The 71,454-nt window shown below is 40.8% G+C and overlaps 5 protein-coding genes and 1 long non-coding RNA gene across 52 annotated transcripts; 4 read left to right on the top strand and 2 right to left on the bottom strand.

Moving 5' to 3' along the window:
- The first annotated feature begins 1,062 nt into the window (after window positions 1–1,062).
- Window positions 1,063–2,022, top strand: LOC118365384 (hemoglobin subunit beta-1-like). Its single transcript, XM_035747560.2, has 3 exons — window positions 1,063–1,231; window positions 1,449–1,671; window positions 1,825–2,022. Exons 1-3 carry the CDS (start codon window positions 1,140–1,142, stop codon window positions 1,951–1,953), a joined length of 444 nt encoding a protein of 147 aa, XP_035603453.1. The 5' UTR covers window positions 1,063–1,139; the 3' UTR covers window positions 1,954–2,022.
- A 31,783-nt stretch (window positions 2,023–33,805) lies between these two features.
- LOC118365395 (hemoglobin subunit alpha-4-like) lies at window positions 33,806–34,740 on the bottom strand. The gene is made up of 3 exons (XM_035747570.2): window positions 34,572–34,740; window positions 34,170–34,377; window positions 33,806–34,073 (listed from the first exon to the last, which is right to left on the bottom strand). The coding sequence occupies exons 1-3, from the start codon at window positions 34,664–34,666 to the stop codon at window positions 33,945–33,947; spliced, it is 432 nt and encodes a 143-aa protein (XP_035603463.1). The 5' UTR covers window positions 34,667–34,740; the 3' UTR covers window positions 33,806–33,944.
- A 1,766-nt stretch (window positions 34,741–36,506) lies between these two features.
- On the top strand, window positions 36,507–37,450 carry LOC118365383 (hemoglobin subunit beta-like). The gene is made up of 3 exons (XM_035747559.2): window positions 36,507–36,675; window positions 36,852–37,074; window positions 37,203–37,450. Exons 1-3 carry the CDS (start codon window positions 36,584–36,586, stop codon window positions 37,332–37,334), a joined length of 447 nt encoding a protein of 148 aa, XP_035603452.1. The 5' UTR covers window positions 36,507–36,583; the 3' UTR covers window positions 37,335–37,450.
- Window positions 37,451–39,904: 2,454 nt separating this feature from the next.
- Window positions 39,905–40,764, bottom strand: LOC118365397 (hemoglobin subunit alpha). The gene is made up of 3 exons (XM_035747572.2): window positions 40,598–40,764; window positions 40,202–40,409; window positions 39,905–40,092 (listed from the first exon to the last, which is right to left on the bottom strand). Exons 1-3 carry the CDS (start codon window positions 40,690–40,692, stop codon window positions 39,964–39,966), a joined length of 432 nt encoding a protein of 143 aa, XP_035603465.1. The 5' UTR covers window positions 40,693–40,764; the 3' UTR covers window positions 39,905–39,963.
- A 912-nt stretch (window positions 40,765–41,676) lies between these two features.
- Window positions 41,677–42,625, top strand: LOC118365367 (hemoglobin subunit beta-1-like). Its single transcript, XM_035747527.2, has 3 exons — window positions 41,677–41,875; window positions 42,090–42,312; window positions 42,430–42,625. The coding sequence occupies exons 1-3, from the start codon at window positions 41,784–41,786 to the stop codon at window positions 42,556–42,558; spliced, it is 444 nt and encodes a 147-aa protein (XP_035603420.1). The 5' UTR covers window positions 41,677–41,783; the 3' UTR covers window positions 42,559–42,625.
- A 14,241-nt stretch (window positions 42,626–56,866) lies between these two features.
- On the top strand, window positions 56,867–71,239 carry LOC118365365 (uncharacterized). Of its 47 annotated transcripts, none has more exons than XR_008088609.1 (19): window positions 56,867–57,390; window positions 57,491–57,560; window positions 59,276–59,314; window positions 60,219–60,351; window positions 61,850–61,924; window positions 63,533–63,686; window positions 63,954–64,035; window positions 64,131–64,268; window positions 64,853–65,009; window positions 65,709–65,815; window positions 66,236–66,365; window positions 66,778–66,970; window positions 67,256–67,448; window positions 67,912–68,118; window positions 68,197–68,274; window positions 68,334–68,372; window positions 68,685–68,762; window positions 68,802–68,918; window positions 68,989–69,216. It is a non-coding gene; the product is annotated as an uncharacterized LOC118365365 (long non-coding RNA). The 47 variants fall into 47 exon arrangements; XR_008088605.1 differs by having other exon boundaries at window positions 68,334–68,489; window positions 68,724–68,762; XR_008088597.1 differs by having other exon boundaries at window positions 68,334–68,528; window positions 68,724–68,762.
- Window positions 71,240–71,454: the final 215 nt, after the last annotated feature.

Below are 71,454 nucleotides of genomic sequence, written 5' to 3'. Positions count from 1 at the left end.
TATATTTCCAATAAATTAATTCAAAAGATAAAGCTTCTTTTGCCAAAATAGCCAAATGTTTCATTAATAGTTCATTGGCTATTTGAAATTCAACAGGCCTAGATTTTGACGCAAACTTTGTTCTATCCTACATTATGTTAAATAAGTAAAGGTAGGCTATATATTTGATTGGAGAGTTCTTTAATATATATTACATTTGTAAATTATATTGTAAAAATCAGATCCACCTTCAAAGACCTGCGTTCAATTTGAAAATATTTATTCAAAGTGACGTGTTTCACAATTGTATTTCTTATTTAACCTTTATTTAACTAGGCAAGTCAGTTAAAGAACAAATTCGTATTTACAGTGACGGCCTGTATCTATGATATGACTACTCTGGGATTGGAAGTTGGATATGATTCCCAATTATAAGGTTGATTGGATTTCGAATGATGATTGAAAAACAAAAAGTCAGAGGAAGACAGGGGTCATGCGAGGACACGGGAACACACCTATCTGCAAATAATACAGGACATTCCTGCTTATCATTTTTAATGTCTTGAAATAAATAACTTATAAAGGCGGGTCCGTTCTGAATACCCCGATAAAAAAAAGGAAGGCATAATTTTGTCGTAGATAAGAAACTGTGCCAAATAGTAGGCCGGAATTGGCTGGAATTATCACATTTTCCAAATTAATATTTTTTCTTCATTTGCATAGCCTTATACACTGCAATCATCTTCGGAAGAGTTTTGCCATAACCTTGGTTTTATTCTTGCATCAGTTGGATAAATTAAAACTGTTTTAGATAGTGATCATGCGAATTTTGAAACGTTGGTAATCTAGATAAATAGGCCTATATATAGTTTTACATATGCTTCCAGCTTTTAGGATCTAACCTACAGACTTGATTCTTTAACAACTACTAAATTAACATTTACTGTTTGACAGATACATGATTAGAATTGATGTCATCAAGTTCGAGAGCTGAAGCGCTCACTCTGCCAATACTGATCTTTACCAGAGCCAATCATATGCGCCCCCTCCAGTGGGCGGAGTGCACTCATAAATATAAATTGCAGACACAAAGTGTCTCCCTACACAAGACATTCATTTGTTTAATCTAGTTGCAAAACCGGAGATCAAACACTGACAACATGGCTGACTGGACAGACGCCGAGAAGAGCACCATCAGTGCTGTCTGGGGCAAAGTAGATATCAATGAGGTCGGACCACTGGCTCTGGGAAGGTAGGTTATGGCTTCAGCCTCATTCAAATATATCATCTAATATAGTTTATAGTGGAGATCATGAGTAATTATAACAATATTCTACTTGTCCTGTTATCTTATTAATATTGAGTTGATATTAAGTTTGAATGGAGCATGTTAGAGTATTTATTAACTAGGCATATAATTGAAATACATTTGAAATAATTCACATATTTCGGTGTTCTTGCAATGACAGAGTCCTGATCGTCTACCCCTGGACTCAGCGTTATTTCGGCTCTTTCGGAGATGTGTCCACTGCCGCAGCAATCATGGGCAACCCCAAAGTTGCTGCTCACGGCAGGGTCGTGTGTGGAGCTCTGGACAAAGCTGTGAAGAACATGGGCAACATCTTGGCCACATACAAGTCACTGAGCGAGACCCACGCCAACAAACTCTTCGTCGACCCTGACAATTTCAGGGTAGGCCTTCTCTCTTGAGAAATATGCTTATATTTTAGGCTTTACTGGTGTAAGCCTACACATAACAATCAGAGCAACACGTATAATTACAAAAAGGTCAAACAAAACCGACAGTCTTATTAAACATCTTCCTTCTTTGTATTTTGTCCACAGGTGTTGGCTGACGTCCTCACAATTGTCATTGCCGCCAAGGTCGGAGCCGCTTTCACTCCTGAAATCCAGGCAACCTGGCAGAAGTTCATGAAAGTGGTTGTCGCAGCCATGGGCAGTCGGTACTTCTAAATGCACCCCAGACAATTGATTATATTCTGATATTCCTGCCTGAGTGAAAATAAAGACATCGAAACAAACTATTGTATTCATAAAAAGCTCTTTTTTTTTAGAGTGTGTGTGGGGAGGTTCACGACCAAATTCTTATCAATAGAGCACTGATAGAGCAGCCAAATTGCATGGTTAGATGCTTTTTTCCCTTCCGCGTCACTTCATTTACAGAAGATCTCTGCTAAACATAGAATCAAGATGTCTAGCATGTGGGTGACTGCGGATAACATCAGAACGAAGCTGACTACAACAAAACATTTTTTTGCCCAACATCTGCAGTTTTTACAAACAAGTGAAGGATAAAATTATAGTTAAAATCAAAACCGAGATGGCTGTATTAAAAAACAGCCTACATGCATGGGCTTTTTCAATCATATTTAACTCGATTTCATGTTCAATCAATTTAGTTATTTTGCCTCAATGTTTTCATGATGTGTGTGTGACAAGTGCGCAATGATGTGCTCGATCTGTGATTTAGTCCATTATTGCGTAAAGCATAATAAGTCGTCAACAGCCTATTTGCAGACATAGTCAAAGTGATTCCTACACAACCTAGGTTTACCTGTAGTCAAGTCTGTGATTTGGTCAAATAAGCAGTCAAATCTTATTCATTAAATCATTCATGAGCTCGATCATTGTCGATTAAAAATCTGGTTAATTATCACTAAATCAACAATATTGTAATAACATTGTTGGTTTTACAGGCCGCTTCTACATAGGCCTATTGGAATACCAAACAAGCTCCTGAGATCTGCCTAGCAAACGTAGCCTTCTCTCACTGATAACGAATTGCCTTCAAATCTGAAATGTAAACGTGTTGTCATCGTACATATTGAAGACATCTTACATCATATTTTCATGTTAAACAAGGTTGTTTGAGTATTGATTCTTAAAAATATTCAAAACAATTATACAAAGATGTGTGTTGTAGGCTATGTTCCGAGTCTGACCAAGATGGCAAATACGTTTGGTACGCTACAGTCAACTGGGGTGAAAGTTCCCAAGATGGCCCCATTTCACAATAGTTCCATAAATGGTCTTGTCATGCTCTTCTGCGTGTAGGCTATATGACAACACAGAGTAATGTCTAGCCACAACATACAGGCTCACCTCTCACAGTTCTGGGCGACTTTAACCTCCCCACGTCTACCTTTGACTCATTCCTCTCTGCCTCCTTCTTTCCACTCCTCTCCTCTTTTGACCTCACCCTCTCACCTTCCCCCCCTACTCACAAGGCAGGCAATACGCTCGACCTCATCTTTACTAGATGCTGTTCTTCCACTAACCTCATTGCAACTCCCCTCCAAGTCTCCGACCACTACCTTGTATCCTTTTCCCTCTCGCTCTCATCCAACACTTCCCACACTGCCCCTACTCGGATGGTATCGCGCCGTCCCAACCTTCACTCTCTCTCCCCCGCTACTCTCTCTTCTTCCATCCTATCATCTCTTCCCTCTGCTCAAACCTTCTCCAACCTATCTCCTGATTCTGCCTCCTCAACCCTCCTCTCCTCCCTTTCTGCATCCTTTGACTCTCTATGTCCCCTATCCTCCAGGCCGGCTCGGTCCTCCCCTCCCGCTCCGTGGCTCGACGACTCATTGCGAGCTCACAGAACAGGGCTCCGGGCAGCCGAGCGGAAATGGAGGAAAACTTCGCCTCCCTGCGGACCTGGCATCCTTTCACTCCCTCCTCTCTACATTTTCCTCCTCTGTCTCTGCTGCTAAAGCCACTTTCTACCACTCTAAATTCCAAGCATCTGCCTCTAACCCTAGGAAGCTCTTTGCCACCTTCTCCTCCCTCCTGAATCCCCCCTCCTCCCTCTCTGCAGATGACTTCGTCAACCATTTTGAAAAGAAGGTCGACGACATCCGATCCTCGTTTGCTAAGTCAAACGACACCGCTGGTTCTGCTCACACAGCCCTACCCTGTGCTCTGACCTCTTTCTCCCCTCTCTCTCCAGATGAAATCTCGCGTCTTGTGACGGCTCGGCCGCCCAACAACCTGCCCGCTTGACCCTATCCCCTCCTCTCTTCTCCAGACCATTTCCGGAGACCTTCTCCTTTACCTCACCTCGCTCATCAACTCATCCCTGACCGCTGGCTACGTCCCTTCCGTCTTCAAGAGAGCGAGAGTTGCACCCCTTCTGAAAAAACCTACACTCGATCCCTCCGATGTCAACAACTACAGACCAGTATCCCTTCTTTCTTTTCTCTCCAAAACTCTTGAACGTGCCGTCCTTGGCCAGCTCTCCCGCTATCTCTCTCAGAATGACCTTCTTGATCCAAATCAGTCAGGTTTCAAGACTAGTCATTCAACTGAGACTGCTCTTCTCTGTATCACGGAGGCGCTCCGCACTGCTAAAGCTAACTCTCTCTCCTCTGCTCTCATCCTTCTAGACCTATCGGCTGCCTTCGATACTGTGAACCATCAGATCCTCCTCTCTCCGAGTTGGGCATCTCCGGCGCGGCCCACGCTTGGTTGCGTCCTACCTGACAGGTCGCTCCTACCAGGTGGCGTGGCGAGAATCTGTCTCCTCACCACGCGCTCTCACCACTGGTGTCCCCAGGGCTCTGTTCTAGGCCCTCTCCTATTCTCGCTATACACCAAGTCACTTGGCTCTGTCATAACCTCACATGGTCTCTCCTATCATTGCTATGCAGACGACACACAATTAATCTTCTCCTTTCCCCCTTCTGATGACCAGGTGGCGAATCGCATCTCTGCATGTCTGGCAGACATATCAGTGTGGATGACGGATCACCACCTCAAGCTGAACCTCGGCAAGACGGAGCTGCTCTTCCTCCCGGGGAAGGACTGCCCGTTCCATGATCTCGCCATCACGGTTGACAACTCCATTGTGTCCTCCTCCCAGAGCGCTAAGAACCTTGGCGTGATCCTGGACAACACCCTGTCGTTCTCAACTAACATCAAGGCGGTGGCCCGTTCCTGTAGGTTCATGCTCTACAACATCCGCAGAGTACGACCCTGCCTCACACAGGAAGCAGCGCAGGTCCTAATCCAGGCACTTGTCATCTCCCGCCTGGATTACTGCAACTCGCTGTTGGCTGGGCTGCCTGCCTGTGCCATTAAACCCCTACAACTCATCCAGAACGCCGCAGCCCGTCTGGTGTTCAACCTTCCCAAGTTCTCTCACGTCACCCCGCTCCTCCGCTCTCTCCACTGGCTTCCAGTTGAAGCTCGCATCCGCTACAAGACCATGGTGCTTGCCTACGGAGCTGTGAGGGGAACGGCACCTCAGTACCTCCAGGCTCTGATCAGGCCCTACACCCAAACAAGGGCACTGCGTTCATCCACCTCTGGCCTGCTCGCCTCCCTACCACTGAGGAAGTACAGTTCCCGCTCAGCCCAGTCAAAACTGTTCGCTGCTCTGGCCCCCCAATGGTGGAACAAACTCCCTCACCACGCCAGGGCAGCGGAGTCAATCACCACCTTCCGGAGACACCTGAAACCCCACCTCTTTAAGGAATACCTAGGATAGGATAAAGTAATCCTTCTCACCCCCCTTAAAAGATTTAGATGCACTATTGTAAAGTGGCTGTTCCACTGGATGTCATAAGGTGAATGCACCAATTTGTAAGTCGCTCTGGATAAGAGCGTCTGCTAAATGACTTAAATGTAAATGTAAATACAGTTCATTCGGAAAGTATTCAGACCCCTTGACTTTTTCCACATTTTGTGATAGACATTCTAAAATTGAATAAATAGTTTTTCCTCAATCTACACACAGCACCACATAATGACAAAGCAAAAACAGTTTTTTTTCATGTTTGCAAATGTATAAAAATAAAAACTGAAATACCTTAGTTACATAAGTATTCAGACCCTTTGCTATGAGACTCCAAATTGAGCTCAGGTGCACCCTGTTTCCATTGATCATCCTTTACCTGTGGTAAATTCAATAGATAGGACATGATTTGGAAAGGCACACATCTGTCTTATTTCAGCAGCATTTAAGGTCCCCAAGGACAAAGCGGCCTCCATCATTCTTAAATGGAAGAAGTTTGGAACCACCAAGACTCTTCCTAGAGCTGGCTGCCCAGCCAAACTGAGCAATCGGCAGAAAGGTGCCTTGGTCAGGGAGCTGACCAAGAACCCGATGGTCACTTTGACAGAGCTCCAGAGTTCATCTGGGGAGATGGGAGAACCTTCCAGAAGAACAACCACCTCTGCAGCACTCCACCAATCAGGCCTTTATGGTAGAGTGGCCAGACGGAAGCCACTCCTCAGTAAAAGGAACATTACAGCTCGCTTGGAGTTGCCAAGATCAAACAAGATTTTCTGGTCTGATGAAACCAAGATTGAACTCTTTGGCCTGAATGCCAAGCATCACATTGGAAGGAAACCTGGCAGCATCATGCTGTGTGGATGTTTTTCAGCGGGAGGGACTGGGAGACTAGTCAGGATTGCGGGAAAGATGAAAGGAGGAAAGTACAGAGAGATTCTTGAGGAAACCTGCTCCAGAGCACTCATGACCTCAAACTGGGGCGAAGGTTCACCTTCCAACAGGAAAACGACCTTAAGCACACAGCCAAGACAAGCCAAGACACAGCCCGAGTGGTGCAGCAGTCTTGAAGATGCGTCTCTACAGACACCCTGGTTTGAATCCAGACTGTATCACAACCGTCCGTGATTGGGAGTCCCATAGGGCAGCACACAATTGGCCCAGTATCGTCCGGTGTAGGCCGTCATTGTTAATAATATATTGTTCTTAACTGACTTGCCTAGTCAAATAAATGTTAAATTAAAAAAATAAAAACGCAGGTGTGGCTTCGGGACAAGTATCTGATTGTCCTTGAGTGGCCCAGCCAGACACTTGAACCGGGTCAAATATTTCTGGAGAGACCTGAAAATAGCTGTGCCGCAGCGACGCTCCCCATCCAACCTGACAAGCGCTTGAAAGGATCTGTAGAGAAGAATTGGAGAAACTCCCTAAATACAGCTCTGCCAAGCCTGTAGCGACATACGCAAGAAGACTCAAGGCTGTAATCACTGCCAAAGGTGCTTCAACAAAGTACAGAGTAAAGGTTCTGAATACTTATGGAAATATGATATTTCCATTTGTTTGTTTGTTATTAATGTTGTATTTATTAAACATAAAAATAAAACATTGTACATCATAAAAACATTGAGCATGACATTTAAGACATATCCTCAAACATAGCACATATACCCAGCATAGCACATATACACAGTCAAATAGTATCTCATAGGTTACAATACAGACCTAAATAGGTTCACAAGCATAAATAATCACATCCCAGTCTTAGAAACATGACAAAGAAAACATGTCCAGCTTCTAGAATTGGTTTCTACCAGTGATCCTAGCAAGCATTTGTTTATAAGATGCTACCTCCAACATTGATTCTATCCACTGTTTCAGAGTAGGAGTCGCATGACCCTTAGAAACTCTAAGGATTACTCCAACTGCTGTAACCACACCAACAGTGATCAGTGCAAATTCCTCATTTGTTACATTAGGTAACTCTGTTCTATCGCCCAAGAGACATATTATCGGTAAAACTTGAGTTGTTAAGCCCCACCATTCCTCCAGATATTTCAAAACATTCTTCCAGAAAGGTAGCACTAATGTATATTTCCATATTGCGTGTAAAAATGTCCCAGTGTCTTTTTGGCATTTCCGACACAGAGAATTGTTGGGCAGCCCCATCTTATGAAGCCTTGTTGGTGTCCAATAAAAGCTATATAGTATCTTATTTTGAGTAAGTTTCCCCCTGGCTTCCCTTATGTTCCTCCCCGAGCTGGACAACATCTTCAAACAGGTATCATCCTCTATTTCACACTTTAGGTCAAGTTGCCATATTGTTCTGAGGTTTTTACAGTCTTTTCTCTGCAAATGACTAAATATTGAGTAGAAAATGGCTGCTTTACGTTTGGGTAATTCCAAATACTCAGCTATTGGGTTCTTTCCCGGATTTTGTTGATAGCCGGTTAACAAACATTCTCTCAAATCTAAACATTTACAGAAATGTCCCTCGTCTCCTGCATCATTTTTTTTTAACCAAATCTGAGTATGACATTAAAACATCTTCATTGTACAGATCACCTATAGTATGAATTCTTTCATTGGCCACTGTTCCAGTACACAGACTTCTCTTTCCTATCTGCCCTAGACTATGTGAGAGTATTGTGCCACAATGATGAGTATCCTTGTTTTAGATGCCCTGTAAATTATCCAGATATCTGTGTGTGACAGAGTGTTCTCCCTGTACAACCTCTTTTGTAAGACTATGTGAAGAGTATCAGAACCTCTGCCCTGTAAGACTTGACAGGTAGACCTTGCCCTGTAAGACATGTGACAGACATCTGCCCTGTAAGACTATGTGACAGAGTATCAACAGACCTCTGCCCTGTAAGACTATGTGACAGAGTATCAACAGATCTCTGCCCTGTAAGACTATGTGACAGAGTATCAACAGACCTCTGCCCTGTAAGACTACGTGACAGAGACTATCAGACAGACCTCTGCCCTGTAAGACTATGTGACAGAGTATCAACAGACCTCTGCCCTGTAAGACTATGTGACAGAGTGTAAGACTCAACAGACCTCTGCCCTGTAAGACTATGTGACAGAGTATCAACAGACCTCTGCCCTGTAAGACTATGTGACAGAGTATCAACAGACCTCTGCCCTGTAAGACTACGTGACAGAGTATCAACAGACATCTGCCCTGTAAGACTACGTGACAGAGTATCAACAGACCTCTGCCCTGTAAGACTATGTGACAGAGTATCAACAGACCTCTGCCCTGTAAGACTATGTGACAGAGTATCAACAGACCTCTCCCCTGTAAGACTATGTGACAGAGTATCAACAGACCTCTCCCCTGTAAGACTATGTGACAGAGTATCAACAGACCTCTCCCCTGTAAGACTATGTGACAGAGTATCAACAGACCTCTCCCCTGTAAGACTACGTGACAGAGTATCAACAGACCTCTCCCCTGTAAGACTATGTGACAGAGTATCAACAGACCTCTGCCCTGTAAGACTATGTGACAGAGTATCAACAGATCTCTGCCCTGTAAGACTATGTGACAGAGTATCAACAGACCTCTGCCCTGTAAGACTATGTGACAGAGTATCAACAGACATCTGCCCTGTAAGACTATGTGACAGAGTATCAACAGACCTCTCCCCTGTAAGACTATGTGACAGAGTATCAACAGACCTCTGCCCTGTAAGACTACGTGACAGAGTATCAACAGATCTCTGCCCTGTAAGACTATGTGACAGAGTATCAACAGACCTCTGCCCTGTAAGACTACGTGACAGAGTATCAACAGATCTCTGCCCTGTAAGACTACGTGACAGAGTATCAACAGACCTCTGCCCTGTAAGACTATGTGACAGAGTATCAACAGACCTCTGCCCTGTAAGACTACGCGACAGGTAAGACTACGCGACAGAGTAGGAGAGAAAGGATAACTTAGTTCCCGTTCTATTGTTATCCAATCCAAGCCGAAATCACTTTTGCCCCAATTTAGCCATTTCAAATGATAGACTGTACAACTTAAAATCTGGTAAAGCCAAGCCTCCTACCTCCCTTGGTGAGCACATCTTCATATTAATCTTTTTTTTTTCCTATCCCACAAAAAGTATTTAGTTCATTTGTCATATTGTTTAAAATACTGGTCTGGATTATTAATAGGCAACATTGCAGAGATATAATTAAATTGTGGGATTACAACCATTTTAATCACGTTGATCTTTCCCCATAAAGAAAGTTTAATCTTTTCCCATTTTTCTACATTGGTCTTAATCTTGACTAGTAGTGGATCAAATCAAAATCACTTCCTCCAAATTTGAGCTCAAATTAATACCAAAATATGTCATCCCATTGGATATAAGAGCAACGTCAACTCACCAACATTTACGACCAGGAATATTCTCTTCAATCATAATCACAGTCATGTATATTCCCCCCAAAGCAGACACATCGACGGCCCTGAAATAACTTTATTTGACTCTACGTAAACTGGAAACCACATATCCTGAGGCTGCATTTATTGTTGCTGGGGATTTTAACAAGACTAATCAGAAAACAAGGCTCCCTAAATTATATCAGCATATCGATTGCGCAACCCGGGCTGGCAAAACCCTGGATCATTGTTATTCTAACTTCCGCGACGCATATAAGGCACTCCCCCACCCTCCTTTCGGGAAAAGCTGACCACGACTCCATTTTGTTGCTCCCAGCCTATAGACAGAAACTTAAACAGGAAGCACCCGCACTCAGATCTGTTCAATGCTGGTCCGACCAATCGGATTCCACTCTTCAAGATTGCTTCGATCACGAGGACTGGGATATGTTCCGCATAGCGTCGAACAACAACATTGATGAATACGCTGGTTCGGTGAGCGAGTTCATTAGCAAGTGCATCGGTGATGTTGTACCCACAGCGTCTATTAAAACATTCCCCAAACAGAATCCGTGGATTGATGGCAGCATTCGTGCAAAACTGAAAGCGCAAACAACTGCTTTTAATCAGGGCAAGGTGACCGGAAACATGACCGAATACAAACAGTGTAGCTATTCCCTCCGCAAGGCAATCAAACATGCTAAGCGTCATTATAGAGACAAAGTAGAGTCGCAATTCAACAGCTCAGACATGAGAGGTATGTGGCAGGTTCTACAGTCAATCACTAACTACAAAAGAAAAACCAGCCCAGTCGTGGACCACGATGTCTTGCTCCCAGACAGACTAAACAACTTCTTTGCTCACTTTTACTCACTTTTTCTCACAATAAAGTGCCACTGGCCCGTTACCAAAACCTGCAGGCTCTCCTTCACTGCAGCCAACGTGAGTAAAACATTTAAACGTGTTAATCCTCGCAAGGCTGCAGGCCCAGACGGCATCTCTAGCCGCGTCCTCAGAGCATGCGCAGACCAGCTGGCTGGTGTGTTTACTGACATATTCAATCAATCCTTATCCCAGTCTGCTGTTCCCACATGCTTCAAGAGGGCCACCATTGTTCCTGTTCCCAAGAAAGCTGAGATAACTGAGCTAAATGACTACCTCCCCGTAGCACTCACCTCCGTCATCATGAAGTGCTTTGAGAGACTAGTCAAGGACCATATAACCTCCACCCTACCTGACACCCTAGACCCACTCCAATTTTCTTACCGCCCAATAGGTCCACAGACGACGCAATCGCAATCACACTGTCCTAACCCATCTGGGCATGAGGAATACCTATGTAAGAATGCTGTTCATCGACTACAGCTCAGCATTTAACACCATAGTACCCTACAAACTTGTCATTAAGCTCGAGACCCTGGTTCTTGACCCCGCCCTGGACTTCCTGACATGCCACCCCCAGGTGGTGAGGGTAGGTAACAACATCTCCACCCCACTGATCCTCAACACTGGGGTCCCACAAGGGTGCGTTCTCAGCCCTCTCCTGTACTCCCTGTTCACCCACGACTGCATGGCAATGCACGCCCCCAACTCAATCATCAAGTTTGCAAACGACACTACAGTGGTAGGCTTGATTACCAACAACGACGAGACGGCCTACAGGGCCCTCGGAGTGTGGTGTCAGGAAAATAACCTCACACTCAACGTCAACAAAACAAAGGAGATGATCATGGACATCAGGAAACAGCAGAGGGAGCAGCCCCCTATCCACATCGACGGGACAGTAGTAGAGAGGGTGGAAAGTTTCACGTTCCTCTGTTGTAAGTTCCTCTTTCTAGAAGCACACGCATTTCGCTACACTCGCATTAACATCTGCTAACCATGTGTATGTGACAAATCAACTTTGATTTGAAATATGATTCAATACAAGTAAGTAACTATGGTACAGACTGAAGAGGATCAGAGACCAGCAGTAGAATATCATCTGCATACATAAGCAGCTTGTGTTCTTTTCCTCCTCGATGTACGTCCCTAATTTCTGGATCTGTTCTTATCATTGTCGCAAGAGGCTCTAAAACTACAGTGGAGAGGGGAGAGCGAGCAACCCTGCCTTGTGCCTTTAGAAAGACTAAAAAAAGGAGACATAATTCCATTCATAAATACTGTTGCTTTAGGATTGGAATAGAGGACCCCTATCCAGGTCCAAAACCAAACTTTTTTTCGGGTTCTTAAGAGAAAAGCCAAATGCCTTCTCAGCATCTAAGGAGACAGCAGCAGCTTTTTCACGTGATTCTCATGACCCTTCTTCAGACGGGAGATGGCATCATTTACTGTCAAAATCCGTCCCTCTGACCCATCCATCCTCCCTTGTATCGCATCTCTTGTATCTCATCAACTGTTTCCTTCAACTCCGTAGTTGTTGTTTCAGCCCAACCTCACATTCAATTCGCGCATATATGTTCTAAATGTGTTTTTCAGCAGATTTCGTGTGTTTTTGTGCATTTTGTGTGGTTCAATTTGTGCTAAAACACACAAATTTATGTGCTACTTAATTCGTGTGAAACGACACAAATTTAACCAGTAGGCGACACACAAGCCTTTGCAACAACCATAGACGCGATAGCCTGTATTTAATTTATTATTTTTGAATATGAATAATGTAATGACCTAACTAGATCATAAAGGAACAATTGTCCAGACAGAGGGTGGAGTTTACGAATTGACGGTTTATTAACCCAACTTTACACAGGCTACTGTTTGGCCGTAGCCCACGCCAAATAAACGAAAGATACCCCACAAACCAACAGTGACCTTCTCTTGTGAAGGCCAGACTTAAGAGAGAGAGAACAAAGGCTAAACCTGGTCTCAACATCCAATGCTCCATCCCCCTGCCCAACCCCCCTTCACGCCACTCCGCCAACCGCCAGGATGCCCGGCATCAGAACATTCCAGGCATTTCCGTGATTGGCAGATAGCAGGTTGATTGGCATGTCGGACCCCGCGAACACTGGGTACTGGTAAGTACAACACAACCACCTACTAGCCAAACACATAACACACAGCTGTCTGTGCGGGTCACTACATTATATTGTAACGACCCTGGGTTTATAAGCATGGAAATTGACCCTACCGCACAAGCATGCTTTTGTGGCACAGTCGATAACGCGCCGGACCTCGGGCTAGAAGGTCGGGGGTTCGAGACCTGCTCCCTGCAGTTTCAATATATTGGTGTCAGAAGTGGGATGTTTCATTACAATATATATATTTTGTCTTTATTTAATCCCTATTAAAACATTGTAGTCGTATGCCTATATGTACTGTTTTCGATTTTTCTGAACAGACTTTTCAGCATAGAATTGAATGTAAGCAATGCATGATGGCTAATGGTGTTTTATTCGGTTGTCATGCAATAAAATGCAAAATAACTACTTACAAATCATACAATGTGATTTTCTGGATTTTTGTTTTAGATTCCGTCTCTCACAGTTGAAGTGTACCTATGATAAAAAAATTACAGACCTCTACATGCTTTGTAAGTAGGAAAACCAGCAGAATCGGCAGTGTATCAAATACTTGTTCTCCCAACTGTATGTAAAGGAATGTGTTAGGATTGGAAGTTATTTCTTTTGAGATGGTATGACCCCCAAGACCAACTGGATGAGGCTATTAAAAAGGCAGAACGCCTTGCTGAGGAGCTCAACCAAGAGAAGGACCCACAAGCCCAACTGGACGAGGCCATTAACGAGGCAAAAAGGCTCCTCAACCCAGAACGGATAATGTAACAAGTCGTACATTACCGGTAATGTAACCCCTACAGCTCCCATACGTGCATATATATTCTCAACACACCTCCAGCACCACAGCGTTATGATTTATCATTGCTTTTTGTTTGTCAAAGTAGACCCCACGTGGCACAAATGTGAATTTAAACGTAGACTCCGTGATATGACCTGATCACAGGCATCAATGATATTGTCCACTGAGCATGAGGCACAAGGGTGCACTTGTTAGCATCCTTGTGAACTTCTACACATGTTAGCTGTGTGAGTGAGCCAGAACCTGGGTCTACTGCAGGTGCCTTTCCTCAGCTGACAAATCACTTCACCTTATGTGAAAATAAAAGTCTTGCTTGTGATCCACAAGAGACTGTTATTAGTGGGTCAGCCAGGATAACTGAAATGCACTTTTTAGGACAATAATAAGAAAAAGACAAACATGCCTCCAGGGATTAGGTTCAGATGGAGACAAAGATGAGCGAGGACAGATTGTTCCTCAAACCAGGAAGGCAACTACATCCACTTCTGTTGGTAAGTTTCATCCCGTCTAGGTGTTTCATTTTATTGGTCCCTGATCTGACTTTTTCCTTTCAAACATACTGTATCATAGCATATTAAACGTTTGTTGCCGTGCCATAGGCCGGTCTAGTACCATCTACCCACAGCACATAATACATTACATGCAGGTCTGATCCAACCTTTCCCTGTCTCTAACTGTTGTATGTCTCTGATGAAAATAGACATTTAACAAAAGGAGAATCAGAACTTTTTGGGTTGACCAAATGTAACCACTTTCAATTTATATACAGAGCTATGGATGCAATAACTTACCATCAATGTTATTAAAAAAATAGTTTTAACCATGTTTTAAGGCTATACAGTGTTTTTTTACATTTACTTTGTCTGCAAACATTGACTAAAACAAGCTTATAGTTTGGGTTCTGATGGGGTACGACAGATGAATTAAACTCATGAGGCATTAATAAGTTATAATCTTCAAGAATCAATGGGTACATATCATTAATATAAGTCCAAAAATGGCTTTATCAACTTCTGAATGCCTCTAAGTCTAACCCTTTCCTTTTTTGCATATCTTATTTTAGAGACAAGGACCAGTGGATTGGAATCCACTCCAGTTTTGAACGTTGATGAAGAAATAGGTATTTTTAAATTGTCTTACTTTCAAAATTGGGGTCATCTTGGTGTTAATGAATTATACTGCACTACATCTTTATTTTGACAGTGATGCAACATTTTTAAATGTGGTTCTAGTCTCCAGAATTTCAGATTTGAGATCAAATGTTTGATATGAGGTTACAGTACAGAATGTCACCTTTTATTTAATGGGGCCAGTTGCAAGTTTTATTAGTCGTATGTACAGGATACTGATGGTAACATCATCCAACGAAATGCTTACTTGCAGGTAGCTTCTCGACAATGAAGTTCAAAATGCTGGAGTATAGAGACAAATTCAACATTTTAGCATCACTGTCCAAGTACTTCTGTAGGGGAGGGCAATAACAACATCCATATACTTCTGTAGGGGAGGGAAATAACAACATCCATATACTTCTGTAGGGGAGGGCAATAACAACATCCATATACTTCTGTAGGGGAGTGCAATAACAACATCCATATACTTCTGTAGGGGAGGGCAATAACAACATCCATATACTTCTGTGGGGGAGGGCAATAACAACATCCATATACTTCTGTAGGGGAGGGCAATAACAACATCCATATACTTCTGTAGGGGAGGGCAATAACAACATCCATATACTTCTGTAGGGGAGGGCAATAACAACATCCATATACTTCTGTAGGGGAGGGAAATTCCATATAATGTAGGGGAGGGCAATAACAACATCCATATACTTCTGTAGGGAGTGCAATAACAACATCCATATACTTCTGTAGGGGAGGGCAATAACAACATCCATATACTTCTGTGGGGGAGGGCAATAACAACATCCATATACTTCTGTAGGGGAGGGAAATAACAACATCCATATACTTCTGTAGGGGAGGGCAATAACAACATCCATATACTTCTGTGGGGGGAAATAACAACATCCATATACTTCTGTGGGGAGGGCAATAACAACATCCATATACTTCTGTAGGGGAGGGTAATAACAACATCCATATACTTCTGTAGGGAGGGCAATAACAACATCCATATACTTCTGTAGGGGAGGGCAATAACAACATCCATATACTTCTGTAGGGGAGGGCAATAACAACATCCATATACTTCTGTAGGGGAGGGCAATAACAACATCCATATACTTCTGTAGGGAGGGCAATAACAACATCCATATACAGGGGAGGGCATCAACATCCATATACTTCTGTAGGGGAGGGCAATAACAACATCCATATACTTCTGTAGGGAGGGCAATAACAACATCCATATACTTCTGTAGGGGAGGGCAATAACAACATCCATATACTTCTGTAGGGGAGGGCAATAACAACATCCATATACTTCTGTAGGGGAGGGCAATAACAACATCCATATACTTCTGTGGGGAGGGCAATAACAACATCCATATACTTCTGTGGGGAGGGCAATAACAACATCCATATACTTCTGTAGGGGAGGGCAATAACAACATCCATATACTTCTGTAGGGGAGGGCAGTAGGGGAGGGCAATAACAACATCCATATACTTCTGTAGGGAGGGCAATAACAACATCCATATACTTCTGTAGGGGAGGGCAATCCATATACTTCTGTAGGGGAGGGCAATAACAACATCCATATACTTCTGTATACAACATCTGTAGGGGAATAACAACATCCATATACTTCTGTGGGGAGGGGAAATAACAACATCCATATACTTCTGTGGGGGAGGCAATAACAACATCCATATATTTCTGTAGGGGAGGGCAATAACAACATCCAAATACTTCTGTAGGGGAGGGCAATAACAACATCCATATATTTCTGTAGGGGAGGGCAATAACAACATCCATATACTTATGTAGGGGAGGGCAATAACAACATCCATATACTTCTGTAGGGGAGGGCAATAACAACATCCATATACTTCTGTAGGGGAGGGCAATAACAACATCCATATACTTCTGTAGGGGAGGGCAATAACAACATCCATATACTTCTGTGGGGGAGGGCAATAACAACATCCATATACTTCTGTAGGGGAGGGCAATAACAACATCCATATACTTCTGTAGGGGAGGGCAATAACAACATCCATATACTTCTGTAGGGGAGGGCAATAACAACATCCATATACTTCTGTAGGGGAGGGCAATAACAACATCCATATACTTCTGTAGGGGAGGGCAATAACAACATCCATATACTTCTGTGGGGGAGGGCAATAACAACATCCATATACTTCTGTAGGGGAGGGCAATAACAACATCCATATACTTCTGTAGGGGAGGGCAATAACAACATCCATATACTTCTGTAGGGGAGGGCAATAACAACATCCATATACTTCTGTAGGGGAGGCAATAACAACATCCATATACTTCTGTAGGGGAGGGCAATAACAACATCCATATACTTCTGTAGGGGAGGGCAATAACAACATCCATATACTTCTGTAGGGGAGGGCAATAACAACATCCATATACTTCTGTAGGGGAGGGCAATAACAACATCCATATACTTCTGTAGGGGAGGGCAATAACAACATCCATATACTTCTGTGGGGGAGGGCAATAACAACATCCTGGCAGAGCTTGTTCCTCCACATTTCCTTTAATATGAAGCAATCTGCCATTCCACATTATGGAATTAGTCTTAGTTGAATTCATTCAAATCCACTATATGAATGCTTACACAGTGTCGTTCCTTTTGAAACTTTTGTAATTGTGGAAGCTGGAAGCATTTGCCTTTAAGGAGAGTTTACTCTGTAGGCAAAATACACTGTGTACAAAATATTCCTCATTTGAGTTGCACTCTCTTTTTCCCTCAGAACAGCCTCATTTCATCAGGGCATAGACTCTACAAGGTGTCGTTGTGGACTATTCATGATGTACACGGGAAACGGTTGATCGTGAAAAACACAGCAGCGTTGCAGTTCTTGACACAAACCGTTGGACCTGGCACCTACTACCATACCTCTTTCAAAGGCACTTAAATATTTTGTCTTGCCCAGTCACCCTCTGAATGGCACACATACACAATCCATGTCTCAAGGCTTAAACATCTTAATTTAATCTGTCTCCTCCTCTTTATCTACACTGAAGTGGTTTTAACAGGTGACATCTATAAGGGATCATAGCTTTCACCTGGTCAGTTTGTCAGGGAAAGAGAATGTTTTGTACTCAGTGTGTTTTTGCTGTTTTAAGAACATTCAGAATTTATATTCGACGATGGGATCAAGTTCTATTGTTTGACATTCCATTTTAGACTTTAGTCAATATGTTGGTCTGCCCTGTACATTAATTTACTGTAGAATTAAAGCTGAGGTTTTTGGCTTGTCACACCATAGATTGTGCAGAGATATATTTGCTGTCACCTACTTCCAGCCCTATGTGTGTTTTAATAGATTCATTATTATGTAATTTTCTTAATTTAATGCATTTCCCATTTTTATTGTGTTTTCAAAACAGCAATACTTCATTGAGAAATGAACATCCTCCTAGCTGACTTAGAAGACCCTGAGTGTTCAAATCCTGCTGTGCCTGGTGCATCACACAGTTGGAGTGTGAGAAAGGAACTCTCACAGGATAGGTGGAGGGAGTCCAGGCCTGAGATTGTAGATTCTCTGCTGGTTGCAGAGCATGCTTCTCATACGATCTGTCAGTCATGCAATGTGAAAAGGGCTATTCTGTGATGTAGAGACCGTCTGCCGAAACAACTTTACTGCGAAGACTGCGAGGTCTCTACACATGCAAAGTTTACTCTGCACAACAGAGGGATTCTACACTCCCCTTCCTCCAACTACAGCCATCTCTCTCCTCAGTGATGGCAAATATACACTTCATGAACAGGGTGTGTTTGTGTGTTTTTTGCAGCTGAATGTATTATATCAAAGTTCAAATGAATTCTTGTTTATTGTTGTATAAAATATTGTCCCTAGATTGTTTCTTACCATTGGATGTACCAGAGGTGATATGTGGTTGTCTGACAAGCACCATCCATGTTGGCCATGGAAAACATATAATCCTCGTAGGAATAAATGGTATGTGCAATACCTTCACGAACCAAACAGTGATGTAGCAATGCAATGTAAAACAACATTAATTCAGACTACATTTTTTTCCCCACAAGGTCGCTACAATGTCACAGTGCCTGTGCTGACCTGTACAACCTGTCTTAGCACCTGGACAGCAAACTTGGCAGATCAGTTTAAGAATGGGTACTGGCCTGCCACTGCATTCTTATGAATTTACAGCTGACCTACTGTTACTGTAATTTATTTATTCCAATATGTTTTCATTAATTTAATTCCCTTAATCTATTTTATGAGAATTTGTAAGATTCTTGTTTGCATAAAATAGACGGAGACCAGTTTTTTCAATAATAGGTTACCACGTTACCACGAGCAACAGTTTCTATACAACAACATGACGTCATTTCGTTGCTCCTAAAATGAATCTCCTCCTCCAGACTGGGTCAAAGGGAACTTTAAAAGTTCATTCTGAGTTCATTCTTACCCCCTAGCACATACACAGGACACACAACACAACTGAATTAACTTTTGACTCCTCACCATTATCGATCACCACTTAGCTGACAGTTCTAATTAACAGAAAACCTAGGAATGCACTCACTGCCTTATCTAAAACACCCCAGAGCTCAGTTTCGTCAGGTTCAACCATAGATTAACTACCTTTTCTGTTTACTTAATCCACAAACCATTCCTTTCTTCCTAGTTGGAATGGTGTTCATTAACTTTAATTACTCCTTGTCCGTGTCACACAATCTCTTCTTATGAACTCATATTGTTAATCAGATATAATAAAACAGAGTATAAGTTTACTTAGTTACAGTTCCATTTAAAATGATTTGTTCAGTCATTTAATCATAGTTTACCTAACACCTACTCACAAAGAAAATAGCCTTTGACCGGGTGATGCTCCTGAGACGGCTGAAGGAGGAAGAGTTATTTGTCCTAAAGGAAGTCAAGCAGCACTGGGAAAACCTAAAGAGGGAATCGGAGAATGTGCAAGACCTTGCTTCACATGTGGCACTTGACCTAAGTAGGCAAAGTAGGGGAACTTTCGTTCATATGTACAATTGATGTTGGTTCCATGTAATTGCTATTGTATTTAAGGAATACTTCATTATATTTACCCTACACATTACGATTGTTGGCTTTAGGCTGGCATTTGAATCAGTCGGAAGCTGGGAACAGAGGTCTCTTCTCCATGCTTCAGAGGAGAGTCAGCAGCCTCAGAAGAAACCGGGACTCTGACAAACTGATATACAGCAACGCTATGGGCCAAGACACCTCCCTAGATGACTTCCTGGAATAGGACATAGATGACGTCTATGACAGCATCCACTACAGCTCTGAATACGAGTAATCTATCACAGACTGAACGTGTTTGTTTTGGTGAGTGCAGTTTGCACTGGGTGAAAGGTGATTCCATTTGTTTTGCATATGTGCTTTATCTGCCTTCCTAAGGAAAAATAGTTTGAACATTTTAGGGAAATGAAACTTTTATGTTACTTCCTTGTTGACAATGTGATCATGTGGCACAGATTTGAGAAGGGCGCTCGTCTGTTACTGCTTTTGCCCGGTTACATGACCAGGTCTGATGCACCCCTTTAAATGGCCAATCTGCTGTTGCTACATCCACTTTTGGATTCTTGAAGAATATAATTTATAAATGCCTCGTGAACATAGTTCAACAGCCGTACCCCATGAGAACCTCAAATATAATTTTTTTCTACTCCAATGTTTGTAAACAAAGTAAATGTAAACATACGCTCTGTAGCGTGTGTCAAATTCATTCTATGGTGAGCGGAGTGTCTGCGGGTTTTCGCTCCTCCCTTGTACTCGATTGATGAATTAAGGGCACTAATTACTAAGGAACTCCCCTCACCTGGTTGTCTAGGTCTTAATTGAAAGGGGAAAACTAAAACCAGCATACACTAGGCTCTCCATGACATGAGATTGGCACCACTGGACTCGAGCCTCGAAACATGTGGTTACATTTATCCTGCCCCATCCCTCTTCTTTTTACAGAATCATTGGCGGGGAGAAGGAATTATTGTTTCATCTGGTGATTGCCGATTTAAACACTGTTAAACTGTAATGTACTGTGCTTGTGTGTGCTTATTAGTTTAGTTAATGAATAACAAAAAAAGGTTATCCTTGTCGTCAAGTAATCATTTGCATCCTGATGGAGCTACATCAGTACATTCGTCATGGGCTTTTAAGTCAACGATTCCTTATGTATGTATGAGATGTACAAATGCTTAACTAGTACAGATTACTTTGACCAGTTACGTCTTTACTCTCACTCAAGTAGTTTTCGAGAGGGCTACTTTACTTGTACGTGAGTAGAAGAACTGACTCTCATCAGCTGCAGATGAAACAGGTTATTGAATAATAAAGCAGGCACTCGCAATGAATTATCAAAAGTATGGACACAGAATGATTGAAGTAATTATTGTATTTTATTATGCTGACCCAATTATGACCCATTACATATTTTGGGAAGATTAATGCATATCCATTAAGCCGCAAACATGGAAATATTCCTATTGAAATGGATTGTCCCATCCTGAACAGGCCAGTTGCAAGTGACATACTTTTAATGCGACTATTATCAACAGCGAAGCATGTTCGCGTTTGTTCTTTTTTTTTTTTTTTTAGATGAAAAAATTGCATTTATGCAGGCAGGTCTGACACAGTGGGAGAATTGTGAACATGCAGGTATATCTGTGTTGTCACAGCGTTTGCCACGTCTTCCGTTTGGTCGTTCGGTCAGAGTTTGTTTTGATTATGTGCGTCCCAATGCGCGTGACGTAATAGACTGCGTTTCTGAATTTTCTGATGACATTTGAAAACTATTCATAAATGATTATTGCGCAATGTTACTTTCATTTGAATGTCATATACATTGCCACATTATTAAGTTATTGATGTAGCTAATAAATTATTATGTTACAGAAAAGTTCTAAACTACAAATGTGGTTGTTTTTTCCTAACCCTAACCGGTTTGTTCTTTATCAACATTTTTAGCCCCATGTGCCCAGAGATTGGAACAAATCAGACATTAGACATTTCACCCCAGAAAGCTACCGAGAAAACATTTCAGGCAAGTGGACAGAGATAACAACCAGGGATTCAGGCATTTAGACCTATTCTGTAAACAACAATAATAACCTACACTGAACATTTGTTTCTTAAACACTGTGATCTGAATAGCAACAAATGCAAAACTACTAAGATGTAGGCTATAGATTATTTACACTATAGAAGTAGTCACTATTTTTGACTGAAAACTCAAATGATTTGTTATTGCATTCCCTCAGATATTAGAATGTATGCACACATGACTGTAAGTCGCTTTGGATAAAAGCGTCTGCTAAATGGCATATATTATTATTATTATTATTATTAATATCTTCGCCAATATCATTCGAATTGATGTGTAGAATGATGTGTACATTCATTAGGACATACATAACGCTGTACTGCATCACCACATGCCAATTCAATGTCTGAGGTAGTGCACTTTTTTAAATGTGTTTTTCGTCATAACTATTTAAGCTTGACATGTGTGATTTTTTAAATTGATTTAATTAGGCCCCCTTACTAAATCTTCACGTCAAATAACGTTCGGATATGTTCATCTATTCTTGATTTAAGAATCATCAAAGTTTGGGGAAACGTCAACTGTTGGTGGCGTTACTGAGCACCCCATGGCCACCAGGGGTATGTTATTGCATAAGTATGTCTAATTCATGCAAAGGATTATTTGTGCCGAGCTATAAGACTGAGCTACAAAAAAAACAACAAAACATATTTTGGGGGATTCTATGACCAGACCTGATCTCTTACAAAGGTTTCCTAGGGGTGTCTAAAGGTTCATGGCAGAAAACAAGTGTAAATATAAAAATGCTTATATAAACGTTGTTACGTCGATATTGACGCTTCTAGATGTTAAAAAATAGACATTCAACAGTCTATATGTGGCCTTTCAACCCCTATATCCATTACCCACATTGCCTTATAACCGCACCTCTATTGCCATGGTCCTCGGCGCATCATATTCCTGATAAGCAACAATGATGACAATTCATTCTCACTGCCTATTAAAAAAAGCAGTTGTGGAATGATTTGACTTTCACCTTCAAAACATATTTTCCGCGGACAACTAGCCTAGAGACCAAGCAGATAGATGGTCTGCCTCTATGCGCTAAACATGTTGCATGCCAATATTACTCAGGGGTAGGCCTATATCCAACATATTTAATGCAGGTAAAGTGATATATGTAATAGCATCATATATATATATATGTATGTATGTGTGTATGTATGTGTGTGTGTGTGTGTGTGTGTAAGGTATGTTGATATACACGTAGGCCTGTGTATTATAATATATAGCGTGAGCAAGGGTTGCACCTATTCCTTTCAAAGGCTACGCCTAGCCTATAGGCCTATAATAAACTTGGACATGAATTGCGAAATTCAAGGTCAGTCAGTCTCAGTGCAACATTCTCATAACATTTGATGCTTATTTTCTCATTAATGAGACATTCACTAAGTACTAAAGTTGATCAGCCTAATCCACTGCTCATAACTAATATATCAACATTGTATGTGTCTAGGCCTCAGGTCAAAAGTAGTGCACTTTCAAGGGAATAGGGTGGCATTTGGAAAGAAATGATCCAGTACCTTTATCCATTGAACTAACATTCTTCCAGTAGAAAGACAGAAGGAAACAAGTGACCTGTAAGTCTCATATTTGCATTAATTTGTTCCAAACATAATGTTGTAGCTTTAATATATTGGAAAAGGCCCAGGTAAAATGAAGAACTGTGTATGTTAACCTGTGCGCCTTTTCTAATAGTGCGCCGGCGTTTTATTTCAGGACCACAGACAGCTACTGTTAGCTAAGTGCGGCAGAAATGCAGGGCATGCCGTGCCGAGTTCAGAACCACGGCAGCGGAGACTGGAGTGCATCACCAACAACAGATATGAAGACCACAAGATTATTTTTGCCTACTGTAAACATTCACGATATGAATCTGTGATTTTCAACCATCTGACCTACTACTGTCTGATTCATATAGCCTGATTTTTTAATGTTTGTTCATTATTATATCAACTGATTGCTCCTGTATGGGGTGCTTTGACTGAAAGACCAACACGTTTGATCTGGAAAAAAATGGACTATTACACTTGCAAATTAACTCTCTTTAGTAAATATAATTGTATCTACTCCATAAGATAATCAGCTATGTGCATTGTGTTATAGAAATAGGCATAGGCTAAAGGTAAAAAATGAACAGTGAAATTAAACGTATATATTTAATAACATAGTAAAATGAATCAATGCAAACATAAAATACAAAAATACTAAACTTCTGACTACTTTAATACATATATGAGTGAATTTATCACAATACTTTTGGTCCCCTAAAATGGGGGGCTATGTACAAAACGTACTGTAATTTCTAAACGGTTCACCAGAAAATACACTCAAAGTAAAGCTGATAGTCTGCACTTTAACCTCCTAGTCATTGTATAATTTCAAATACAAAGTGCTGGAGTACAGATCCAAAACAACAAAATATGTGTCATTGTTGCAATACTTTAGTAGCTCACTTTATATGAAGAATATCTAAATGCATATTTGTAGTATCTGGGATCTACATCTGTTTATATTAGTTACTGTGCTGTTACTAAGCAGTAATGCATTACGGCAGTGTTACGTTACTACACCTAATAGGAAATGCACATGCGCACTGGAATGCCGCGAACTGTAGAGCACGAGGGTTTTTTGACTAAACGACAACTAACTGTACTCCCGTCTCCTGCCTGGTCATTTCTCCACAACACAAATATTACAGTGGCGACGAGGTGATTAAACTACATAAACGGACATTGCTTGAAGTGAAGAATGTTGCGTGAGTAATGAAACTCAAAATAATTATGTAATTCGTCAGTTATTTTTCATTTTCTTTCGCCAGTAGAGAAGGCTAAGCACTGCTAGCACTGCTAGTACAGTATTCAGGAGCTGCCAAGTAGCAAGACTATTGGAGTCCAGAATAGCGACACTGCCCTCTGGTGGTTAAATAAAATGTCATTGAACCCATTGAAATTAGGCGATCTCAGTGGAGAAATATTGTCAAGGAAAAAAAAAAGGAAGAAGGGACGTAAAACACGGTGTGTACATTAATAGAAATGAGTGCAGTGAATGAAGTAATTGCAGAAACTTCTGAAGTGAAGAAATAGATGAATATTCAGAAAATTAAGGAATATATAAGGAAACTGAACAATTAACTGTGAAAATGGCAACCATTGGTCGAGTACCAGAGTTTGAGGCTACAAAAGAGGATTTTGATTCCTATTTGGAGCATTTGGAGCGTTGGCTGGCTGCAAATGAAATCAAAGATGTAAAGAAAGCAGACATATTTCTCAGTGTTTTGGGTCCAACTGAGTATGGATTGCTGAAAGGTCTCATTGAACCAATGAAAGCAGTGGAGTTGAACTATGCAGAACTGACTGAAACTCTTTCAAGGTATTTCAAGCCTAAGCCAATTCTCATTGCAGAACGTTTCAGATTTTACCAACGTCACCAGAGTCAAGGGGAAACCGTGGCTGACTACATCCTTGCTTTGAAAAGGCTGGCAAGTACATGTGAGTTTGCACGATTTCTTGATGATGCTCTCCGAGACAAGTTTGTATGTGGTCTCACAGGTGAAGCATATCACAGAAGGCTCCTGTCAGAGAAGGACCTGACCTTTAAGAAAGTCTGTGATATAGCACTTGGACTCAAGCTTGCCCACAGGGATACTATTGAGCTATCGGGACATGCAGAACGTCAGAAAGGTGTTCACAAGGTCAGTGATGCACGTGGTGAAAAAAGCTCACAAAAGTCACACTTTTTTCAGTCCCGTCCTCAAGAACAAAGCAGCCCACATCTCAAAGGTCTAAGCCAAGTTGCTACAGATGTGGGGGAGATAATCATCAGCACAGTGAATGTCGATTCCAAAAGGAAAAGTGCCACAATTGTGGAAAGGTTGGACATTTACAGAGAGTGTGTAAAGCCTCGAAACGCACGGCAAGAGCGCACAAAGTGTCAGACGCAGCACAAGACGAGGAAGGTACAACTGAAACAGTATTGGAACTGTTCACAGTGTAAACGGCTCAACAACTAAAAGATGGAATCTCAACATGGAGTTAGCGGGAAAACCAGTAAAAATGCAGCTGGACACCGTAGCGTCTGTATCCGTGGTTCCAGAAAGACTCTACAAAGAAAAACTGAAAGAGTGCCCTCTTCAGCCCGCGTCCATCCGCCTTTCTTCATACACTGGTGACACTATTCCTGTGTTAGGGCAGATCCAGGTACCAGTCCGATATGAGGGGAAGGAGTGGACGCTACCGCTTGTCATTGTTAAAGGAGAAAAATCAGCCTTGCTAGGCAGAAACTGTCTACAAAAGATCAAGTTGAACTGGGGAGAAATCTTCAGTCTGAGAAATGACAAACCAGTGAGTCAGGCTACACTCACTAACATGCTGGAGATGCACAAAGAACTTTTCAAAGATGGCTACGGTGAAATAGAAGACTTCACAGCAAAAGTCAGAGTGCTAGAAGGAACCAAGCCTATCTTTCGCAAACCACGTCCAGTTCCCTATGCTCTTAAGGAAGCAGTAGAGAAGGAACTGGACCGCCTACAGAAGAATAACATAATAACGAAAGTAGCGAGGAGCGACTGGGCCGCTCCGATTGTTGTAGTCCCTAAGAAAGACAAGATCGTCAGAATGTGCGGTGACTACAAGGTCACAGTAAATCGCTGCATACTACCAGAGGAATATCCACTACCAAACGCTGAAGATCTGTTTGCCACTCTAGCTGGTGGGAACGTTTTCAGTAAGCTGGACCTGGCATTCGCTTATCAGCAACTGAAGCTGGATCCGGAGTCAGAACAGTATCTGACCATCAATACACACAAGGGGCTATTCAGATTCAATCGCTTGGCCTATGGAATCTGGACAGCTCCAGCGATATTCCAACAAACAATGGATCAGATCTTGGACGGTATAGACCATGTTGTGTGCTTCATGGACAACATCCTCGTGTCAGCACCAACCATTGGAGAGCACCTTGTACTGCTGGACAAAGTGATGTCAAGACTGGAGAAATACTGAGTGAGAATGAAACGCAGCAAGTGTGAGTTCCTCCAGGACTCAGTGGAGTATCTCAGATACAAGATTGATGCACAAGGCCTGCACACAACCAACAGCAAGGTGGAAGCAATCATAAACTCTCCAGCACCCACAAATATCTCAGAGCTGAGGTCATTTTTGGGGCTCCTGAACTATTACGGAAAGTTTGTGGCAAACTTGTCCACATTGTTGCATCCACTTCACCAACTGCTGCAGGCCGATACAAAGTGGAATTGGTCCCCACAATGCGAAGAAGCATTCAAGACTTGCAAACAGCGTCTGCTAAAGAGCAAGTGGCTTGCCCACTATAACACAGAGATGAAGCTGAGACTCGCGTGTGATGCATCTCCATACGGAGTAGGAGCCGTCATCTCACATGTTCTACCGTCAGGTGAAGAACACCCCATTGCATTTGCATCACGGACTCTGTCACCAAGTGAGAAAAAGTATGCTCAAATTGAGAAGGAAGCCCTGAGCATAATATTCGGAGTGAAGAAGTTTCACAAATACCTCTACGGAAGGAAGTTCCAACTGCTGACAGATCACAAGCCTCTGTTGGCCATCCTTGGACCAAAATCAGCTATACCAACCCTTGCTGCACTTCGAATGCAACGTTGGGCTCTGATATTGTTAGCCTACGACTACGAGATTGAGTACAGACGATCCAGTGATCACGCAAATGCCGATGCACTATCAAGACTACCATGCAATAGTGATTCCGACAGTGAAGATGATAGAGCAGTCTTCCAGATCTCTCTCATTGATGACCTGCCCATATCTGCTTCTGACATAGCAGAGGAAACAAGGAAAGACCCAGTGCTTTCCAAAGTCTTGGACTTAACATTAGGCGGTTGGCCAACATTCGTAAATGACAATAACCTTCGTCCGTTCATCGACAAGAAATACCAGTTGTCCACTGATCAAGGGTGTTTTCTGTGGTGGTCAAGGGTGGTGATACCTCACAAATTCCAGAGGAGACTGCTATCTGACCTGCATGAGGGACATCCAGGGATCACTTGAATGAAAGCACTCGCTCGCAGTTATCTGTGGTGGCCTGGACTGATTCAGGACATTCAACAGCATGTAGGCCACTGCTCACCTTGTGAAGCTGTTCGCAACAAGCCTGCTGCTGCACCTCTTCATCCATGGTCCTGGGCTGCTACACCTTGGGAATGCATCCATGTGGATTACGCCGAAATTGACAAGCAACATTTCCTTGTTGGCGTCGATGTCCATTCCATGTGGATGGAAGTGTTCCCTACTCAACTGACCACAGCTGAGAAGACCATCAATCTTCTCAGACACCTGTTTGCATCCTTTGGACTAGTCAAGGAGCTCGCATCGGACAATGCCCCCCCGTTCACGTCAAACGATTTTGAAATGTTTGTCAAGAACAACGGAGTAAGGCACATCTCACCACCTTACCATCCGGCATCAAACGGAGCAGCGGAGAGAGCCGTGCAAACCTTAAAGAAGGCCTGGACTGGACTCGAGGTTCAGTCTGTGCCCATCCACCAAGGGCTTCCCCGGTTCCTGTTTACTTACCGTAACACCCCACACACAGTAACGGAATGTACACCAGCTGAACTGTTTCTGAAACGCCAACCACGTACCCGCCTGACATTGTTGAAACCAGACTTGTCAAGCACTGTGGCAAAGCACCAGCTACAGCAGAAGAAAGCTCATGACAGACACTCAAAGACTGTCAGAGAATTCAAAGAGGAAGAGAGGGTGATGGTACGTGATTTCAGACACCCCAAGCGCTTGTGGAACTCAGGTGTGATCTTGCAACGCAGAGGACCTTTGACTTACCAAGTCCAAATTGCCAGGTCAACGTTCATGTGGATCATCTGCTACGGTCCAACGCCCCAGCAGAGACATGCCGAGAGAACAAGAACAATAACGACCCCCAGGACTATTCTCCTGACTGTGGACGTACGGGAGAGACAGAGCCTGACCTTCCACCCGAACCTGGCCCACCACAGGAAGCCCAGGAGGAGCGGAGATATGCTATTCGACAGCGAAGGGCACCTCAAAAGCTTGACCTGTGAGTTGAGCTGGTTAAGGAGGTAACGGACAGTAAAACAAACACTTTAATATGTCCTAGATAAAAGGAAAGAAAAAGGACATTACCTGGGTTAGTTATTAGGACACAAACTCCATCTTCGGGGCAGAATAATCCCCTGGATTTGTGCTGGGCTCTGAAAAGTCTGCTTCAACCCAGTAGTTGAAAAATGTTTAAGAATGCATTGTTCAGATATTGCATTAGTAGTTACCTAACATATTTACCGTGTTCTCTGGGAGTTAAACACTATGGGGGAGGAGTGTAGTATCTGGGATCTACATCTGTTTATATTAGTTACTGTGCTGTTACTAAGCAGTAATGCATTACGGCAGTGTTACGTTACTACACCTTATAGGAAATGCACATGCGCACTGGAATGCCGCGAACTATAGAGCACGAGGGATTTTTGACTAAACGACAACTAACTGTACTCCCGTCTCCTGCCTGGTCATTTCTCCACAACACAAATATTACAATATTCTCATGAAACTGATTGAGATCAAATGGTTGACATGCTGATGCTCCATGCTCCAACCATTTCTGATAGTGATTCATGTGAAGGGAGAGAGAGTGAGGAATACATTTGTGCATGAAGTAGAAGTTAAACTGGAGAAACCTGGTCCTCGGCCTTGATCCAGTCATTGTCCCATTTCTTTCCACTGTAAGACAAGAAAAAAAAACATAAAAAGGAATTAAGTGTTTTTAAGCAGAAATAGAAAATAAATAATTCAATATATAATTGTGAGCAAGGGTTGCACCTATTTCTTTCAAAGGATTGTATGACTTTTTGGTTGCACCTAATCTCAGGTTGGTCAAGTGCCTTCTTCTCCTCTCAAATATAATATTTCAACTACATAAAGTACCTTGCAAAAGTATTCATACCCCTTGGATTTCTTCACATTTTATTGTGTTGCAACGTTGGATTGACATTGATCTAATTTATATATTTTTTGTCAACAAGCAGCTCAAAATGATGTACTCTAATGTCAAAGTGGAAGAAAATATAGATGTTTTTTATAAAGGCATGCCTAAATTAGTTCACAAGTTAAATTTGGCTTAACAAATCACATAATATGTTATATGGACTCAATAGGAATTAACATTATTTTTGAATAGCTACCCATACCTCTGTACCCCATACATAGAACATCTGTAAGGTCCCTCAAGTCAGGTATTGAATTTCAAGCACAGATTCAACTTCAAAGACCAGGGAGCTTTTCGAAAGCCTCATGAAGAAGGGTAGGGATTGGTAGATGGGTAACAATAACAAATCAGACATTGAATATCTCGTTAAGCATGATCAAGTTAATAATTATGGTGTGGATTTTGTATTAAACCACCCAGACACATCAAAGATAGTCGTCCTTCTGAACTGAGCTGCAGGACATGAATGCAACTGCAGGGGTGTTACCATGAGGCCATTGGTGATTTTACAGTTACAGGCTATCATGGTAAAAGAAACTGAGGATGGATCAACATCATTGTATCAACGCCACAATAATGACTTTAATTACAGTGAAAAGATGAATACATATTTACAGATAAAAAAAAAATCTAATCATCCATCTTTTATGCAACAAGGCACTGAAGTTAATACTGAAAAAAACTGCAAAGGAATATACTTTTTGGCCTAAATGCAAAGCATGTTTTCCACCAGACACTGGGAGAGGAATTCACCTTTCAGCAGGACAATAACCTACAACACAATGACAAATCTATAGTGAATGTTCCTGACTTGCCAAGTTAAAGTTTGGATTTAAATCTGATTGGAAATAAATTGCAAGACTTCTAAATTGTTGTCTAGTCATGATCCCAAACATATTGACAGAGCTTGAAGAATTATGAAAAGAATAATGTACTAATTTTGCACAATCCTAGTGCGTTAAGCTCTAAAAGACTTACCCAGGAAGACACAGATGTAATCACTGTCAAATGAGTTTCCAAGGGGTATGATTACTTTAGCAAGGCACTGTAACGTCCAATACCAAGGTACAGCCAAAACCATATGTATTTGGGGAGTGAAGCTAAAATGTGAAATTTGGATCCATACTCCAGAATTTAGTATTTTAAATAAAAGGTTTCATGTAGTATAACTTTAATACGCTTTAAAACTTCTTACGGATCATTGGGGCACTACTGTCCCACCTGGCCAACATTTGGTGAAATTGCAGAGCGCCAAATTCAAATGACAGAAATCGTAATGTTAAACATTCATGAAAATTCAAGTGTCATACATCAGTTAAAAGCTTAACTTCTTGTTCATCCAGCCGAGTTGTCAGATTTCAAAAAGGCTTTACAGCGAAAGCACACCATGCAATTATCTGCACACAAAAGCATTACATATATTTTCCAACCAAGCAGATGCGTCACAAAAGTCAGAAATAGCGATTAAAATAAATCACTTACCTTTGAAGATTTTCATCTGGTTGCAATCACAAGGATCCCAGCTACATAACAAATGGTCCTTTTGTTCGATAAAGTCCTTCTTTAGATACCCAAAAAGTATGTTTCAATGGTGTGCTAGACTCAGTAATCCACCGGTTTCCCTCGTTCAAAATACAGACAAATGAATCCCGTAAGTTACCAATAAACTTGTTTAAAACATATCAAACAATGTTCCTAATCAATCCTCAGGTACGCTATTATGTAAATAAATGATCAAATTTAAGACGGAAAATCCTGGAGACCATTACCGGAGATAAATAACGAAGTACGCACATTCACCGGAATGCTCTACAAACACTACAGCCAAAATGGGAGCCACTTAGAAAAACTACAAATTTTAGCTAATTTTTCAAAAAACAAGCCTGAAATTCTTTCTAAAGACTGTTGACATCTAGTGGAAGCCGTAGGACCTGCAATCTGGAGCACTTGCTTTTATATTCCCATTCCCAACTATTGTAATCAGAGGTGAGCTGAAAAAAAGAATTCTGGATGGATTGTCCTCGGGTTTTCGCCTGCCATATTAGTTCTGTTATACTTACAGACATCATTTAAATATATATATATATTTGACCCCTTTTTCTCCCCAATTTCGTGGTATCCAATTGTTTTAGTAGCTACTATCTTGTCTCATTGCTACAACTCCTGTAAGGGCTTGGGAGAGACAAAGGTTGAAAGTTGAAAGTCATGCGTCCTCCGATAGCCAGCGCACTGCGCCTGGCCCGCCACAGGACATCCCTACCGGCCAAGCCCTACCTAACCCGGACAACGCTAGCCCAACCTGTTTAACATGTAATAAATGTATTATGAAGAACATTTTGTAATTTAGACAACGAAATATGAAATGGGTTATGAAGAACATCGTGTACTGTTGCCTACACGAAGAAAATGGCCTTTCTGATTACAAGTGAACCACTATCCCAAAGTATCAAGCGAAATCAAGCACAGAAAACAACATTGGCATTAATAAATATGTGTATTTTCTCAAAATGTCTGTTCAGCAAGTCTAAAACAGTACATACAACGACACATTTTAAAACATGGTTAATTAAACAAAGACAACATTTTTCTATATTCATAACGTTGAATTAGCCATAAAGAAGACCACAATTGAATATAGACTATTACGTCTATATGATTGTTGCAATGGCTTGTGTGGAGCCTACTGGTTACATTTGTGTCTTTTTGCACGAATTAAGAAGCACATAAATTCGTGTCTTTTCTCACGAATTAAGCCACACAAAAAACACACACACAAACGCACAAAAATGCACGAATTTAAACGCACGAAATTTGCTGAAATGCATTATGTACACATGTGCACGAATTGAATGTGAGACTGTTGCTTGTTTTTATCGTGGAGAAATCGGATGGAACATCCAACAAAATCGTGTTCAATTTCCCATTTGCTCAAATAGATCCTAAATATGTACGGATTTCTCTGGGTTTACGTGTTTTCCAGTGTCTTGGTGGGAGTGTTGCTGTTTGTTTGCTAGCGAGTGTGGCCTTCGGTGAAAACCGTGTTAGGCTTGAATACGTTTTTAGCGTGTGTCGACATTCCAATAACGCCACATTAGCGAGATGTTTCAAAATGTAAATGATCTTTATATTAAACTGTACTTCAAGTCAATATATTAAGACAAAAATGAAAGCGTATGCCGTTGAATTGCAATATTTGCATGCCGGTAGGAGCTCTCTAAAATGCTGCCATCTTTCTTGGCGGTCCTATGCATGCTCCTGTTGTTGTTTTTAATACATTTGCAAACATTTCTTAAAACCTGTTTTTGATTTCTCATTATGTGGTATTGTGTGTAGATTTATGAAGGAATAAACGATTGAATAAATGTTAAAATAAATCTGTAACGTAACAAAATGTGGAAAATGTAAAGGGGTCTGAATTATTTTCGAATGCACTGTAAATCACAAGACAATGTGAGCAGTGGCTTCATGCACCGCAAAACTCTGAGGGGACACAGAGTAAGTGAGGGTGGCTGTGGGGTGGGCCCTAAATTGAATAATTTTGACAATCTTGCTTCTCTAACTTGATTGATAGTCTGAAATGGCTTATTGGTAGATAGTTATGGGTTTGGGAGATTGGGAACCCATCTGAGCTAGCTAAAGCCAACGTCATACCATTGCTAAATGGATGGTAGCATTACAGAGAAATTATTATTATTATTACGTTTTTTAAGAGGACAAATCCGAGGGGGTACATGCCCCTGTGCCCCCTATGGGTATGGCCCCACTGAATGAGACAACGAAAATGAAAAACAAACACCTCAGTATGCGTTTCATTTAGGTTTATTGTCAGTGTGTCAATATCGGAAGGACATTACGTTTGAGAAACATGGATGAACGTCTAATTCTGATGTAAAACTGTGAGAGCTTGAAGCTCGGATGACAGTTTAGCAGCTGAACTCCAGTTTAGCGGTACTTCTCCGCCAGGGCCAGAGCCAGTTGCTGCAGGAACTTGTCCACGGACAAATGGATCTCGGGGGTGAATTCGGCGGGGAAGTAGGCGGCAACGACCACAATCAGGTTGTGAGCCAGGATCTGCAAAGGAAAATGGAAATTGATTATTTCACCTTCACACAGATACAAACTTAGATTTTTTAAAGTGGTTTTTTTTGTGTGTCTTTTTTCTCTTACCTTGAAGTTGGTGGGGTCCACCCTCAGCTTGGTGGCGTGCAGTTCACTGAGCTTGGTCAAGAAACCAAAAAGGTCGTCCAAGTTGCCAACACAGTCATCGATCTGATTCATGATGGTGATGCCGTGCTTCTTCACTGGAGCGGAACCGGGGGCAACGGAAGCCCAGTGGGAGAAGTATGCCTTGGTCTGGGGGTAGACTACGAGCATCCTGTCGTGGACATTAGAAATCAGGTGAGCCAAAAATCATTTGAAATAATAATTCACACGGTCGGGGATCCCGTCCATATTTTTGCTGAGATAGGCAAAGCTTTCATAGCTTCCATATAATTGACTGAGGAGTTGTGTTAATAAGTTGAATACATGTACCGAGCCTATAATTGATCATCATCGTTATGTAATTACCTGGAAAGAGCCTGGTCTCCAATCTCATCGGATTTAGGGAGGATCTTGCCCCAGATGGCCTTCACGTTAGCTTTGTCCTTGGCTGAGAGACTCATAGCTGCGTCTTGTCCGTTTATCCACTTAGATGAAGATGCTGAGAAAAGAAGCGTGTGAGCGTAGACTTCTCAGAGGCTGTTTTTATTGAGGCATGAAAGAAGGCACACCCCGATATTATCTCGGCTCCTCCTCTCATTGGGCATTTTTCCAAGACATGATTCATGTTTTTTGTATATGTTATGGAACTGAGCCAATTCGTGTAATGCCCCAAGTATGACAATTGCACAAAATCGATTTCGTTTGTAAAAATGCTGTCATAACATTGCATGTATTTATTTAATATAGATTGAATAACAAAGTGTTTTTGAAACACTTAATACCTCAATATTTTCTTTACAGTTAAGATTTAGTCGTACGTTCTAATACGTTCTCATTGGTGAGTTTAGGCTATGTGATTCTGTACACAAGGCAGTGTTGGGGAGTAGTGGACTGCATGTAGTTCAACGAGTAAGGAAACTACATTTCGTAGTAGCTTGGTGGGAGTTGAACTACATTGAAATCTAGTTAGGGTTTTCAGTAGTTAACTACTCCCCCCCCCATGTAGCAGCGAACTACCGGAATTACACACTATTTCTTTTGCTAAATAAAAAAAATATGGATGAAATATGCAATCATTTACTTTTGGGGGGCATTAGACCTGCCTAATTCTGTCTTGAAACATCGTTTTTGTGTTAATAGGCTAAAATACACACTGTCAACCTTTTACCCCAAAGTTCTCTGACAATTTTTACTCTATTACATTTCAGATTTACATATGATCATTTTTTACGAAGTTGTTTGGCTAGTAAACTTCTTTGCCATAGTAACTTTATATTTTTCTTAGTGTAGCTTAATTTCTTCCAGTGTAAAATAATTGCTAATTTGGTAAATTATATTTCCAGAGTAGCTTCCCCAACACTGACAAATATTTGCAACGTGATTGGATTGGCAACTAGCAACCAAATCAAGACGTGTTGGCTTATATCCAATTTGGCAGATGTAGTCAATATTCACAGTTAATATGAGACATATTATAGACCTGATAATCGGAACGGTTTTGCTTTGGTTGCAAAGCGTAGCCTAGGCCTATCACTAAACATTGTAACAATATATAGGCTACGTGCATTGTATTTCAGTGGAGTTAAACAAAAAGCTGTAGTTTCATTGAATGAAATAGGCCAATATCCACATTGAATGAAAGCCTATAAAACGACTTGTCACCAACTGACATTTAGAATAATCATTCAAAAAGACCAGATATATGGAACTTTCAAATGGGTGGGGCCGTCTGAATATGAAGATAAAACACATTTTGAGTCATGCTCTTTTTTTAATAGTTTACTCCCTATCTAGGCTTTTAAAAAAGACACCCTAAATAAACACTTACATCAATAATTAGAATTTTATAACGATAATATTGCAATTCAATGTGAATATTACAACGATAAATTAAAAGAGAATGTTGTGCTAAATAAGGTTCTATCCTGAGAGAATTGGCATTAAAGTTTCCGAACCTACATTGGTTTGAGTGGTGTCAGATATTATTTTGAACTTAACAATATGAATTGGCGTATTTTAGTATGCAGTATGTAGAGAACATTGAACAGAACAAGGCTATGTCAATAACTACATTTGGACAAAAATGCCGATGGAGGCTAATCATGACTTGTTTATTCCATCCATAATCATTTGAATTTGGCAACGCCTAAATGACAAAGCATTATCTTTAAAGGTGGGATGAAGTTGGCTCAATGCCGATATGTGCCACACTCGATGACCTTGCCCCCTCAAGATATTCATCCAATCATTTTCTGTGTTCTGTTCAGGGCGGAGATACTGAACATCAATAAATTGGACGTCGCCAGAGACAAAAAGCTCAGGAGTCCCTTGTATACCATTTTGCAAGTACCAACGGAAATCAACAAACAAACGTCAACATGGTCGACTGGACAGATGCTGAGCGCAGTGCCATCGTAGGCCTGTGGGGAAAGATCAGCGTGGATGAGATCGGACCCCAGGCCCTGGCCAGGTACATTCTTATAATATTTATGTAGATATCATTAAAGAATAACACGATAATAGTCTACCTATAATATTTAGCACTAAGTGTGTAGTAGGAAATCGCGGTGTTCACCTTTGGTGCGATACAGACCATATTGATTGTGAAGTATAATTTTAATGGCAGCTTGTTTTATTTATTTTTAGACTTCTGATCGTGTCTCCATGGACTCAGAGGCACTTCAGCACCTTCGGCAACCTGTCCACACCCGCTGCCATCATGGGTAACCCCGCCGTGGCCAAGCACGGAAAGACCGTGATGCACGGACTGGACAGAGCTGTGCAGAACCTGGACGACATCAAGAACACCTATGCTGCACTGAGTGTGATGCACTCCGAGAAACTGCACGTGGATCCCGACAACTTCAGGGTGAGTATTGCACATTAGCAAATTGAAACAAAATACATAAATAATTAGTCTTATGAATTAAATAGCGTTATGAGCCGATGTAAATCTTATTCCAATATTACATTCTCCATCTGGTTCCTTCTCCACAGCTCCTTGCCGACTGCATCACCGTGTGCGTGGCCGCCAAGCTCGGTCCCGTCGTTTTCAGTGCTGATATTCAGGAAGCCTTCCAGAAGTTCCTGGCTGTCGTTGTGTCCGCTCTTGGCAGACAGTACCACTAGAGCATCACACGACAGCATCAATATGGAAGAGAGATGACACTCCAACTCCAGTCTGTTAGGCTGGAAGCTGTGCCATAGCTACACATATTGAAAATAATAAAATACACGTAAAAGCATTTATCGTTTTGAAGTATTGTTTTTTTTATGGAAAACGCTCTCCTGCAATTGTACTGATGGCAAATGGGTTCTAGTTAGGCCTTCAGTGGATTCAAATAAGCGATGCCTAGCCTACACATTTTCAAGTTTGAAAAATAAATGATTTCCTAAAACCTGGACAGACGATCACATGTTTAACATTTAGCAGACGCTCTTATCCAGAGAGTCTGCTGAATTAGACCTTTCGGTTAACAACACTCTTAACCACTAGGCTACCTGCCGACCAGTACATAATGTTTGCTACTTGTAATATGATTATTACAATATAGTATATTTAAATATGCATTTTCTTTGTTTTAGATATTTAAATATGTATTTCCTTAGAATGACTGCAATCCACTGTCAACAAATGCTTTTACCATTTTTGGACCTAAGAACTAATTTGTCAATCTTTTTAGCAACATTTTAAACGTCATACCACAATCATGTGAAATTGTTTTCAACACATTAATGAGTAGCCTAACAAAATCCGTTCAAAATATGATTTTGGAGCCTTGCCCTCGCCATCAATGGATTTATCCACAGCAATGTGACAGATCGCGCCGTCTTGCAAAACGAGGGCAACTGATGTCGAGCTTTATTCAAACAAATCCGATAAAAAAAACAAATAGAGCTGCAAGTATTATTGCGGCCTCCGGAGTGGCGCAGCGGTCCGAAGGTCGAGAGCCATGCGAACTCGGATCTGTAGTATGGAAGTTGCAGCGATAGGACAAGACTGCTACTACCAATTGGATATAAAGGAATTGGAGGGTAAAAAAGGCCTATATATATTATTTATTGCATCAATTCACTGTACATCAACTCCTGTCTGAACCCTATGTCACAGCCACTAATAACTAACAACCCATATGCCTGGAAGCCTTACATCATAAAGCAACATGATATAGTGCGTGGTCTCGTCGCTGTAGCACATTCAGAGATGGATTGATAGACAGTAATCTTAAATAATTCATAGATTTCAAACGAAAACCACTTTCTGTTTCTCATAGATGGACCAGATTAAAATGCGATGAAAGGCGAATTCCTAATTAGTTCAGGAAGAGTTCTGTGAGACATTCACAGTAATGGGGGAAGACATTTGGATCAAGAGAGACCTTTAGAAAATATGCACATTTTCTCCAACACTGTATATACAAACATGTATTTTACAGTTATAAGGAAGGTGAAATCTCATAGTTAGTCATTTTATAATTTGATTCTACTATATTTAGAAAGCATATACGTAATTTGAAGTCTTATTCATACAGTTTTGTTGAATAGGAAATACATCATCTAAATATTTAATGTATTCATATTTGTATCATATTTGCACTGTGTACCTGAGCTTGTGTCCTCAAAAGTGACTACACCTCAGCAATTTATAACAATTTTTTACCAGAAAGTGGAGATTTGAACATTTCTTGGAGTGCAGCATTACTATTGTTTATAGCCCTCTAATGATAAATCATTATTTTTGTGGATGATGTAGATTACATTTTAGATTACATGTAGTTACATTTAAGAGTTTTAAAAATGTTTGCATTTGAAACATTATTCTAGAATATTCAGATTATGTATTACATACTATAATAAGGTGGTATTTATCCCAACAATGTGATTTGCATAAGTGAATGTTCAACCTTAACATGTGATAACTACACAACAGAACAGATGAACAAGAATGGCATTAACTGTCATGGTGGATAAAAATAATTATCTGAAAGCCACATCCCTAAACTACATCTCCAATCTTCTGATCTGACCCACTGGGTAATTTAAGCAATAAGGCCCGGGGTTGTGTGGTATATGGCCAATATACAGTTGAAGTTCGACGTTTACATACACCTTAGCCAATTACATTTAAACTCAGTTTTCACAATTCGTGACGTTTAATCCTAGTAAAAATGCCCTGTTTTAGGTCAGATAGGATCCCCACTGTCACGCCCTGACCTTAGAGATCCCTGTTATTCTCTAAGTTTGTTTAGGTCAGGGTGTGACTCGGGTGGGATTTATATGTTTTCTATTTCTTTGTTTTTGGCCGAGTGTGGTTCCCAATCAGAGGCAGCTGTCTATCGTTGTCTCTGATTGTGGATCACATATAAATTGTCATTTTCCTTTTGAGGTTTGGTGGGATATTGTTTTCTGTTTAGTGTCTGTACCTGACAGAACTGTGCGCTTTTGTTTTCACTTTGGTTATTTTGTTTGAGTGTTTTTTGAAAATAAAATATCATGAACACTTTTCACGCTGCGCTTTGGTCCACTCCTTTCGACGAGAGACGTTACAACCACTTTATTTTTATAATGTCTTCATTCCTTTGTCATTCAATTTTTATTTTATGTGTGAATCTACTGTATTTAGTCTGTTGTATTGCTAACATTCAAATATGAGCTTGATGGTGAAATATGGTGGAATAAGGACACAAAAACAGAACAACTTAATTCATTGCCCGTTTATTTTATTGTGATAACAACAGCGCAGGAACTGAACTACAATTTATCTGTATTTGTCAGCCAGGGCAGCGGACAAAGCTGCAAGGAATTTATCCACAGCAATGTGCACTTCGGGAGTGAAATCCGCAGGGAAGTGAATAGCCAGGGTCACAAGGATGTTGTGGGACAGAATCTGAAAAGTAGATTTTAAAATTTAATATTGACGAATTAAGCCAGCAACAGACTTAGAGTTGAAGTCGAGAGTGATAAATATAAAGATAATAAGTTATCTGGGCGCCAACCTTGAAATTGCCAGGGTCAACGCGCAGCTTGAAGGCGTGCAAATCGCTGAGAGCACTCAGTCCTCCGACGAGGTCGTCGATCACTCCGACAGCATTACCAATTGCACCCATGATGGTGCTTCCATGCTTCTTGACTGGGGCAGAGCCGGGGCTCAGGTCTGCCCAGTGGGAGAAGTAGGTCTTAGTCTGGGGGTAGGCGGTCAGCATCCTGCAAATGAGTTTGCAAGTAAGTAAGTAAGCATTATGCGTATCTTACTCTTACAATCGTCTGTCTACAATGTAATGCAAGTAGTTGACTTATTGTATGTTAAAATGCTTATTCGGGGTAGGCACATAGGCCGCTGTCAGCGGGTTAAACACAACCATTCTCATCATTATTCCATTAAGAAGGCTTACCTTCCCAAAGCCTCAGCGCCGACGACATCTGCCTTTCCACTAATCTTGCCCCAGAAGGCCTTGACCGCAGATTTGTCTTTTGCTGTCAGACTCATTTTGCTCCTTTTTGATTGACGTGTATTAGATCTACAAGAATTTAACCTAACAAGATGACTGCCTATACAACTAGGTCCCTTTATATTACCATAGAGCGGCAGACACGCCCAGCTATAGGGGACACTCCCCGTACACTGCAACCATCTGTCAAAATCCAAGAGTAAGAAAAGTTATCTTGGCTTTTATCAAATGTTAAGTTAGAATTTCTATATTAGGCCCTCCCATAAGATGTCAGAGGGCTATGTTTGTAATAATATACATAATTAACGTTTTTCTGATTTTTTTTGCCTATGTTGTCGTCTTCTGACTGTACTGTGAAACAATGTATGGAAATAAATTGTACCTGTCAACAATTTTACAATTTGTTTGATTGATAAATATAATAATACATAATAATGATTATTTATTTATTTATTTGCATAAACGAAATATGTCTGTATAATCAATCATATATTTCCAATAGGCTAATTCTAAAGCTGCTTCTGGCAAAATATCAAAATATTTAATTGCTAGCTAATTAGCTATTTAAAATGACGATGCACCTTAGTAAATTAAATTGTACAAATCAAAACCACCTTCAAGACCTGCATTCAATTGGAAAATATATTATTCAAGGTGACATATTTGACATTTGTTCGATATGATCCCCAATGAAAAGGTTGATTAGACTTTGAATGATGATCGGGGAAAAAGTCAGAGGTCATGCGAGGACATGGGTACACACCTATCTTCAAATAATACAGGACATTCCTGCTTATCATATGTAATGTCTTGAAATTAATCACTTAAAATGGGCGGAACGGTCTGAATCCCCCGATAAAAAATGAAGGCATAATATTGTCGTAGATAAGGAACTGTTTTTAACAGATAAATTATTGGATTTTGAAACTGAATTCTCAATAACATCAGGTATAAGAGCTGAAGCGCTCATTAAACACTTGGCCAATACTGATCTTTACCAGAGCCAATCACATGCGCCGCCTCCAGTGGGCGGAGAACACTCATAAATATAAGTTGCATGCAGCGTCTCCCTACATAATACATTAATTGTTCAATCTTGTTGCAAAACCGGAAAACAAACACTGACAACATGGCTGACTGGACAGACGCCGAGAAGAGCACCATCAGTGCTGTTTGGGGCAAAGTAGATATCAATGAGGTCGGACCATTGGCTCTGGGAAGGTAGGTTATGGCTTCAGCCTCATTCAAATATATCATCTAACATAGTTTATAGTGGAGATCATGAGTAATTATAACAATATTATACTTGTCCTGTTATCTTATTAATATTGAGTTGATATTAAGTTTGAATGGAGCATATTAGAGTATTAACTAGGCATATAATTTAAATAAATTTGAAAATAATCCACATACTTCTGTGTTCTTGCAATGACAGAGTCCTGATCGTCTACCCCTGGACTCAGCGTTATTTCGGCTCTTTCGGAGATGTGTCCACTGCCGCAGCAATCATGGGCAACCCCAAAGTTGCTGCTCACGGCAGGGTCGTGTGTGGAGCTCTGGATAAAGCTGTGAAGAACATGGGCAACATCTTGGCCACATACAAGTCACTGAGCGAGACCCACGCCAACAAACTCTTCGTCGACCCTGAAAATTTCAGGGTAGGCCTTTTGTTTTAGCCTACACGTATAACATTCAGAACAATACGTCTAATTACAAAGGTAAAACAAAAACGGCAGTCTTATTTAACATCTTCATCCTTTGTCTTCTGTCCACAGGTGTTGGCTGACGTCCTCACAATTGTCATTGCCGCCAAATTAGGAGCCGCTTTCACTCCTGAAATCCAGGCAACCTGGCAGAAGTTCATGAAAGTCGTTGTCGCAGCCATGGGCAGTCGGTACTTCTAAATGTACACCAGACAAGTGATTATGTTCTGACATCCCTGCCTGAGTGAAAATAAAGACATCGAAACAACCTGCTGTATTCATATTTGTACAAACAACATTAGGGTTAGGGGGGGTAGCAATTTTTGGGGAAAGTTCCACCACAAAACCCATAACATCAATAATTAGGCAATATGGAGTTGGGCATTGACCGATGGGGAACGGATGGTTTAGGGTCATGGACTATTGTGTTAATGAAGGGCGGCTGCACTGTAAACCCTTATTAGTTATCATTACTCTACAGTGTTGTGGAAACCTGCACTAGGATTCTAGAGTACAGTTACTTACAACGTTACAGCTGGTTTTACTCAAACTATAAGTGTTTCATGATCCCAAATGGGCCACAATTTAAAGTTGATAAAACACAAAAGTTTTAGTAAGTAGAGAAATCTTTTAAGTACATTGTACTCAACATAGTTTGCTAATGAAGTAGATTAGTAGTGTAACACACTCTTAATAATGTTTGTCCACTAATGGTAATTTCAGAGTTACCTAAACATAGTAGTTTGAGCTAGATCTACTAAATATTTGGAGTCTGGGCAACATGTTGAAGTATATTTTTTTGAGTACAGAATACTTAAAAGATGTCTGTCCATTAACTTGCTTTTACTCCCTACAGCAACTTTAGTTATAAAGTTCTGTTTGTACTCAAAACATTAAAGCCATAACAACTTGTCACTTAACTTGGTTCTATCATGTCACTGTGAATTTAATTGTTTAAGTATCCAAACTGTGTAACTTTTGCACAACTTACTTACAATTCCAAGTAATATTACTATTTTATATGTTCATTTCACTTGATTAATAACCTAAATCATTCATGTATCACTGTAATTAATTACTTTAGTTACTGTAGTATTTGGAGTGCATTCAACAAATACCGAATCAACATGTTCAAGTTTGCATGCAACTTTTGAGGAAATTAAACATAAGACAGTAAAAAAAATAATGCTATCACATTTTAGTCCTGAGTAACTTTATATTTTTTGTTAAGTAACTCAAATAATTTGTGGAAACCAGCTGCACTTCAACATTTTAAGTCAAAAACGACTCTTAAAATCCAAGTTCTTTCTTTCAGTCAACTAGTCTAAAGCAAGTTAGCTTTACAACAGTTTATTTTATTTTATTTGAAACACTGCGGCTTCAGAAACACACATATCTAATTACATGAACACACCAAACATGATTCATCTATTTTAGCATCCATCAATAGATGAATGCCATTTCTGTACAGCATGACTCATTTTAATAGAACTTTTAAAAGACAATGATAACAAACCTCCAACTTTCAATCAATTAAATATTGTGTAACACTGCAACATTCCCCATCAACTTAACTATTAAAACATAAGCACAGTATAATGACCCTTCTTTCTCTAATTAACACTTTCAATTGATGTGGTAGCTTCCATTCAATTAAAGTTGTGCTGGAGGTTTTAAAATTAAAATAATGAGGTAGTGATGTGCCGACATCAACTTCAGTCTAACAACTTGACTACATTCAACTGTTTAAAATGAAGATTAATGTTGACAATTTACATTTCTTCCTCCACGACAATTTTCACTCCATTATGTTTACAAAAAAATGTAATACTTGCAGATTATCAAATGTACTTATGCACGCAATGTTTCGGTCCTAAACCTTAATTCCTGACTAAGGTGTTACGCCGAATCATTAAACTGAAATATAAACGTTCTAAATGAAAGTAGACAGTGTGTGCGAACGTTGTTTCCCCAACGTTCGTATATGTACGGGTCAACAACACTACACAGATATGCAAACGACCACTCCTTACAACTCCATGAAGATTCCCTATCCATTTTCATCCTCTGGGACCTCGGCCATTTTTCATATGATGACGTCAGCAATGTGAGATTTGTGGCCATTGCCTCTAAAGCTTCCGATATAAAAGGATTTGTAAGGTATCTTCACCATGCCAATGTTCAGTTTTCCCAAACAGTAACACTTTCAATTAAACTCTACACTAACTGAAGTCAAGTTACTCTTGTATCTGTGTACATGTTAAGATTAAAGGCCAATAGTATTGCATGACTTTCTCATTTTTGTGATCGGTTTGACGAAAGGCACATATCCAATCAAATGCAGGCAGACTCTTTAGTTGCCCACAAAACATTTAATCATCTTCAGCTGTTTTTAAACATTTTTTTCCCTAAATCTCTTTTCCTTATAGGATAAAGTAGCTATTTACAATTGTTTAGCGCCATAAATGCTTTTGGTATTGGTACTTTGCAGTTGGTTTTTCAAAGCAAGGACCTTTGGCTTCATTCTGTCTCCATCCAAGTTTAACAACACTTTTTGTATAAACCAAAAAGTGTTCTTCGTGTAATTCAGGTATCCATGTAGGAGTGAGTACATAAGGCTGTACAAACATACAAAATCAAATCAAATTTTATTTGGCACATACACATGGTTAGCAGATGTTAATGCGAGTGTAGCGAAATGCTTGTGCTTCTAGTTCCGACAATGCAGTGATATCCAACGAGTAATCTAACCTAACAATTCCACAACTACTACCTAGTGTAACGGATGTGAAATAGCTCGCTAGTTAGCGGTGTTCGCGCTAAATAGCGTTTCAATCGGTGACGTCGCTTACTCTGAGACCTTGAAGTAGTAGTTCCCCTTGTTCTGCGGCTTTTGTGGAGCGATGGGTAACGATGCTTCGAGGGTGACTGTTGTTGATGTGTGCAGAGTGTTCCTGGTTCGCGCTCGGGTATGGGCGAGGGGACGGTCTAAAGTTATACTGTTACACTTATACACACACAAGTGTAAAGGGATAAAGATTATGTACATAAAGATATATGAATGAGTGATTGTACAGAACGGCATAGACAAGATGCAGTAGTTGGTATAGAGTACAGTATATACAGATGAGATGAGTAATGTAGGGTATATAAACATAAAGTGGCATAGTTTAAAGTGGCTAGTGATACATGTATTACATAAAGATGGCAAGATGCAGTAGATGATAGAGTACAGTATACATATGAGATGAGTAATGTAGGGTATGTAAACATTATATTAAGTGGCATTGCTAAAGTGGCTATTGATACATTTTTACATCAATTCCCATCAATTTCCAATTTTACAAGTGCATCAGGCCAGCACTGGAAATCCTTCATAACCACGTTCTCAAGGACCACGGAGACTCTTCCTGGATGGAACAACCTCGCACACAGCAGCTACATCTCCATCGTCATCAATGACTGAGATGATGGCTGCTGGTCTCTTGATGGCTGCAGGGTCTTGGGATGTTCCCCCATGAGAAAGAACATGAAAATGTAATTATCATGTCACAATAAACTCTTATGAAGACACACAAGTAGTTTCTCCCCTCCTTTATTTTGGGTCAAAGAATATTTGAACAACCTCGCACACAAACAATCCACCATGCAAGTTATGAACATATTGACTTACCTCTCTTATCCTACCTCATTTGCACATGCTGTATATATAGATGTTTCTACTGTACCATTGATTGATGTTTGTTTATTCCATGTGCAACTCTGTGTTGTTGTATGTGTCAAACTGCTTTGCTTTATCTTGGCCAGGTCACAGTTGCAAATGAAAACTTGTTCTCAACTGGCCTACCTGGTTAAAATAAAGGTGAAATTAAATATTAAAAAATGTAAAAGTCATCCTCTTGGAGGATTGCTGGAAGACATCTGAGGACAACAGTTCATCTGTGTTCACATCACGTGGTTGCTACAGAGAAACATTACAAACATGAACTATAGATTTGTGTAAGGGTATCACTGATCTTAAAATGTAACATTTCAATCAATTAATTTGCTTTACATTTTGCTTACTGATTACATTTGTATACCTGTGTAACGATCTGGGTGTAGTGGGTGCCGAGGTCAGGCGCAGGAAGCAGAGAGTTCAGGGTAGTGCTATTTAATGCACAAACGGCGAACATAAGCCACCCCACGACACACAGGGTGCACACAAAACAAATGCCCCAAACACGGGGACTTAAACAGTCCAGCCAAAACCCACGAAATGGGAAACACGTTAACCTCAAACGTGCACACTAGTCACACAAACAATCCCGCACAAAGAGCAGGCGGGCCTACTGGCTAATATAGCCCGACTAATCAGCCTAAACACAAAACAGGTGAAACCAATAAACAGAAAGGGGGAAAAGGATCAGTGGCAGCTAGTAGGCCGGTGACGACGACCGCCGAGCGCCACCCAAACAGGAAGGGGAGCCACCTTCGGTAGGAGTCGTGACAACCTGGCTGTACAAATTCAGAATGGCAGCCATCTTCTGTCCACTTCTTCCCGTCTTTCCCTGCTTCTCTGGATAGGTCTAGCAAGCGTTCTGTGTGTTGGTCCAACATGGAATAAAACGAATCGCAGGCTTAACGTTAACTTTCAAAAGCAATGCATTTAACACATTAGCCAAAACACTATTTACATTGTCCCCATTGCTCTGTGGAAGAGTAAGTCATGACATAAACTAGAGGCGTCTCTGTTATGTAAACTAACGTTAGCTAGGCTAGCTAATTGTTGAGACGGGCTGCCAACTAGTTAAAACATGAAATAAATACGCACATGTCACAGATGGATTTTAACATAAAATTATCGATGTTAACGTCACACGGAACCCAAACCGGCTGCGTGTGTGCGCCATCGTGCATAATGGTATTTTGTCCCCCCACACCAAACGCGATCACGACACACAGGTTAAAATATCTAAACAAACTCTGAACCAATTATATTAATTTGTGGACAGGTCGAAAAGCATTAAACATCAATGGCAATTTATCTAGCTAGCTTGCACTTGCTATCTAATTTGTCCTTTATAGCTAGCTTGGTGCTGCTAGCTAATTTGTCCTGGGATATAAACATTGAGTTGTTATTTTACCTGAAATGCACAAGGTCCTCTACTCCGCCAATTAATCCACACATAAAATGGTCGACCGAATCGTTTCTAGTCATCTCTCCTCCTTCCAGGCTTTTTCTTCTCTTAAGTTTATATTGCAATTGGCAACTTTCATAAATTAGATGTATTGACTTTGTTCATCTTTCAGTCACCCACATGTGTATAACCAATGAAGAGATGGCACGTGGGTACCTGCTTCTACAAACCAATGAGGAGATGGGAGAGGCAGGACTTGCAGTGTGATCTGCGTCAGAAATAGGAATGACTTCTATTTTAGCCCTTGGCAAGCAGACGCTCGTTGGCGCACACAAGGACTATATTTTGCAACGCTCACGCACGTGACGCCAGAGGTGTAGTCAGCTGTTACACGTGCATTGATCCATCAGTTGGCTAGCTAGCTAACTTTACCTGTTAGTCATGCTTGCTAAAGCTAGCCACAGAGTTTTCACAGTGTTCTGCAACTAACATTATAACAATCATGTAATGTATTGCACATAACTTTCTTAAAAAAAAAAAAGATTTACCCTTCGGGTAATTTTGTATTTAACTAGGCTAGGCACTTTTCCTTAAATTAATTGGCAAACATGAACTGCTGAAAAGTTAACCGACTTCATCTAATGACCTACTGACGACGTGACCTACGCTACGTCGTCAGGCTCCGGAAATTTCCCCCCTAACTTAAATAATGAGACTACATTAGATTTCCGTGCTCACAATTGGCTCCTTAATGCAATGTAGCTTTAAATTATATATACTTAATTGTACAAAACTTGGTGGGAAGTAAGCCGCCTGTGTGTGAGGTATACTACTGCACACACACTTGGAGAAAGTGCAGTATGATCACAGAGGAGATGTTGCCTTTGACCGATGATCCAGATGCCCGCCCAAAATGTCAAATTAACCAGCTTTTTTATGACATGCAGCTAACTGTTTAGAAGTTATATCACTTGAACAAAAACATTACTCTAACATTACTCTTAATTCAGGGCGTCATATGCCACATTTTCTTGGAGACAGACATCCACAGTGACACTTTACGTACATCTAATCTAATAATTACCAATGACCAAATAACACCAGGTTTATCACTTTTAGGCCCAGATGCAAGCTACATTTAATCAACACTAGACCACTTCCTCGATCAGATACAAAACAGTTTCAAAATCTAAATGGAATTGGACACCAGGAGCTTAAGGACCATGTCCTGGACACATTGAATGTGTAATGTAATTGAGCCATCATTTGGGGAATATAGGCCTCCTGACAACATTTTGAGTTGGCCTCCATCCTCACCCTGTCACCGTTCAAATAGGTTTGGCCCTAACCAATTGGGGCATTGCTACATTTAGCAATCTGTATTATTCTCACCGTTAGGCTTTGAGGTCCCTACATAATTCTGCCTACATCATGCCAGAGAGTAAGCATGTCTACCAGCTATACACCACACTCACTGACAGAGTACAATGTTATAGAGGGCCAGACTAGGATCAGCACACAAGTCATTGCAGAGGACAGTACATCAGCACAATTTACTCTGTCTGATGGCAGACTATAGGGAGGACAAATTGTGTAAGGCTTAAAAAATTGGCAAAAGAGTAGAGGGCATGAGAAGATCTCACCAACCATTTTTGACACCCTTTCATTTCTTATGTGGCTGTATCCACATGTGGCTGGTGTGTGTTGTCGGTGGAGACAATAGGAGGCAAGTAAAATGACAAGGCATACGAGGAGAACGAACGATAGGCAGGAAGAGAGACTGACTTAGACCTCACTAGCCACCCCTTTCCTAACTGTTTTCCTAGTTTCAAAATGATGTGTATGGTGTGTCTTAAGTTGGGCCTACTAACAGTGATATTCAGATGCACCGGTTAAGGTCCTTGTGTAATGTGATATTGTACCCCCTAGCCCAATTGTCCTTTGTATATAATTCATATATAATTGTGTTCCCACATGTGCTTCCTGTATTGATTTGTTGTTTATTAAAATTAAAATAAATAGCTAACGTTACATGCTTCCTGCTAAGAATTTTCAGGGTTCGCCTGCAGCTTCGCGATTACTTCCATTGTACTTGCTCATTTATGATTACGTTGCCACAGCTAGCAAACGACAACGCACGGGACCGGAGACGGTATTGTTCTAATGGTACGTAGAAAGCTAATTTGCTGTACTGCATGTTTGCATGTTGATAAAGCGAATGTGATATGCGAGGTTCAGGCTAGCTAGATACAGCTAACCTGCTGCCCCACAGTAAAGGTAGGTAGCTAGCTCGTTAAAGAAAAGTGTTTTGTGTGACCTATACTTTATGTATGCCGGTCTGTTGAAGGTTAAGTTTGTGCCCACCTCCAATGTGGTGGGACCATACTTTTTGTTGCGTGTGGCCACCGACATCACTCAAAACAGCTCCACATTCACATATAATGAATATGCTTAATTCGAAAATATGCATATTGATTCCATTACTACTTATTAAATTACAGGCTTGACATCACTCATCTTAAAGTAATTGTTATTATGTTCTCTCTGGTTTTGCATAAATTGATATGGTATCATCTCCCTTCAAACAGAGTGATCTTGATTGAATTGAAAGGATGATACTACCAGAATGTCCAGCCACTATTGACCAATTTATAATTTTACTGAGGCAGCAATTTGACATTCCTTACACCATTGACATTCAATTTCTAAACTCACAGTCTGATTCACAGTTTTTCAAGCTGACCTGCATTGATGATCTGCCAAACATGGGCACAATTAAGCTTTTGATATTGGAGAATGCCATGACTAGCTTTGGGGTGTCGTTTTAGTAATCCACACGTAACTTCACAGCATCCAGGACAACCGAGTGACAACTTTAAGGTGCCAACCTTTTCACATGATCTTGAATTGATACTGAGAGAGTGAAATCAAGGGTATGACCAATTTGGAAGACAACTGGTGTTAACCAGAAACCAAAGACAACTGATTTTGGATGGCGTGGCAAGAGCTATGTATTGAGTTATTGTCATTCAGTAAGAGCCTGGTAATGTATAATCGTATTAAGTACAGAAGACGTCTGTGTCTTTAAAATATGTAATCTACAGGTATGTGCTGAGTTTCATCACATAACTAATCAGAACCTGCAGCGATTGTTCTTTCTGCACTAGACCATCACACTGAACGCTTGCTGGCTTTATCCCGGGAGGTGCAGGGACAGATGGGGAGCTTTGGACGTTGGCTTTCTGCCATTCTGAAGATATATGATGAAATGGTTTGTTACATTCTAATTGACATATTTGGTCAGTTTCATTGGTTCTGTGCGGGCACTCCCCCTATTTATTATTTTATTAAAAAAAATAAAGAAATGTCCAAACCCCACCTGCATTGTACATACAATTGGTTTGGGGTGAAATGGTAGTCAAAGGGGTGTTCAAAACCTGCAGGCTTCATTAATATACTTCAGGGTTATTACAAAGTTTAAGACTGCTCCTTTTAATATTGATGTGCCTAGAAATCACAACACGTCTTCTGCATTGGTTGATCTGTACTTTACACTCTTCCGGTTGTCATACTATACTGTAGGGACGTGAGTCAAGAAATCCTGGTGTCCTCATTGGTCCCGTCTGCATACTTGCTATCATCTCTGATGATGAAGATGCAGTCTCCCTTCAGCCACACCAAGTCTCCATCATCCTCAAAGATGGAGAGGTGATGCACAGTTTCCAATCCTGGCCAGATGCTTTTCTCGCTCTTTTTGGCCTGGTTTATGCTCTACATCTGGATTACCCAAAACCCATGTCCAGCTCATTTCTATTCATTCAGCAAGTGTTCCTTAACGTTGATTGTGAAAAGCTCAAATCAAGTTTTGGGCTAGTAAAGCCTAAGGATTTACAGTGTGACTGGTGGGAAGGTTGAAAGAGAAAACAATACATTTAAAAATCAATGAATGTATAATTCTTGAGCAATTTATAATAATAATAGGCTATATTAGGCTATATTAAGGTTTTTCTTTCATTATTTTAGGCTATCTGGCATTAGTGGGTGAAAGGCTCTGCACTGCCCCATGCAGCCTCCGCAGTCGTCAGGGTTTTCACACTTCTTGGTTTAGCAAAGCAGAGCTGTTGTGAAAGGAAGTTGCCAAGGAAGTGTGTTTGTATTTTTTACTGGACCTCCCGCCCCTACCTACAGTCAACCAATCATGTCAATGATGAGAGGAAAAAAAATAATAAAAATAAAATCAAATAAATAAAAAATAAAAAGAGAGAAGAAAATAGAGCGGTCCCGCGAGTGCACAGGCCAGTCAAGAGCGCAAATTAAATTTGAGAGCTAGCAAGTGTGACTTTAAGCGAGCAGAACCTCATCGTTGATCAAAAAGAAAAATTTCTTAAACAGTACATATAGAACTGTGAGCAAACGTGATTCAAACGTGTAAAAAAAGTATTTGAGCGCATTAAATTGTCCAACAGTTTTGGCCTTGAAAAATAAACTGTAACCTAATTACAGGTCAAATGTGCCTGTGGTAAGACAACAGATTTTTTTTCTTCAACCTTAGAAAAGAGAACTTGTGATTGTTGGAACAAAAAAAAGTTGGTGTATGCTTTTTTGTTGTTATTTCCTTTCATGTGGGTTCTCTTGAAATGTAACCAGAGGAACAAAAATTGACTATTGACTGACAACTGTGAATCTCATGTGTTTGAAATCCAACATGAAATGTTGTGGTTTTCTCCAATAATAAATCATATTCATTTGTACAGTTCAACATGACATTTACATCTGAACCTAAATTATCTACATGGAAGCACGCTGGGATTGGCTTGTGTGTTGTTGTCTTAGCAAGGAGGTAGGTCTAGTAAACTATGACTGCTTTTGTAGACAATGTAAAAAAATAAATGTAATGTGTACTTTTGAAGGAGTTACACAATAATACTTCAGCTATTATGTTTGTTCTGGGTTATATTCCTAACCAACAAATATTCAAAATCATTATATGAATTATCAGACGCCAATACTCTTAATTAACTTGAAGTCATTAGACGTTTACAAAGCAAAGCATGATGAACCGCTAAATGGGTTGGCTTTGAACTTTGCTCCCTGGTTTGCTTTGAGAGAACATGTAATCATGATAACCTCTACTTACAGTACTAATACTGAGCACATTCATAGAGTAGTCTATACAGTAATATACTCAGTCATCTGTCTGTGTTATAATATTGTGGTGTTGAGGGAGCTCACCGTCTCCAGGTACTACTTCAGGCAGTGTTAACAGCAGAGCTCCAACAATAATTGATTTTGGCATATTGTGTGGCATCTTCCTGTTCATTGCACAACATAAAATTGGTTTCCACAGCAGGGTTAAGGGACATACATACACTTATAATTCTAACAGCTTTTTTGTTAGTAGAGTATTTAATTGTCTTAAAATATAGTTCAATTTATTTTTGTAAGGTAAGAACACGTGTTTTTTTGTTTGTAAATTTACATTTGTGAATATGAGTAACGTTAGCTAATGATCCTCTAGCAGCTGCATGGCATGACATATCTAGGCAGGGAATTTCGCCGTGAATATCGAAGTAAAAAAAAATCACTTAAATTCAGCTATTTTTGCTGCAAAGTCAGCTGGACGAAAACCTGTAAGTCATATTAGATAAATAGGTTGTAAGTTGAAGACACACAATATTTTACATTGAAGTCAATACAAAAAAAGTTGCTCTAATTTCCACATCATACTTTTTTATTGAAAGTAATGTAATACTGGAAATGTTTTTGTACACACCCATTGCAATTTTTATGTTCACCTGACATGGACTTATAAATCAACAAAGTAGCTTATAATATTTGAGTGCTACATAAGTACTTACATTTAGCAAGGTGATAATACTTTTATTGTGAAGTCAGCTAAACAAATGTATGTAATTCAAGGTTGGCAATTAAAAGGTGCAAACACACAATATGTTTACCTGATTTGAACACAGAATTACAATGTTACAAATCATTTGAAATCATTCGAGTTCAATGTACTTAAAGTAAAACAAATGTTATGCTAACTTGTAAAAATCAGGTTTTGTTTTGTTACAATTGCGTTGAAGTTGCATCTACAAGCAAATAACTATTAAATGTGCAAGCTGTGTTTTGTTATATTCACTTATACAACTAAGCTACTGTCACTTAAAACGAATATGTTATAAATACTTAAAAGTGTGCACTTGTTTAGGTCAACTTAAAAATGTAAAGTTCACATGACTTTTCATCAAATTTTGTGTCAAATCAAAGTTTATTTGTCACGTGCGCTGAATACAACAGGTGTAGTAGACCTTACAGTGAAATGCTTACCTACAGGCTCTAAGTAATAGTGCAAAAAAGGTATTAGGTGAATAATAGGTAGGTAAAGAAATAAAACAACAGTAAAAAGACAGGCTGTAAACCGTAGCGAGGCTATAGAAGTTGCGAGGCTACATACAGACACCGGTTAGTCCGGCTTATTGAGGTAGTATGTACATGAATGTATAGTTAAAGTGACTATGCATATATGATAAACAGACAGTAGCACTTAACGTGTTTGAGTGTGTGAAACATTTGGAAATATTTAAATTCAGTCTACTCAATATATTTGTGCTAGTAAAGCCTAAGGATTTACAGTGTGACTGGTGGGAAGGTTGAAAGAGAAAACAATACATTTAAAAATCAATGAATGTATAATTCTTGAGCAATTTATAACTATAGGCTATATTAGGCTATATTAAGGTTTTTCTTTCATTATTTTAGGCTATCTGGCATTAGTGGGTGAAAGTCGTCAGGGTTTTCATACTTCTTGGTTTAGCAAAGCAGAGCTGTTGTGAAAGGAAGTTGCCAAGGAAGTGAGTTTGTATTTTATACTGGACCTCCCGCCCCTACCTACAGTCAACTAATCATGTCAATGAGGAGCTATATTGTGAGTCAAGAGAGAAGAAAATAAGAAATAAAATAATAAAAAATAATAAAAAGAGAGAAGAAAATAGAGCGGTCCCGCGAGTGCACAGGCCAGTAAAGAGCGCAAATTAAATTTGAGATCTCGCAAGTGTGACTTTAAGCGAGCAGAACCTCATCGTTGATCAAAAAGAAACATGTATTAAACAGTACATATAGAACTGTGAGCAAACGTGATTCAAACGTGTAAAAAAAGTATTTGAGCGCATTAAATTGTCCAACAGCAATAGTCATTCGCTTTCAATTTCTCAAATTGCTCTCTCAAGTTTTGGCACCTTTAAGTTTGGATTCCAGGCTTGATGGGGGTGCGGGTTTACATGCGGGTGCATGTCTATAAACCTTAAATTGGTCACATTTACTGGAGTGATGGACGAACTAACAAATTCCTGGCATTGGCCAGTCCAGTGTTGTGATTGGCTATTATGAACCGTCTGTTTTCCTGATCATTGGGCTACTTTGAAACGATGTCGCAGGTGAAAATGTATTGGTCGCGGGTGGCAGGTCTTTGGGCTACTTCTAAATTGCACAGCAGCCGCCATGGCATTTCATTAAAAAATGTATATATTTCACTTTGACCTGCTGCTGACTATCAGGCAGTGAGCAGGCTGTTACTGAGTGTGTGAGTGTGTGAGTGAATGAATGCGTTGCGTTGAGAGCACTTGGTTGAGAGAGTGAGGCACGGAGACAGAGTAGCAACTTTTTAATAGTTGTAGGCAACTGGGTTATACTGAACGCAACATGCAATCATTTCAAAGATTTTACTGAGTTACAGTTCATATAAGGAAATCAGTCAATTGAAATAAATGCATTATGCCTTAATCTATGGATTTCACATGACTTGACACAGGTGCACCAATAGAAGGGCCCACCTACTTGGCAGTCAGGCCCACCGACTGGGGAGCCAGGCCTAGCCAATCAGAATGCGTTTTCCACACAAAAGGGCTTTATTTCAGAAATACAGAAATACTCCTCAGCACCCCCTCCACCCCCTCTCAGACGATCACAGGTGAAGAAGACATATGTCTGGAATGGCATGGTTATGTAACCACGTGACTTTAGTCGTCCCCTCGCCTACCCGGGCTCGAACCAGGGACCCTCTGCAGACAACAGTCACCCACGAAGCATCGGTTCCCATCGCTCCACAAAAGCCGCGGCCCTTGCAAGGGGAACCACTACTTCAAGGTCTCAGAGTGAGTGACGTCACCAATTGAAACGCTATTAGCGCGCACCACCGCTAAATATGCTAGCCATTTCACATCGGTTACAGTTACACATGGTCTGCTGTTGTGAGACCGGTTGGATGTACTGCCAAATTCTCTAAAACGATGTTGGAGGCAGTTTAAGGTAGAGAAATTAACATTCAGGTCTCTGACAACATCTCTGGTGGACATTCCTGTTGTCATCGTGCAAATTGCATGCTCCCTCAAAACATGAGACATCTGTGGCATTGTGTTGTGTGACAAAACTGCACATTTTAAAGTGGCCTTTTATTGTCCCCCAGCACAAGGTGCACCTGTGTAATGATCATGCTGTTTAATCAGCTTCTTGATATGCCACAACTGTCAGGTGGATGGATGTATTATCTTGGCAAATGAGAAATGCTCACTAACAGGGAAATAAACAAAATTGTGCACAGCATCTGAGAGAAATACATTTTTGGGGGCAAATGGAACATTTCTGGGATTTTGTCATTTCAGCTCCTGAAACATAGGACCAACACTTCACATGTTGCGTTTATATTTGTGTTCAGTGTAGATGGTCATTATTGAGACACGCTAGAACTGATATAATGGCAACAAAAAAATGGAAAACGACTTTAGGCGCACTAGAGCTCTTTAGATAATTTCGCTCAGATTATTAAAAGTAAACTGGATTCTAATGTCGACTTTTATTATGGATAACAGTATCAAGCAAAGGGTTTCACTCATGCTGGGCGGCAGGTAGCCTAGTGCGTTGGGCCAGTAACTGAAAGGATGCTAGATCGAATCCCTGAGCTGACAATGTAAAAATCTGTCGTTCTGCCCCTGAACAAGGCAGTGAAACCACTGTTCCCTGGTAGGCTGTCATTGTAAATAAGAATTTGTTCTTAACTGACTGTTGGACTGTTGGAGCTAGGAACACAAGCAATTCGCTACTTCTGCTAAATATGTGTTTGTGACCGATTTGATTTGATGTTTAATTTGGGTCTCTAGGTGATAACGTTTAAGAACCCCTGCTCTGTGCTTTCCAGTTGTATTAGCCTCACATGATCATGCTGGCTCGCAAGGCTACAGTACAGTTGCATTGCTACTGAAAAATAACAGTGATGATATTAACTGGTAAAATGCGAGTTTTTACAACAGGGTATTTGTTTTAGAATCGACCGAATCAATGTAATCTCCTACCCCACTAGCGGAACTATTTTTACGGTCTACATCACATATCAGTGTAACACACAACATTGGCAGGCAGCTCCGAGCTGGAGTAGAGAAACAACACATCTAGCAGATAACGGAATTATATAAGTATTAAAATATATTGTCACCAGTATATTACCGAATGTTGTTAAGTAGTTAATCAATGTAGATGCGATAGGTAACATTAACCCTCAACATTTCTTAGCTGGCACAAGCTAGTTAGCTCGGAGCTAGCTTTATTTGATAATTATTGGAAAGTCTGGCAAGTGGTAGCTAGGTTTCTTATAGCCATGTAGCTAGCAAACTGTTTGTCAATTGATATTTAACATTACAGTAGCTAACTCGACGTTAAAATATGTACATTCATTCATCATCATTTGATTTACAAGGCGAGCGAAAATCTATGTATAAACAGTCTGAAAATAGCTTCTTCAAATGTGGTGAAAAGACAAGCCCTATCAGTGTAATTTTGGTTACTTCGGGTAGCCGAGGGAACAAATTGCTCTTTAGGTACCCATTTCAACGGGTTGCAGATTGCACATCATCACTCACGAGTAAGTAGTCCTTACTGTGTGTGTGACGTTAGCTTGCTATGTGGTGTGATGTGTAAAATTTGGTAAACAAATCTTCTAATCTGAGGTCTTTGCCCAATAGCAAAACAGCGAAGTCCATATGCATTGAACACTACAGGAGATGTTCTTGAAGACCCAGATGGAGATTCAAGGTATTGGTCATCATATTATGTCACCTATATAATGTGTCCATGTTTAGGTCTATATCACGATGGGGAAATAAACAACATCCCTTTGAATGGGGACTGTTAGCTTTCGAAAACCCTCATCCATGTGTCGGATTTTCAGCCATTACATTCGCCCGCATTTGGCTCGGTGTAAAATACAATTCCGATGCTGTGTTTTAAGGTTTAAAAACGTCAATAATCATCGCTTTCGAAACGGGTTTCAAAACGTATGCTGATATGCCCCCTATCGCTCAAATAAAAAAAATACACTTACTTTAGTAGTTTTACACAGATCCATACACTTTGTGTGCCCCCAGTTTTTGAACTACATTTCCTCCTCAGTTATCTTACACACAGGTGTTCGGAGCACGCTAGATAGCCAATTTGCACAGGTGGCGGCCAATGTCTTCCATCAACAAGCTCTGTAACATGGACATATGTCCGTGTGGGAAAACTAACCCAATAAAGGCGTGTAGTAACTTGAATAAAAAATAAAAAAGTATTTCTCACTGATAAGAGATACATTCCTTATGTTTCCAATATAGTACCTCAGGCAATGCTTGTTAATGTTTAAAGCGTGTTTGGGCGCTCAACAAAACTCCCCTAGTCAGAAGATACTATCATCATTATGTGCTAAAGTAGTTAGCATTTATGAATTGGGTAGGGGACTGTGTGACACTGCACCAGCGTGACAGGCTTCAGCATATTCATCATACGTTTTGTTAACCAGTCAAGTTTTGGATATGTTCATATCAGAACAAAATTAGTCAACATTTGATTAAAACAATTGTGGCATGTGTGTTGGCTAGGGTCCTATTGGCTCTGGATCACCCAAGATGGCTTGGGTTGTATTTGTGCCCTCTTGCAAATGTGTCTGTGATATTACAGCATGGGTTCATGGCAATACACCCCTTATCTGTTGTTTGGAATATGTGATTATGAAAGTCACTCTATATGTATGTCAAATAAATGGATAGGTTACATGAGCTTTTTAACCTTGTTACATAAGTGCCTTTTGTTTAACATGTGGGCTTTTAAAGTGTTTGCTTTTTAATTTTCAAGTGACATTCAGATAATAAGAAATGGCTGGCATGCAAAATAGTGGCCACTAGATAAAGATTTTTTTAAATTCAAATTTCAGTCACTCATTTTAATTTAAAAGGAAGAATTTAACAAAAATTACAGATGCCTACAATTGATAGTTACTCTAATAAAAGCTACAGGCCTATTTACATCAAGTTTGGCCTACTCTTTACCTATTTCAACCCATCTATGATATTAACATGGTAATTACTCTAGTAACTTGTTGTTACTTAGTTATTGCTTTGTTGTTGCATTTTAATGGAGTTGAGTCCACTAACAAAAAAAACTAATGTTGACTACTATGTAATTACAAAGCAAATGATAAATTACTTTGTAATGACATGTTCATAACATTGTTACTGGGTTAATTATAGCATTTGTACTCTGGTACAAGAGCAATGCATCGTGAAGCGTTACAACATTTTCTGTAATCAAGTCTTTGGTACAAAAATGAGATCAATTTGCTTTAAAATATTTATTCAAGTCACTCTCAAGTGGTAATCTTGTTTAGCTTTGTTTGTGATGTCCTTCTGTTATGGACTCTGTTCAATTGTCTGCTGCATTTTTTTTCTTTTGTTTGCGTTTTCTTTTTTTTTATGGCCCTATTCCCATTTCAGAGAACAAACTCCATTAACTGATCAACAGTTGGTAGCAGGGTAAGACCAAGTCATTCTAAAACCACCTTTCCTTTGTTTACAACACCCTTGTCTTTATTCACTCCTTCCTTCCTGTTATGTCTTGCGCATATATATATATATATATATATATATATATATATATATATATATATATATATATATATATATACATATACCTACGGCAACCTTAATCTCTGAAATCCCTGTTGAATTATTACAGATGGAATGATTCACTGGTCTATCTTGGTAAATCCTGCACTTCAATTAAGCCTTGATAAGTGATTGCTCCAAAACCAGCGGACATAGATTCTTCAGTTCATTTAGCATTGGAATCCACTTCATGTGATAATATTTGATTGTTGGGAAATCAATTCTGAATAGATACAGACTTTTTCTACATGACTAAACCAAGCAGAGACATAATAACTTATTTCTCAGAACAAAAAAACATAATCATGATTAAGATTGGATTAGAATCTGTCCCTTTTCGGTTGTCTGGTGGAATAATACCCCCTAATGATGTTGATATAATTTGTATTGGATGATGGGGCCAGCCTACAGCATGAGCTATGTAAACCAGCATGAGTCTGTCACCTCCCCTTTACAAAGCCCTCACCTTCTCTGCCAGAGGGGGCTTATTCACTGTCGTCTCTCCTCTCCAAGTACTATTTACACCAGCTCCTCTCAAACTGTGATCCATCAATCAGGTTGCAGGCTGATCCATGTGATTAACCTAACCCTCCTATCCATAGAAACACTATGGCTGCCATTATAGGTTGATGGACTAAACAATAAAACAAAGACAATGAAACCGAATTAGATATAATTGGCACTTTCTCAGATATCTTGTTGCTCTCCTCCCTTCCTGCTCTACTCTCAGCTGGTTTACTTAGGTATTTTTCTCCTCTCTTTTTCCAATAAGGTTCTCTGACATCATCCTTGCCACTATCTTGGCCACCAAGTCTGATATGTGTGGGAAGAAGTTTGAGCTGAAGATAGACAATGTGCGTTTCGTTGGGCACCCCACCCTCCTCCAGCATCCTCACACCATTCAGGTAAGATACTTTTGTTGTGAATTTGTGATGGCCTGAGCATAAATACACATTCATCCGCAGAGATTCTCTGTCAGTCAGTCCAGCAGTACCATGAGATCTGAATAATGACTGTATATGAATGGATGGACAAAGCCATCAGTCACATGACATTCATCCCTTTGTGAAGACTCAATAGCACATTTGAAGCCAAGGAATTCAGTTAAAATGGCATCTCATGGAAATATAACATGTACAGTTTGAGCTACTCCAGAAAGTGATGTTGCAGGCTAGCTCAGTGCTGCCCCCTCTCAATGAATATATCAAGTTGAAGGCCTACTGGGGTACTGCAGGGTTCCATTAGTCATTTAGTAGATGCTCTTCTAAAGAGCGATTTACAGGAGTAGCTAGGGTTAAGTGCTTTGCTCAAAGGCACATTGACAGATTTTTTACCTAGTTGGCTCGGGGATTGGAACCAGCGACCTTTTGGTTTTAAAATAATCAGTTCAAGGACATACATCTGGTGTAATATAATGAATTATTGGTACCATGCTTGTCTTAGAATATTTTCATTTATTCACACGAAGATTGACCACGAAGATTGACATTTTCCCAATTGCGGTCGGCTTTGGCTTCATTGAGAGGGGGCAGTTCTTCTCTCTATCTGAAACAGCAATTCTCCTTTTACTTCCAATTCCACTCTGAGACTGTGAATTCAGGTCACTCGCTCCATCTAGTGGAAGAAGTGCCTTACATCTGTGTTTCACAATCATTATTTGACATTTCACAGAAGTAAGATAGAATGGTTGAATATAAGGGGTGGGGGTGGAGAAATCATTTGGAGTGAAATTCTAGACAAATATTGAAATGGTTTGTAAACGGAATTAAAACGTGTCTAACCTAAGTAGGTTGATGATAGGTACTATTTCATTCACTGGACTACATGTAGCCTGTTAGAGGGTTGAAATTAGTGTCCTGATGAACCCGATAACAAATTACTCAACTAGTGCAGTGAATCATTTGCTTTCCATAAAGACATGTATTTAATCCATGTGATTTGTATGCTGTTGACTGTATCCAAATGGCAATTTCTCATCAGTGTGATCCCCTAATAACCGAGCCTGAGCTGTATGTTAGAATCTTTACAAAATGGCCCTTTTCAGAAATTATACCAACAATTCATGAGCTATCGCTCTCATAGAATGCTATTTCAAAGCTTAATTGAATACCTACTGTAATAAACCAAGCTTTAAAGAGTGCAATTATATATTTATGTATTTTTGTAAATAAGATGTTGAAAATACCAGTATAAAAGGCACAAATAAAAGGAGCCATTTAAAGCTGTTTATTCTTGTCTAGAGAGCTTTGTCACAGGACTAACATGAATGTTTTCACTGTGTTGTTTATACATTTCAATACATACAATAGCAAGTATTATGATTTAAATAGTGATGTGCAAAGCCATTGATCATAGAATGATTTAGAACATCTTATATTTATTATCTTATTTCTTTCTGTCCAGGTGTCCAAGACAGACCCCTCACCTAAGAGGGAGATGCCCACCATGATCCTGTTCAGTGTTGTGTTTGCTCTGAGGGTAAGAAAGTAATTTTTATTTTATTTTCCATAAATAGCTTTTTCTTTCCTCTTGAATATAATTACTGTCATGTCAATAATATTCATCTTAATTTGATGAATAAGTGCTAATACTCAGGTTTGGATTAGCTAAATGTTTTCCACATTATGTGCTTATTTTACAAACACCACATTCATTGGTGATAAATACATTTTGTCTAATTAAATAAAATAAATTGGCTGGTAATTTGGGTGCGTGAGGCCAGGTCAGGGAGTGCTTTCCCAGAAAGGGATGGGTCTCTTGGGGTGATAACATTCCAGCATGGGGTCTATCTGTGTTGGAAAGGAGGGTGAGAGCTGGGCGGGGGCAGTGGGCTCTGTTTAATCACTCTACTCAGCATGGCACTACCCTCCCCTGGGCATGACTCAGCCTGGCAGACTGCTGATTCACTGGAGGCTGCCTAGCCCTGCACAGCTGAGACTGGGCGGAATGTGCACAGTCATGTTCTAACCTCATATCTGCCCAGCAACCCACCCAGTCTGTCACTGGCATTTTCCACAGCTCTGTGCCTAACATGACAATGCAGAAAATGATGTCCTGTACTTTTGACTGGTTTGTTTTTTATTTTGAAATATGAGTAATTTGTTTAAATACGCTATTGATTCATATTTTTATATTCATATAAGTAATGTCACTCAATGTCGGTTCACCCCAAATTATTTAACAGCAATAAATACAATTTCACATGAATGTATTGATAAAATATCAGATAGAATTTGTTTTAATAGTATGCACATTTTTTAAATGAGCAGTTTGGAACTAGGGCCATTTTCTAAATTAGAAGTTTGGAACTAGGGCCATTTTACCACTCACATTTTTTAAATGAGCAGTTTGGAACTAGGGCCATTTTCTAAATTAGAAGTTTGGAACTAGGGCCATTTTACCACTCACATTTTTAAATGAGCAGTTTGGAACTAGGGCCATTTTACCACTCACATTTTTTAAATGAGCAGTTTGGAACTAGGGCCATTTTCTAAATTAGCAGTTTGGAACTAGGGCCATTTTACCACTCACATTTTTTAAATTAGCAGTTTGGAACTAGGGCCATTTCACCACTCACATTTTTTTCTTAAGTTATTATTGAACTGACTTGCCGGACCATAGATTCCCTATTTGTTACAATTACAATGTAATCATTTAGTAGATGCTCACAATTTCAACCAATGTGTTATAACCATTACAGATTTATAATCATCTATAAACTAATAATAAAGTACTTTTTAGTAGTAAAAAATGTAAGGGATATTTCGATATTTCAGAGTATCTGCGTGCAGTTTGAAGGAAGTTGTTAACTAGCTCAAGTGCAATTGCTAACTAGTGTTAGCGCAATGATTGGAAGTCTATAAACTTCTAGTAAACATTGGCTCACGAAACAACCTTTCACTTCCTTCATACTGGACGCAGAGACATAAAAATGGTATCGACGAGTTCATCTGACTATGGGGAATTAGATAAATTGCCACAATCTCGAAGTATCACTTTAACCCAGTGTTGAAGTGTGATCAGTGTTCCAGTTGCTTTGCACCAGTGTCTCATAATGCCGTCTCTCTGTCCTGGCGCCTCTTACAGGCCAACGCCGACCCGTCCGTCATCAGCTGCATGCACAACCTGTCCCGGCGTATCGCCATCGCCCTGCAGCACGAGGAGTGCCGCTGCCAGTACCTCACCAGAGAGGCCAAGCTGATGCTGGCCATGCAGGACGAGGTCACCAACATGACCGAGAGTGAGTCACATACTACATTACCCAAACCACACCACTCAGTGCTTGAGTCTAGTACCATAAAGTACCAGCCATTAAGTACCATATACCATGAAGTACCTACTTTACTCTGATAGCATTTTACAGAACAATGCATATATTTTCCTCTCCATATTGTCCCAAAGAAGATGGGCATGAGAGGTGTCTGTCAAAGTCTTCACGCGACATGGATTTACAATGTCATGGAGAGGTCAATGTATGTGACTTGATTTTCTGTGTTTTCGTTCTTAGCTGATGGCAGCCCTCAGTCACCGTTCAGACAAATCCTTCCTAAATGCAAGCTTGCCAGGGACTTGAAGGAGGCATATGACAGGTTTGTAAAAACACCCTACAAAATGATATATTTGTGGATAGTTTCTTTGTTCTTACAGTGCAGGTGTAATAATAGAGCCTGGGTTGTGTTTCTAGCCTGTGTACAACCGGGGTGGTGAGGCTCCATATCAACAACTGGCTGGAGGTGAGCTTCTGTTTACCTCACAAGATCCACCGGGTAGGGGGCAACCACGTACCCCCAGAGGCTCTGGAGCGTAGCCTCAAGGCCATAAGGTGTGTATGCGTGCGAGTTTGTGAGCTACTGAACACTGTTTGTGACGTGTGGGTTACAAGTTGTAACTGACGGCAGAACTTTGTAGGCTTTCATTGTATGTGGACATTAGGTTGATCAGATCTGTAATTATATATGTAATTATATACAGAGGCTGTGAGAGAGAACTCTTTGTGGTAACAGTTAGCTCTTGTGGCCTGCTTCTTTATGTGGAACTATTAACTGCATCAGGTGAGCAGCTCCACCAATAATTTCCTGTAGGCCACAGCGCCACCTAATGGTGTTCTTTATTTACTTCTTGTGCCTTTCACATGCTTATGTTTAGTCAGACCAATGTTAGTATCTTCATCTCAAATTACTACTACAATTTTGCCCTTAGTAAAACATGCATCGGAACTTAAATATAAGCCATAATGATAGCTATATATTATGAGTATTTTCCAAGAGAGAAAATGTTGTACATTTGTAGCAACAAAGGGGCGCTAAGTGTATTTCCATACACTTCACGGACTATGTAGAATGTAACTAGTGATAATTAGTCATGAACATGGGCTCTGTGTTAAATGTATGTGTTGTTGTCCCCCAGGCCGTATCATGCTCTGCTGTTGCTGGACAGTGAGAAGGCTCTGCTGGCCCAGCTGCCTTTGGATTGCTCTCCTGCTCTGGTGCGCCTCATTAAGACCTGCTCTGCAGTCAAGAACCTGCAGCAGCTGGCACAGGATGCAGACCTGAACCTGCTACAGGTTGGTAGGAGCACCTTGCATCAGTACACACTAATACATGGGTATTTGATCGGGTTCAAATACATGGGTATTTGACTGACTGTTTATTATTTTAATACTTATTTTCTGTGTATTTGAGTATTTTCAAATAATGTGGCTGAATAAAATACTTCTATTGGAAGTATGTAAATGTATTTCAAATAATTTCCTATAAATAACCTACTATTTGAAAGCATTTTCAAATACTAATTTCAAACACTTTTTTAAGATGCCCAGATTTAATGCATAGGAGTGTATTTGAGTCAGTGTATTTCCAAATAAGTTCCAATATTCAACTACTTGTCTTTAAAAATAAAATATAAATACTTACTTCCAAATGTATTTGAAAGCAATTGAAATACCCTGAATAGTATTTGAAGCCAGGTTTAGTTGACATCGGCCCACTTTTGAACATATTTGATTGAAAGTTGCTGAACACTAACATGCTGCAATATAAAGAATTGTCGATATAAAGAATAGCAAGTCATTACAAATTGTCCTCAATGTCACATCATATTGTTGGTGTCATAATGTTGCTGTTCTCATACTGCCATCTAGTGGGGTAAATTAGGAATCTTCTTTCTCTTCAGTAATATTTCATTTCTATACATACAGGTTCTGTCCATGCCCAATAATGCATTTTCACAGTTACATTTTTGTTTCTGTTCGTTGTGTGTGCAGATCTTCCAGATTGCTGCTCACCTGGTGTACTGGGGAAAAGCCATCATAGTGTACCCTCTGTGTGAGAACAATGTCTACATGCTGTCCCCACACGCCAACATCAGCCTGTGAGTATCTGTGTGTGTGTGAGTGTTTGAACAGCCTCGTGCTCCCTTTCTCTCTTTCTCTCATCCCTGCCATGCCTCATTAACAGGGTGTGTGCTGAGAGTTGGCTAAACTAATGAACAAGACACTGTAATCTGTACATCCATTTTATACCAACATAACAAGCTGTCATCATGAGCATCAGGGTGCTAATTTTGAATTATGACCTAACGATTGGATGGTGAATCTATAACAAAATGTGATGTCATATCATGTTAACCCATTATTTTTGTTGACTGAATTAGATTTTATTTTGGCCACTCATGGTTTGTCTGTGTTTCGTACTGTAGACTTGAAAGGATTCTCTCCAGCTTGAACATTTGTAACGGGCACAATATGAATATGAAGAAGTAAGAAATCACCATCTCCTTCTTCTTGCATAGGTACTCTCCATTGGCTGAGGCGTTTGGCCAGCAGTTCCCAGGTCATGACCTGCCTTCCATGCTGGCCAAGTTCTCCCTGCCGCTCTCACTGTCTGAGTTTAGGAACCCACTGGATGCGTCTGTGCAGGAGGTAGGTCTATTAGGAAATACACAAGCTCATTTTGACTAAAAGATAGCTTCCAGAAAGCTACTCGGCATATCATTGATACCTTAGAAATGCTGATGTCTGAAGCAGAAAGAGCTTCTGGGCTCTCTCCCAGACCCATCCTGGTTTGTCCGAGCTCTCTAAGCGAAGATGATAAATTATAAAAGATATCACATCAACTCCATCCTTCTCAACATCTATTTTTCATGAGAACAGGACCAGAACACGCAGCTATTTCTTGGCTCTATTTTGGGCCAGGTTGGAACCTGTCTGTCTGAAAGAGATGAGCCCAGTTACAGGGTGACGCTTCTTCCAGTTCCACTTGTTCAGTTATTTTCTTTGAGTGGTGCCTCTAACCCAGTGTGTCCCTTCTCCTTTCCCCTCCACCTTTGGCCAGGCCCAGCTGATCCAGATGGTGGTGTGGATGCTCCAGCGGCGCCTGCTGATCCAGCTCCATACCTTTGTGTGTCTGCTGGTCCCCCCCAGTGAGGAGGAGCCAGGTCTGCTGCGGGACGAGGAGCTCCCCCTGGTGGCCCGGGTGGGGGGACGCAGCCTCAGCACGCCCAGCGCACTCAGCTTCGGATCTCCAAGTATGTGAACTTCCCCTTCAACCAGCTGTGTTGCACTCTGGGGGTGAAGTGTTGATGAAGTACGCTCTGTTTTTATGTACTACCGTACCTGGTTAACCTGTTCAATTCCTGTTCAAATGGGTTACCTGCTACAGTTGTGCCTCTAGTCAGCTAATCATTAACCCCTGTCTGTCATTCCTTCTCCTCAATCAATGTCTCTCTCTCTCTCTCTCTCTCTCTCTCTCTGTCTCTCTGTCTCTCTCTCTCTCTCTCTCTCTCTCTCTCTGTCTCTCTCTCTCTGTGTAGCCAGCAGTGATGACATGACCCTGACCAGTCCCAGTATGGATAACTCCAGTGCAGAACTGCTTCCTGGTGGAGACTCTCCACTAAACAGGAGGATGACCGAGACGTTACTGGCCAGCCTGACAGAGCACGAGCGCCAGGTCATCCTCAATATCCCAGCTGCACAAAATCCTGAAGACCTGCGCATGTTTGCCAGGTACAGTATGTCCCCTGCGCTTTACTAGTTGGCACCAAGGTGGGCTACTGTATTTTTAGTGGCGTAATGGCACCCTCTATTGTGTAACAGCCAGTATGACAGGTGGGCTGGTTCATATTTGAAGGGCTGGAGGCTCTTGTGACTAGTATATCTTCAGAACAAACATACATCTGTCAGCCCGTCATCCCGTCTTCATGTAAGAATATATGGGAAAAAGAACGTTATTTTTCAGTTGTGTAACAATTGCTGAGTTGCAGAAGTGAGAAAAAGCTTGAAGGAAAATGCCAAAGCCCTAAGCAGTGAATCAATAGTGTGACTGCATAGTGTGCAGGATGCACTAATGTGATTACTGGCTCTAACAAGTGCTGCTTCATGCTAGATTTACTTAGCTAATGATTTGGAGAAGAATTTGCTTTAGTCTCATTTCTCTGCCTGTTGTGTGATGTTCCTTCCTTCTTTCCAGGCTACTGCACTACTTCCGAGGGCACCATCACCTGGAGGAGATCATGTATAATGAAAACATGAGGCGATCTCAGCTGAAGACCCTCTTTGACAAATTCAGAAGTGTTCTGGTGGTCACCAACCATGAGGACCCTGTCATCTCCCTCTTCCAGTCTCCTCTGGAGTAGAGGTCTGTCATCTCCCTCTTCCAATCTCCTCTGGAGTAGAGGTCTGTCATCTCCCTCTTCCAATCTCCTCTGGAGTAGAGGTCTGTCATCTCCCTCTTCCAATCTCCTCTGGAGTAGAGGTCTGTCATCTCCCTCTTCCAGTCTCCTCTGGAGTAGAGGTCTGTCATCTCCCTCTTCCACTCTCCTCTGGAGTAGAGGTCTGTCATCTCCCTGGAGTAGAGGTCTCTTCCCTCTTCCAGTCTCCTCTGGATTAGAGGTCTGTCATCTCCCTCTTCCACTCTCCTCTGGAGTAGAGGTCTGTCATCTCCCTCTTCCAGTCTCCTCTGGAGTAGAGGTCTGTCATCTCCCTCTTCCAGTCTCCTCTGGATTAGAGGTCTGTCATCTCCCTCTTCCAGTCTCCTCTGGATTAGAGGTCTGTCATCTCCCTCTTCCAGTCTCCTCTGGATTAGAGGTCTGTCATCTCCCTCTTCCAGTCTCCTCTGGATTAGAGGTCTGTCATCTCCCTCTTCCAGTCTCCTCTGGATTAGAGGTCTGTCATCTCCCTCTTCCAGTCTCCTCTGGATTAGAGGTCTGTCATCTCCCTCTTCCAGTCTCCTCTGGATTAGAGGTCTGTCATCTCCCTCTTCCACTCTCCTCTGGAGTAGAGGTCTGTCATCTCCCTCTTCCACTCTCCTCTGGAGTAGAGGTCTGTCATCTCCCTCTTCCAGTCTCCTCTGGAGTAGAGGTCTGTCATCTCCCTCTTCCAGTCTCCTCTGGATTAGAGGTCTGTCATCTCCCTCTTCCAGTCTCCTCTGGATTAGAGGTCTGTCATCTCCCTCTTCCAGTCTCCTCTGGATTAGAGGTCTGTCATCTCCCTCTTCCAGTCTCCTCTGGATTCTGTCATCTCCCTCTTCCACTCTCCTCTGGAGGAGGTCTGTCATCTCCCTCTTCCAGTCTCCTCTGGATTAGAGGTCTGTCATCTCCCTCTTCCAGTCTCCTCTGGATTAGAGGTCTGTCATCTCCCTCTTCCAGTCTCCTCTGGATTAGAGGTCTGTCATCTCCCTCTTCCAGTCTCCTCTGGATTAGAGGTCTGTCATCTCCCTCTTCCAGTCTCCTCTGGATTAGAGGTCTGTCATCTCCCTCTTCCACTCTCCTCTGGATTAGAGGGTAGAGAGAGTGAACAGGTCTGTCATGAGGTGAAGGACCCTTTCTGAAATACCAGACGGACAGAATGATACGGACTGCTGCTGTACAAAGGCCTTATTATGGTGCTCATTGCTTCTACCCAACTGTACTCCTATCAATGCTACCCAAAACAATAAGATTTCTAAAATAACAACTGTCTGCTCTGATTGGGGGACTGGGAGTGAATGTATGTAGCTTTTAGATGATTTAATTTGTCCCTTTCATGTTTTACGTTCAAAGCCTTGTTTTCAATACTACTGTACATGATTGAATAACAGTTGTGAAGAGCTTTAGTGATACCTATAAATTGGGCAGTTTAAACACAGTACTCCACTTGAGCCTTTCCATTTGGGGGATTCCCAAAAGTGCTAAATCATCTCCAACAAACACAATGTAGGAAAACAACCTTAATGCTCATTCCAGGCTGCAGGCAAGGCTGCCTCCCCCAGGAGTCTCAGTGGGAGGGAAAGAATGAAAAGATGCCAAACATCAGACATGCTGTTTCTGCTTTGAGAGAAGGAGCACGACGTTCCAAACATCTGCGAAATCAATGATTCCAAGGGAACTTTTCCAGCAAGGATGTTTATTAATGAGAATGACTGGAATGGAAATTCTAGTTGCTTTGATAGCAGGGAGGGGAGGCTAGATCAAATATTTTAAAGATGTTTGGAATGTAGTTTAATTATTTGTAGCATACAAATATGGCATATTCCATATCTGTGGGATTTGTGTTTGGGCAACAATGTGTGTATCTAAGTAGACGTAATTATATATTGAATCTGGATTCCCCTCAGAGCAAACATTTTGGCTTTGGGTATTTTGCAATGATTTCCCCATAGCTAGACCAAATTACTGAAATAGCTCATAGTTGACATTTTTCACTTGCATTATGTCTGTAAAAACATTAAGTATATACTCATCATGGTTTGATACAATTCCAAAAATATTCCCAGTTTCAATTCTGTCCTGTGTCACCATCACATACGTCCACTGAGGAGGACGCAAAGTCTGATATCACATTGTTGGCCAGTGAGTGAATCTGTGTCTCTGCCTGTTTGTTCACTACACTCACACAGTGGTGACCACGCAGATAGAAGCGCAGGGGTTTGGTGACCCATTCCCCATGAGAGTCAATGCCGATCCGGCTTGCTGAGACCACCTCCCTGAGGCCTGGCTCTTGCGGTCCTATCTGAGTGTCTCTCCAGCCACACCTCTGGGTCTGAGGCAAGGTCTCTCCGGTCGAAGCAGCGCGGTATGTCCAGGGCCTGGCACAGCTTTGAGGGACCATTGCATAGCTCTTTGTCCTTCAGGGGCCTGGCCTCCCCCCTCCGCCTGGCTGTCCGCAGCTGCTTCATTAGAGGCAGGCCATGTAGAGACTCCAGAGCCCGCAGAAGCACAGCAGCACCCTCCCCCTAGAGAGAACACACACAGGGAACGATAGAGTGGAGCCATATTATCTCCTTCCTTTGCCCTTTTTCTCCAGCGTGAATGAATGGATAATAACATGGTGCAACATATAATATAACGTCTTCAATAATGAGAAACAGTTGAAAAAAAGAGAACTATGTCCTAATGAAAGTAACATGGGAGAGCCTGGGAGATGCAACACTACTTAGTCTCTAATGAGGTGATTTTCCTACAGATAAGGCCAACACACTGAACTTTTCTGCGTGTGGTTTTAATGGCAGTTTGGTTTATTACTGGTGGTTTGTACCACTACCTTCAGGGTAAGCCTGGCTGTTGTACTGTTTTGTTGTATGGTCTTACCTTGACTGGAAACATTCATACAGAGGTAGATGCTGTATATGGGGTACACATAGATGGTGCCGGGTTTCATAAACATCACTGTGTTCCTCTCAGTACATTTTCCCCCAGCAGAGTGAGAGGCTCTGTCCTCTCCCAGGTAGGCCTCAGTCTCCACCACCATCTGCACTCCGACGCACCAATACCTTGCAGCACAAACAAGGGATGGCCTAAATAAAGACTTTCTTTCATGTGTGTCCTCAGTGGGTATGTCTTCAGTAGGAACTTGAGCTATTGTTGTCTCTGAAGAGAACTAGACTACATGTGTGGGGTCACAATAAGCCCTGCTGATGGTGTATGTGTGCCAATGGCTGTGCAACCGCTAGCTGGACTCCAATGTTGATACAGGAATACACAACACACATTTTAACCACCATGTTTAGCTAGATCATTCAACTCAAGAGGTGAAC

Source organism: Oncorhynchus keta, chromosome 32 (assembly GCF_023373465.1).
Source record: "Oncorhynchus keta strain PuntledgeMale-10-30-2019 chromosome 32, Oket_V2, whole genome shotgun sequence".
NCBI classification, from domain to species: Eukaryota; Metazoa; Chordata; class Actinopteri; order Salmoniformes; family Salmonidae; genus Oncorhynchus; species Oncorhynchus keta.
Note: the sequence above shows the minus strand (reverse complement) of the source record. Positions and strands in the feature narration are given on the sequence as shown.

What these genes read in the sequence shown, in the direction of transcription:
- LOC118365384 (XM_035747560.2), top strand. Translation starts at nt 1,140, where the DNA reads ATGGCTGACTGGACAGACGCCGAGAAGAGCACCATCAGTGCTGTCTGG. An exon ending in GGACCACTGGCTCTGGGAAG is followed by an intron (nt 1,232 to 1,448) that starts GTAGGTTATGGC and finishes TTGCAATGACAG; the next exon opens with AGTCCTGATCGTCTACCCCT. An exon ending in TCGACCCTGACAATTTCAGG is followed by an intron (nt 1,672 to 1,824) that starts GTAGGCCTTCTC and finishes TTTTGTCCACAG; the next exon opens with GTGTTGGCTGACGTCCTCAC.
- LOC118365395 (XM_035747570.2), bottom strand. Translation starts at nt 34,666, where the DNA reads ATGAGTCTCTCAGCCAAGGACAAAGCTAACGTGAAGGCCATCTGGGGC. An exon ending in GGAGACCAGGCTCTTTCCAG is followed by an intron (nt 34,378 to 34,571) that starts GTAATTACATAA and finishes TGTCCACGACAG; the next exon opens with GATGCTCGTAGTCTACCCCC. An exon ending in TGGACCCCACCAACTTCAAG is followed by an intron (nt 34,074 to 34,169) that starts GTAAGAGAAAAA and finishes TTTCCTTTGCAG; the next exon opens with ATCCTGGCTCACAACCTGAT.
- LOC118365383 (XM_035747559.2), top strand. Translation starts at nt 36,584, where the DNA reads ATGGTCGACTGGACAGATGCTGAGCGCAGTGCCATCGTAGGCCTGTGG. An exon ending in GGACCCCAGGCCCTGGCCAG is followed by an intron (nt 36,676 to 36,851) that starts GTACATTCTTAT and finishes ATTTATTTTTAG; the next exon opens with ACTTCTGATCGTGTCTCCAT. An exon ending in TGGATCCCGACAACTTCAGG is followed by an intron (nt 37,075 to 37,202) that starts GTGAGTATTGCA and finishes CCTTCTCCACAG; the next exon opens with CTCCTTGCCGACTGCATCAC.
- LOC118365397 (XM_035747572.2), bottom strand. Translation starts at nt 40,692, where the DNA reads ATGAGTCTGACAGCAAAAGACAAATCTGCGGTCAAGGCCTTCTGGGGC. An exon ending in GGCGCTGAGGCTTTGGGAAG is followed by an intron (nt 40,410 to 40,597) that starts GTAAGCCTTCTT and finishes ACTCATTTGCAG; the next exon opens with GATGCTGACCGCCTACCCCC. An exon ending in TTGACCCTGGCAATTTCAAG is followed by an intron (nt 40,093 to 40,201) that starts GTTGGCGCCCAG and finishes TCTACTTTTCAG; the next exon opens with ATTCTGTCCCACAACATCCT.
- LOC118365367 (XM_035747527.2), top strand. Translation starts at nt 41,784, where the DNA reads ATGGCTGACTGGACAGACGCCGAGAAGAGCACCATCAGTGCTGTTTGG. An exon ending in GGACCATTGGCTCTGGGAAG is followed by an intron (nt 41,876 to 42,089) that starts GTAGGTTATGGC and finishes TTGCAATGACAG; the next exon opens with AGTCCTGATCGTCTACCCCT. An exon ending in TCGACCCTGAAAATTTCAGG is followed by an intron (nt 42,313 to 42,429) that starts GTAGGCCTTTTG and finishes TTCTGTCCACAG; the next exon opens with GTGTTGGCTGACGTCCTCAC.